Here is a 72,089-nt window from a genome sequence, read left to right as displayed (position 1 = left end):
AGTCTCAGTAGTCCTGGCAGTAGGTGCAGATCCGTGACGAAGCTGAGGGCACTCGGCCTTCCGATGGCCTGTCTGGTTGCAATGAAAGCAAACCATAAACCCCTTGGGGCAATCCCTAGCGATGTGTCCCTCCTTGCCACACTTGTAGCAAACACCAGCTCGACACGCCCCATCGTGACCCTTGCCGCACTTTCCGCAAGTGCGGCCCTTCGGACCTCCCGTCCTCGAATCGGCGTACTTGGTCCGCTTGGCTGCCGGCTGAGACTGAGCCGGTCGCCGGTCCACCTGCTGAGACTCGGCCTCCTCCCTGGCCTGGGTCTCCAACTCGATCTCGCGCTTCGTGGCATTCGCCTGAAGCTCAGCAAAAGTATGATAGGTGGAGTTCGACACAAACTCCCGGATATCCCTCTTCAAAACACCCAAGTACTGGCTCATCCGAGACTGCTCTGTGGACACCAGCTCGGGGCAGAACATCGCCCTCTCATGAAACTTCCACGTGATCACCGCAACCGAATCAGTACCCTTCTTGAGGGTTAAGAACTCCTGAACCAATCGTTCCCTCTCCACTGGGGGAACGTACTCGTCCCTGAACATAGCAGTAAACCTCTCCCATGTCACTGCTGCAATCTCTGCCAAAGTCAAGTTCGCTGTCACGAACTTCCACCAATCCTTCGCTCCCAGACGGAGCTGGTTCAAAGCGAACCGTACCCTCAGGTGCTCCGGGCATGAACAAGTGTAGAAGCACCCCTCAATATCAGCGATCCACCTCATCGCAACAATCGGATCCTGCGTCCCATCGAACTCAGGTGGTTTCGTGTTGCTGAATTCCCGGAATAGCAACGAGTCACCCCCCTGTGGCCTGGCAGCGGCCACAGCTGCGGTAGGGGCAACGGTTGCAGTTTCAGTCAGTACGGCGTACCACTCCTCAAACGTCTCCATCAGGGTGGTCTTAATGGACCCAAACATCCCCGGGATCTCAGCCCGGATCGCCGCAGCTACTTCCTCCTGAATCATCTGACGAATCTCCTTGTCACTCACACCGCTCGAACTCGGCCCGTGGCGTGGTCTAACCATGATGTCTCTAAAATACAACATAAAACTATTAGAGACTCCATCAAGTACAATCGCACTCGATAACGCAACTCTACTCAGTCTCCGATATTCAGGGATTCTTACTTGGGTCTCCCACTGACCCGGTGTCCTCGGTAGTACGGGCCCAATACTACCGACCACACCGTATCAGCATTCGTCCCAAATCTTCCTCCCCAAACCCCGGTTAGTGAGTACTCTACTTTTGATATGCACTATCTACCTGCACGCTATCAAACATCTCATATCGACAAACTCCCTAGACTAAGGCATCACAAATCAGGCCACTCTAGTCCTATCATGAGTACCTAGTCTTCTAGCATGCATAACAATTCATATCATAACTCATCTCATAACATAACATTGTAAGGTATTTTGGGGATCTTTACCGTTCGGGCGCTGACTGATCGTACACACGGCTTCTTTCTTATTTACCACAAAATCATTTATAAAAGTTTATGCCTTTATTTTTAAAAGTTTTTCTCAAATCCTCGGTTTGAGTTCAGTTACGCCCGAAGGTGCACCCGAATCCCTCAAACCAAGGCTCTGATACCAATTGTAACAATGCAAATGTTCAAACCAATTTTTTTTTCATTTCAAAAATAAAGTATTTTCATTCAAACCAAGCATAATTATTCCAAGTGTTATGTCAAAATAAAATTCATAGAATTCCCAAGATCTCAAAACATCAATCAGTGTGTACACATCACGCCGACGCCTTCCCACGGTCCTTGCTAGTACCTGAAACACATACATAACAACTGTAAGCATAAATGCTTAGTGAGTTCCCCAATATACAACTTACGAATATACGCCTTTCCAGGCCCTGACCTTCCGGTCCACAACACAACGCCTTCCGGCCCATAACATAATCGCCTTCCGGCCCATAACATATTGCCTTCCGGCCCATATAACATACATAGCACGCATAACAATTAACTTACCACATATAGCACGTATATCACATATCATATCCGACCTTCCGGTCACACAGTCAAACCCTTCCGGGTACAGTATAGTGAGAAGACTCACCTCGTGGATACTGAAAGCTAGCAACTCCTGAAACCACTCGTACTCGATCCGCCGAGCTACAAACTCCCTATAACATCATATATCTCTTATTAACACTTTTATCTTCCAAGTTAACTGACCCTAAGAAATCACACATAGGTCAACTCTGGTCAACGGTCCACGGTCAACTCGACCGGACTCGGCGAGTACCCTGGCGACTCGGCGAGTCTAGTCGTACTCATATCCTCTAAGATTCCCTTTCTACTCGTCGAGTATCCTCCTTGACCCGACGAGTTACTCCTGGAAGAATCGCGGGGCCACCCCGACTCCACTCGCCGAGTCTGAAGAACAGCTCGACGAGTCCCAGTTATTCTTCAAGCTACTCGCCGAGTCTGTTCATCGGACTCGGCGAGTCCATGCCATGCAGCCGCTCAAACTGCTTCCTAAGGTCAGAACTGCTCCGACCATTCATAGGTTTGGCCTTCCTAGACTGGTCCATCACGTAAGGTCCTCATTTCGGTGCTCATGCTACACCCCAAGACTTATAATTTACATATTGACCTAAGGCATAAGGATTTCAATCCAAAACCTTCATCACTTCCCGAAATGCACAGGCATGGGACATTCTGGACCTCCAAAGGTCCCAACATGGGGTTACAATCGTTTGGGGGACTAGGGTAACATTCAATCTATCCACAAAAAGGGTTCCATAAACCCTAATCCTCTAAACACATCACCATAGCAGAGCATACTCGAATTCTTACTTGGATGATGTACTCTATGTGTCCCCAATCCTCAGAACATGACTCCCTTGCTGTTCCTTTAGCCAAGCCCTTCTCTTCCTTGCACAACAACTCCTTCAAGATCACCAATGGCCTTTAACCTTGCTCTAGATGCACACAATCGATTTAGGGTTCCTCTCAGAAGGCTAAAACGAACAATGACGGCCAATAAGTCCCTTTTATACGTCCCAAATCTGAACGGCTAGGGTTTTCGCTAAACAACGCAGACTCGCCGAGTCCATATCTGGACTCGTCGAGTCCAGTCGCGAACCCGCGACCAGGTCTGCGATCCTACTCGGCGAGTCTGGCTCCAACTCGCCGAGTCCCCTCTTAGAACACCCCAAAAACATAATTTTAACTATACCTGAGATTCCGGGCTGTTACATGTAGTCTATATATCTACCAAATTGGCATAGCAACCAGCATGCAAAACTAACTCATACTCAACATAATACCAATTGCTAGGATAACATATCCAATGGGCTGACATTGGTGCCTTCGAACCCTTAGTATAGTGAGGATAACCCACCTCTCAACCGTCGAATCGGAGTGATAAACTCAAACTCTCAAAGCACAGCCATGAATTTACCATAGGACCATTTCCATAAATTTCCAATTTACCAAAATACCTTAGAAGTTAACTAGTTAGTCCTTGGTCAAAGTCAAAGTCAACAGTCAAGGTCAACAATCCATGTTAACCCAACTCATCGAGTGCAGCTCACCGACTCGTCGAGTCCTTCCAGAACTCAAGAAGTCGTGAATCCCCCAGTTAACTCATCGAGTTTCCCCTGCAACTAGCCGAGTCCATGCATGTCCAAACATCGGTAAAACCCTGGTTGACTCACCGAGTTCATGAAGAAACCCTTGCATGACAATCTTCATCGGACTCGTCGAGTCCCTTCAGTTCTTTCTCCATTCAGATGCTTTTAAGCCACCCAAAGCTCCATATTGCAGATCAAGCTTCCCATGGCATGTTTATTACGTAAAGTTGCAACCTTTACGTACATGCAAGGCTGTAAAGGCTTAGAATTTCAAATCTAAGATTATAATGGGTTTTGTTTTGAACTAGGCAAGGGCTTAGGGCCCCCAATTCTAAGGGGCCCCTCAATGCTAAACCTAATTCTAGTAGTGAAATTCATAAACGATTCCTACGCACAATGCAATAAAAAAAATCAACCACAACAAAGCAGCCTTCTGTTCTTCTTCCTTCTTGGCTTCAACCTTTGTTCTTCTTCCTTATATCGATTGTACAAATCATGGGTGGCAAGCGGCTCAACCTCAACTGAAACGGTATGTGTTTTCTAGTTTAGAGATTTACATTATCTCCTTAATTGACTCTGGACAATAGCCGATTAGAATTAGTTTTTTTACACTATCCATTGTCCATTGGTTATAGAATATAGAATCAGGTCCCAAGGTTGGAACTTGGAATAAATTTTATTTTTCCAGTTTTATGTTTTCCATTATCTTCTATTCTCAAGGCTATCAAGCACAATATTAGTAAGTTATATTGAACTGGTTATTAAGTAATAAATCTTGATTGCCCTTTTAGATATATTTGAAATTGTTGTGGTAAATTTATATTCCTTTGATAAAAAAAGTCACTTCCACCACTGGAGCTACATTTGATGATGGAATTGAAAACATTGATATTTGTGGCCATGCAATGATAAGAGCAACAACAAAGGTTGTTAAAATCAATAGTTCAATAAAAAATACTATGATATCAACAATAATGATTTCTTTATAAACTTACTTTATTGTGAAACGGAATCACAAGGATGTCTTGGTTGTAGTTGATACACAAGATTACCCTTTAGTTCCAGAACTCCTTAAATCCAACAAAGATGTCCAACAATTTAAAAGAAAACTCGCTTGGAAAGCTTTCCAACATGTTACTTCTTATCATTCTGCAGTTTCTGAGTGGTTATAGAAACAAACAGAAGGAGGTCATCTCTTATATTTCTTTCTTCAAATTGAATTGAATAATGTATCGTTTTTGGTGTCTTGTGGTGTTAAAGATAGATCACCCACATCAAAAAGTTTATATTTTTATATAATTCATCAAAAAAGTTAACTCCGTCATATATAAAGTTTTTAGTTTATTATTGTTGATCCCAAGCCCGGATAAAGGAGGAGGGTTTATAACAATAAGTATAGTAAAGGCCAAAGGGCCCCAGAATTTTGGTTCGCTTAAAGCCTCCAATCCAGTTGAGCCGCCCCTTCTACACCCGTACACAACTTATGAAGCATCCCTATGAAACACGGAAAAGGCAAGAATATTAGGGTGATTCCTGTCATACGTGCTCGGTGTCATTCCTATATTTGTGGTTGTGTTACCGGGTAGAGATCGTTAGCTGGCTTGGTGCTATGGGGGGCTAATACCCATATCCCATTAAAATCTTTACATGCACCTATGGATAAATACGACGATATTATCTTAGATCTTATAGTCAGTTGTCCCAGGATTATGTAGAATCACGATTTGATATGAGTTATAATTGACCAAGTGGTAAAGGTATGCCTTTCTGGGCATCACCTATGTGAATAATTAGCCTATATAGAATGTTTTCGTAGACTCGTTATCATAAATAAGTAAAAAAAATTATTTGAGATAATCCTATGAATTGCTTGAAAATACTTATTTCAGTGATAATGTGAAAATACTTGTAGACAGACAAAGTCGAAACTCAAAAGAGGCACGAAACACGTAAGTTGTTGGATGTATAGTAGATTAAGGAATTCGACGTAAAAAGGTCGCTTAAAATGAAACCTTAATTGATAGAGGTAATGATATGGAATTAGGTTGCCAGGCTGATAAGCAATCCTAAAAGAACCTCAAACGTTATTTCATGTATAGCACAGCGGGGTCAGTTAAGTTAGAACTATGAGGGCACAATACTAAGGCAAATCCTTACTTAGGGATCGAAAGGCGAGTTAAGGAATCACAATTCATAACTGTTTTGTTGTTATATGATTCCATAACATAATCATCCTAAGTTGGAGGTAATTGTAACATCCGCAAATTCGGGCTAAACATTTAAGGGATAATGGTTATGATTATCCATCTTATCAAACAATTCAAATTCTCGAATAAGATAATTGTTCATCATACGTGTTACGAGTCATATAAATACTTATTTATTATATACACGTTATGCAAACAAATATTATGGATATATAATATTTGTAGAGTATCTTATTATCATCGAGCGATAAAATAACATTTTTTGATAGACGATTATTTAGGATTAATAATCTTAACAAAAGTTGTATTAATCATAATTACGAACCTGTTAGTATAAATAATGCCAAAATCTGACATCATATGGAAATAAAAAGTACGATGTTGCTTGTTAGACAAAAAAATCTAAACAAAATATTATAATCTTGTAAAATACGAATCCATCGATAAAAAGAACGTCGAGAACGAAGTTTATATGAAGATGTTTTGAATGTCGTAAAGTCTTTTATAGTGTAACCTTGACGGACTGTAAAATGAAAAATAGAATGTGAAATAGCCAACAAAGTCTAAATAAAAGTTGTAGCACTCATCGATATGAAATCGGTGATATAAATAACATCAAAATCTTCACTTATATGCAAAAGTTATGATTTTTTAAAGATCATGAAAAACTACTCGACGAGTAACATGTGGCACCATCGGACCTACAACACATGTCGCGGCTAGAAGTGACCCTTCCTCCCAAAGCAAAGATGGTTTTGTCACACCCCCAAACCGAAACGGCGGAAACGTTTGGGGTGGAGGACATCATGTATAGTATCACAACAATTGCATCATAGTAACCAAAGTAAACACAACCACTACATTAAGATATGAATATTTACATCTGTTTGATTCATTGTTTGTTACATCAAAAGTATGACAAAATATTTAAAAGACGTGTCTCTATACGATCCGTCTTCTCAAAATGATGCAGGAGTACCTGTTTACTGATTTCCTGAGAATACAAATGATTTTGAAAGAGAATCAACATAAAGCTGGTGAGTTCATAAAATGTTTTGGTAATGAAAACATGTCAATGAATCTGTAAAATATATGTATGTTTCCCAATAAAATCCAATATTTTCTTGCATATATGCTTGTTACTATGTTCTGAGTTGTGTATCAGGTAATGGTTTGTATGCCTAGCTACCACCAGCTGTATCGTATATCATTGTTTTGAATGAAAAACTTTTATATGAAAACGCTGGTTACTACCAATAAGTTTTGTATATTCTGATTGAAAACTCTGGTCACCACCAGTATGTATAGTAGTTTTATTATTTAAAATAAAACTGAGTATTGTATCTCTGGAATTCTCCAGTGTAATGTATAATAGTTCTATTAATTAAAATAAAACTAATGAAGAATGAAATCTCGTTAGTTTATACTATTGTGAGTCGTATAACCATGCATGATATGACTGATGACCTCAACGACGTTCTTCAGGCGTCGTACTATATGATATTTGTCACCCCAAGCATGTCTGCCTAACTGTAGCTAGCAGTTTAGGTGTGGGATTGTCAGTCCCGAATAAATCTATTCACAAAAATCTCACGCTCTCCCTCCAGGAGACTCTGGTTACACTAAATGTTGAGGATTTTACCAGTACCCTGAAGGGTACATTTGAAGAGTTGTGTTACAATCCTGTATTAACTAGTTTACGTGTAGTTTTGTATCGTCTTCTCGTATTTGAAACCGTTTGTATATTTGGTAGAGTATTAATAATTATACTTAAATAATTATTTAGTATTATACTCTTGTTATCTGAATGTAGTAATGAATATCATAAACCTAAGCTGTCATAGCTTATATGTTTGCCCATGTATATAGTCTGAATCGGTAAAAACTGTGTAATGAATTCCCCAAACTATACCCATTATAGTTTGCCTGAAATGTTATGTACTTGATTCGTGCTATGCAATTATGATTTCAAGTTGAAAGTGTCCTTTATGGTCAGCATGTTACAAAAGCGATAAAATATCTAAGTATTTTATAAAAATGTGGAAATCGTTTGACTATATCAATTGCATAAGCTTTAAACTTATTGAAATTCTTTTTTTTAGTTCACAAAATCATTTGTATTTGGCTTGTATTCCCCTCCTGAAAACGATAAAAACCATAAAAGCGTAGGGGTATAAACTCACTATTATTTGTGTGAAAGCGTTGGACAACGAATCTGGAAATGAAGACCCTCTAGTTGATGTATGTGACACTTAAAGGAACCCTAATAACAATTAAATACATAATATGCATCTAAATTAGCGATTTCGTTAGATATAGTGTTAGAAAAACACTTGCTTTCGGTTAAGGAATGTTACTGGAACTCGATTAAATCGGACCAAGCAGGTTTTCGGCCACAATTCACGGTTCTGGGAGGGTTTACGACCGTGAAGGGGATTACGGCCATGAGCTGTTTACGGCCGTGAACTATTCACTGCCCTAAAATGGTTCACAGCTCAACTTATGAAGATTTGAAGGGTTTACGACCGTGAACTCAAGAACATGATGTTGAATCAACGAAAAGTGGGTGTTTGATACTCCAAAACTTTTTCTAAGGTGGTTAGAGTGATAGATGAAGAGAAATCTTATGTTTTCTTGTGTTTTCGGGTGATGATTTTTAGAGAGAGAAAGGGTGTTCGCGACCAGAAAAGTATAAATAAGGGTAGGAGTCATACATACATATATATATATATATACATATATATATATATATATATATATATATATATATATATATATATATATAGGCTGAGAGTATGGTCGGTGGTGGGGTCCACCAACCGTGAACTAGTTTACGGCCGTGAACGGGTTTACGGCTGTGATCGGGCCGTGAACACTGGTCAGGCCGGAAACTATTGATTTTTCGAAGGAAACACGGGTTTTTCGTGCGATTTTGGTTCCGAATCGTATATAAATTTAATTATATAAAACTTAAATGATTATCCAAACCATAGAAATTATCGGAACAAATATAAATGTGAAATTTATTTAACGGAAAACGGTTAACTTTAACGGAAAAAAGGTTCGGGTTGTCACACGTTCGGACCAATAGGAAACTGCCACGTTGCTTGGGCACAACGCTTCTCATGATAATTTTAATTTGGCTGATTTTTCACTCAATTTCTCTTCGATCTTCTCTCAAACTTTTCCCGCACCTTGATGATCGAATTTAGGGGTTTTTAAGTTATAGTAGTTAAGCTCTGGAGCATCAAAAAGACTGATGAAATAAGGCTTAGGGTTTTGGTATATTGAAAAATATGTATTCAAAATGTTTTAATAAAGTAATTTTTTTATCGGTTCTGGAAAAATAAAGAATGTCTTGAATCATTATATATTTTGAATCATTATATATAGTTATAGTTTTATATTTTTTTTTGAATCATATTATTTTTTAATCATAGTTAAAATAAATTATTTTTGAATCATATGATTTTTTATCAATAAAATATTCAACTAAAAATGTTTTTGTTCAAAAAAAAAGTTATGAATCATTATATATTTTGAACCATTTAATTTTGAATCATAAAAGATATAATTAAGAATTATATAATATTTAAATCTAAGTATTTATAGATCATAACAAATTAAGGGTCATAAATAAGTTGTATCAAACGTTTTTTACGAATTGGTGTACATGCAAATCCTGATAGCTTTTGGATCTAGTTTGTCTAATGAACATGGAATTGAATATCTAAAGCTATAAACCCTAGATCTAGCATACAATTAATCATATTAAATAAAATAGGGTTTAGATCTAACCTTTGATTGTTATATAGCAATAACAATCTAATCTTTGGCTTCAGAAAGCTTAGTGCCTCAAGTGTTGCACCTCTAATGGCGTCACAAACACCACTAAGCAATAGGATGAAGCAGATAAGAGAGGGGAGGCATCAAAAACGGGTGGAAACCCTAAAGGAACACTTAGCCACGTTTTGGGGGCAAAGGGGTCCTTTATATACATGTAGGCTATTAGGGTTTGCAATTAGGATACCCTAATCTGACTGCTTAGGCCCTAAGCAGCCTATGGACTCCTTTAACATATCCCTTGGACGAATTCCTTATGGGCTTCCCATAGAATTCGTCCAACCTATATAATATTAGGTGATCCATAGCCCAATTGTAATTATCTTATAATTACAACTCTAGTCCTCTAAGTTTAATTAATCTCTTTTAGCTACAAAATTAATTCTTAATTAATTCTTGATTAATATTAATTAAACATTATAATATATTAATAAATCATAATCCAAATTAATATGGACTTAGACACTAATCCAAATGGACCATGCTCATAATCGGGTCAAGTACATACCAAAATAGTTATGGACTTAGACACTAATCCAACAGAAAGAACTCCGTCAAGTTCTTCAATTACTCCAGGACAATTACCAAAAATTCATCGCCAAACAGGTGCCTACCTCTCCATTAATAATCTGTCAGTTCAATTTCTTAAATTGTCTGGGACATGATGACATGTTCTGATCTTTGTATACTATTCTGTTGAGTCTACGGGGAGGACGTTCAAAGATGGGGCTTTTAGGGTTCCAAACGGTGGGGAGAGTTCATCGGCCAGGAAGGCTCTTGTTGTGGAGAATTTGTTGCCTTGTAGCTTGGAGGATCTTTATAAAGTCGCTAAGAAGAAGATGAAGATCTTTAGGACTGTAGCCAATTTTGCAGGGTGCGTCTTTTCTTGTATTTTGCAATTTCTTTATCTAAAATTCTATACATCAATTGTGCAAATTAGTAACTATTGATTCTAGTCTATCGAGTAATGAGTATGAACATACTATTGATTTTAGTTTGGCATTAGCAGCTTTTAGGTTGCTCTAGATTGTATTGTGGTCGACCCTGTGTTTATTGTTACAGGGTTTATTATGTGTTATAATCAAAGAGGTATTCCTTCATTTTCTTCCAAATATCTTTTTTTCTTCACTAAGTTGTGTTGGAACTGTTGTTAAACATGCTTGATTTATGAAATTTGAATGTTACAGAGCACTTTCGTGCAATCAGTGGTCATGACTGCAATCATTTGTGCTATGATCTTTATTATTCTAGCAGGTGGGTATAGACTTCCTGTTGGGTTTGTTTCAAATCTTTATCATCTTCATGGTGTCGATCAATTTTTCCTCATGATCTGCTGGAAATCACAAATTCCTATTCTGTTGGAATCACAAATTCCAAATAGTAATCAATTTTGTTGGAATGGAATCACGAATTCTAATTCTGTTCGAATCATAGAAGTTGATGCTTGAAGAACGGACCATAGAATTGAAAATGATTCTAAGCAACATTATTCTTTTAGAATGTATTATTGTCGTTGTTAGATTTTGATGTTTTCTTTCCCGTTTTAAAAGTTTTTTTAGTTTTATTTTTTAACAATAAATGTAATTCTTAATAATTGTTACCCGAATTTTATAAGAAATAATGTATTTTTTGTTTTTATTCTTCAATCGATTGTTCATGAATTTGTTATTCTACAAGAAGTTTTTAAACTTACGATCAAGAAATAGGTTCAAAGATATTTTTATTATTTATGGTTCAAGAATATTTTTATTTTTGAATATATCCATAAATATATTCTGTCAGAATGTCCGAACTAAAATAATTATAATTCGTAAAATCGGATTTTTAAAATTAATAGAATCTAGGAACCCTTTAAAAAATGCAATTTTCCTTTATTAAATCTATATTAATTAACTAAAATACCCTTGCAATTAATTATTATGATATTTTTCAATTATATTTAATTGAATAATATATATTAATCACTTTCCTAAAAAAAATAAATTTGATTGGCCCACACATATATATATATATATATATATATATATATATATATATATATATATATATATATATATATATATATATATATATATATATAGTCTGGTTCCTGTGAAGATTCAAAAAATGGTGAGGAATACGAGGACAATTCTCCACTACCCATTTCATCAAGGGCACAAACGTCAATCCAAATACTTAGTCGTGTTGCGTTTGCATGTGACCCACGTCCGTCGTAAATAATAAGGAGTCAAAGTAATTACATGCGGCGAACGTAAGTTTTATTATTTAATTTCGTTAAATTTGTTTTTATTTTCATTTTTTTATTTTTTTTTATCTTTCATTGAAAAAAGTCAAAAATAAAAAAATAAATAAACAAATATATGCTCGATTTTAACATTTTTAATTTTTTTCGTCTTTTAAATTTTTTGTTGTTTTTTTAATATCTTTACTACATACTTGAAGATACTAGTGTTTTTCTTTTTCATTATTTTTGTTTTTACTTTTTGATTTTTTAAAATAAATCTCGGTTTGAGTTTTTAATGTTTAACAATTAATAAATTTTAAATAATAAGAATACTAGGGATCATAATATTATATGTTCATAGTTTTTGGATCATATTATTTCTGGAGTATTAAATTTTGAATCAAATTATTTTGAATCATAGTATTTGAAATTAAATTATTTTTTAATATGATTTTTGATCAATAATATATTCAATTAAATATAGTTTTTATTTAAAAAATTATAGATCATTATATACTTTGAATCATTTAATTTTGAATCATAAAAAATATAATTAAAGATTATAAAATATTTAAGTTTAAATGTTTTTAGTTTATAACAAATTAAAGATCATAAACAAGTTGAATAAAAAGTTTTTTCTAAATCATAAATATTTTGAATTATCACATTTTGGATCAGATTATGTTCCGCTTTTTTTTTTAAATTAATATTTCTTAAAATTAAAAATAAATACTTCAAAATATTATTACAAAATTTCGCACATAATTACAAAAACACCATATCATCCTGCGATATATTGTTGATAAAATAAATCTTCATCTTTTATTGTTTTCAATCCCGCAATAAAGATTTGTCGTCGTAGTCCTTACTTATTTTTTTGTTCTCACTCGATGCGATTCCTCTGTGTGTGTGTGTGTGTGTGTGTATATATATATATATATGTGGGTATTGCTAAACTTTTCTTGGGGTCGAGGATGCCAACATGTTCATATGGAGGATGTGACGTTATTCTTTACAACGGGAAGCGTTGGGTGATTGAAGATATTTTGGTTTGTGGTAGCCCTTTCTTTGCCATACAGTGACGAATTGTTTCCTACCCATTAGGTTTGGCGGCTTGGGTTTTTACTCGGCATTAGAGGTTCTCTCGTATGCTTTTGTTGCCTCAACGACCCAATATTAAGTATTATAAGACCACATCTTAAGGGGCATCGACATTTATAGTATGTATTCTGATTATGTTTGTGCCTTAGCTTCTCTTTGTAACAAACTTCTGAACATTAACTTTAGCAGTTTTACTACTAAGGACATGACCCCCTCAAAATCTCAGAATATACTGATGAGTTACCTTTTTAGCAAATTTGTCAATGATATGGAAGCGTCGAAAGACATGTTTGAACAATTTTGGAGAGCATGTTGCTTGTTGTAAAGAACTTATGGGGTTCAAATACAAACACGATATGGTTAGAGATGTTTTGTTTGACATATTTAAGCGCACAAGAATTTCTGCCCAGAAAGAAGCACCTGTAAATTTCTTGAATGACCTGACAGAAGGATGGTCAACCCTTAGACCGACTGACGTTTTGATTTTTGGATGGATTGAAGGAAAACACGTATGTGTAGACCTTACAGGTGTATCCCCTCTCATGGGCTTGAAGGCTAGGGGTTTCACGACAGGACAGACTGCTTTAAAAACTGTTACATGCAAGGTCGCCAAACATGAAAATTCGTTTATGGAAAATCAACACATATTCATACCATTTGCATTTGAAACTTTTGGTTTCGTCACGCCGATGCAATGAAACTTCTTAATAGTATATAACGGATCATGGATATCATTGTTATATCCCCTAAATCTATGGATGTAATTTAAAAAAAAAAAATTAGTTTTACCATAATTTTTTTTTGGCGTAACTTATTGTATTTGTCTTCTTATTCATTGTATGATGATAAGTAAGATTTATTGTTTAATTGGCGTAACTTATTGTATTTGTCTTCTTATTCACTAACTAGAAAGGTTACGTGGGGGCCAGAAGCTTTCAATTTTGTTTTTGAATCGATAAATATGGCAGACGTAGAAAGTGAAGGATGAAAAACCCAGACATTGTCCCGGATTATTTTTTTTCATGTTTTTATGAAAAAATGTAAAAGTTTTGACTACAAGGACCAGAAGTGTCAAAACAAAGAATTAAAAGGGTAGGAATTATCAACTTTTTAGAAAATGGATCAAAAATATCAAACCGTTAAAATTTTGTGGTCAAACTTTAAATATTAAAAGGTTCCTAAAAAATATAAAAATATTGATTGTAAGGACAAAAAGTATCAAAATGAGTAAAAAATGAAGTGCAAAGTTGCCAAAAAATATTCAAATTTACTATTTTTTGAAATCCAACAATAATAAAGGGATCAATTCTGCCAAAAAAAATGACAAGTTCACTAGTAAATTTGGATGTTTTTTTGGTAACTTTGCTCGTTATTTTTTATCCATTTTGATACTTTGGTCCTTGTAATCAATATTTTTACACAACTTTTTAATATTTAAAGTTTGGCCACAAAATTTTAACGGTTTGACAACTAACAACTTTGATCCATTTTCTAACAAATTGTTAATTTCTACTCCTTTAATTCTTTAGATGTTTTGATACTTCTGATCTTTACAGTCAATTGTAAATATAATTATACGTACTTGTTCATTAATTAGTAACGTCTTAACTTGTTCATGTTCGTCATTTGTTTAGCATAAAATCATATTCCCATTACATAATTAAGATGTTTGAGCCTTCAGAGAATATTACTCTTTACTTTCTTCATGTAAAAAATATGATCTTTTTATTTGAAATTGTACAAAAAATATTCAACATCTTTGATGTGCCGATAACATGCAAAACAACTGCTACCTTTTTTCGACTGTCCAAAATAATATTTGATACTCATCTAATATATCTTTTAGGTAATCAAAAATCGAATATTCGTGTTGCATCAATTTAAATATGGCCATGAATGAATGCATTGTGAATATAAATATTGTCACAAATAAAATTATTGTAACTCGGGTTTTATTAAGAAACTGAAAATAAGAAAAAGAAAAAATAAAGCAGACATGGCTTGGATAGGCGGGGTACTTTGGGAAGACCATCTTTTGTACGGCGTTTTGTCGTCTTTTTTTTTTTTTTTTTTTTTTTCGGAAATATTGCAATATATATATATATATATATATATATATATATATATATATATATATATATATATATATATATATATATATATATATATATATATATATATATATATATATATATATATTGACATTTGACACTGATAAAATAATAATAAAGTAAGCTACAGTTTTGGTCCCCATTGTTTGTTCCAATCTGAACATTTGGTTCAACTTTAGAAAAATTGATATGACTCCGAATCTTGAACCGATGTCCTCGAGTGTTAGAACAAACACCACTACACCATATTGTTGACAAAATTACAAAAATGGTCCTTATGGTTGACAAATTTATATGTTTTTGGTCCAAATGAAATGTTAGTGCGTCATTGATCCAAAATTAGATATCTTGTGTAGTTTTGATCCTTATGGTTATCATTTTTTTTGTGATTTTGGTCCATATCCTACTTAAAATGATGATTATGCCTTTAACTGATTGTTTTTTTTAATTTTTTTGATTGAGTTCCTATTATTTTAATTAAAAAAAAATCAAAAAAAACCCACTCCACCCCTCTAAAATCAACACCCCACCCCCACCCCCCCTCCCTCTCTCTCTCTCTCTCTCTCTCTCTACAATGTTGTTAAAGACCCATCATCGGCCTTCAAAGCACCCTCAACCTTCAACCCATTACCTACACTTGTCGTCGACCATTGCCACCTCAAAAACTTCAACCAACCATTGCCACCACATCTTCATTCCTCAATAGATTCACATCCATAAAAATCTCAATCATATCAGGTGTTTGTGGTGGGACACGATTGGGCACAACTGTCGCTCGACATCTGGTCTTTTCTGGCCAGACAGAATCAAAGGAATCATTTCTCTTGGTATTTCATTGTTTTCTAGATCCCCAATTAATCCAACTTAGTTATTCACCAAATAATTTGGAGATGATTTATACATCTCTCAATTCTAGGTTCTTCTTCTTCTTATTTCTTTCACTGTGTTTACATGGAGATGTATTTTGTAAAGTTTAGGAAATTAATACATGAATTAGGAAGAGAAGAAAGGGCTTTTGTGAAATATGATTTCTTGATTATAATCAAGAAGTTTTTGCAAGGGGTAAAGATAAAAATTCCATCGAAGCTGGTTACTGGAGATGAAGATATCAGATTTGAAAATTAGACAATGGAATTTACAGGAAGGAGCTTGTGGCGGCGAAGGATGCAGTGGTGATGAATGGCTTTACTAAAATAATTGTAACTGTAGGAGGGGAAAGGGATAGTGTTCTTGTGGCTTGCCTGTTACATAATTTCATCAATGATTTTTTAATTTAATTTCTAGGTCTTTTCTAGGCATGATGTTTGGTTTTAATTTTAGGGTTTGATCACCCCTTGCATCGTTTTTTGTGGTTTCTGGTATGGGTGATTTGTGAGAGGGTAAGTGTGTGTTCTTGACACTGTGTTTATATGCATGTTTTGAAAAAGATAGAAAAAAGTAAATTTGGATGGTGTAAGGCGGATATAGATGAGACGGTGGTGGTGGCGGACCAGGTAACTCCGGTGAGAATGAAATCTACCGACGGTGGTTACAGACACGAATGATGGAGGGTGGTGGTGACGATTTGGATTCTTTCCTCTTCGGTACTATAACATAGATGAGAGTGTGGTTTGAGTTTTTATTTAGTTTTGTTCTTTTAAGTTAAACATAATTAAAATTAATTTAATTAAGGCATTTCAGCAATTAAAGAAAATGGAAAATATAAATCAAAAGGCCATAAAAGTAATTTCATATGTAAAGGGGCCAAAATCAATAAAAAGGTATAATTTTGGACCAGTGGTGCACCAAATTTTTTTTTTTTGACCAAAAACACATAAATTTGCCAACCATTGGGATCATTTTTGCAATTTTGTCTTGTTGTTTTTTTAAATATGAAAATTTTGGCATTCTATTTATATTTTATTTACTAATTATTTTAAAATATTAAGGTTGTTTTTAGTTACAGAAAAATAGTTTTCATTTTTCGTTTTTTTATTTTCTCTTTTCAATTCTCGTTTTTCGTTTTTTAGTTTTCATTGGGAAATTTAGAAAATACGTTTAGTTAAAACTTATTCATTTTTCATTTTCAGTTTTAAAAAATTAGAAAACGTGTTAAGATGTGTATATGTTATTGGTTTTTATTTTTTTTGAAAACGATAGTGATGGTAGGGTGGGGGTAGAAGCGGTAGCGGTGGTGGTGATGACAGCGGTGGTGGTGGCGGCGACAATTATGGCAGTTGAGATGATGACAACGTCGGTGGTGTTGATGGCGGCGGTGGTGCTGGTGATCGAGTATTAGTGGTGGTGATGGTGATGGTAGGTTTGTGATTGTGGTAGTGAGGTGTGTGTGTGTATTTGTGGGGGTCGGAGGGGGGATGGGGGTGGGTGTGGGTGTGTGTTTGTGGGTGCATATGTGGTGTGTATGTATGTTTTTGTTTGTGGGTGTGGGTATGAGTGTGTGTATTTGTGGGGGTATATATGTGTTTGTGTGTGTGTATGTGTTTATGTTTGTGGGGGTGTGGGTGTGGGTAGGGATAGGGGTGGGGGTGGTTGTGTGGCTATTGGTATATGTGTGTGTTTATGTGTGTGTGTGGGTGTTTGTGGGTAAGTGGGTGTGGTAGGTTGGGGGTAGGTAGAGGTGGGTGGGTGGGAATGGGTGTGTGTTTATATTTTAGAAAAATTTTGGAATTAGAAAACCATGGAAAACAATGATTATAGATTTTCCAAAAATTTCAAACTTCTTTGTAATTTTTCAAAACGGAAAATTTTTATTTTCCGTGAAAAATTTAGAAAAATAGTCGAAAATTTTATTTATTTATTAAAATGCGGAAAATACTTTTTCCATACAATGGAGCTTTAAATGAAAACTATGCTATTATATATTTCCTAGCAATATATCATAACTCTTGAGTAGCAGCTCAAGAATTCGATCTTTGAACCATGCGATTGAAATCCATCTTCGCGATCAGATTCAACATACTCTTCTTTTAAGCTTACTTCCCTTTGCTTGATCTTGCCACACAAAATGCAACCTAGTCACATCATGTATTAAGAATCATCAGTTAGGAACTTAACAGAGTTAGATAGTGGACTTACCTGAATCATAGTCAAACTTTTTGATTCTTCCTTCTCTTAGATCTTTCAGGTAGCCAGGGTAGCTTTGCAACCAATGCCCCTTCTCTTGACAATGAAAACATATAGACTCTTTGTGAATGGTACACGAGACTATCACAGACTTAGCTTTTCCCTGTACCTCTTGGTCAACCGGGTTGATCAAGGCCGATCCCTTTCCATTAGGAAGAGAAAGCTTTTCTGGACTTTCAATGTTCCCATTGTCAATGTCCATGGAAGTTTGAGAAATAGACCTTCCACCCAAATTTACTTTTCCAGTGCGCCAAAACATTTATGATTCAGCAGCAACAAGTAAATAGGTAAGATCAATAAGGGTCATGTCGTCATCTGTCACATAGTTGTTCTTAATGAACTCACTATATGACTCCGGAAGTGACTGAAGAACCCAGTCAATAGCCAACTTCCTTGGAACAACGACACCCAACATTTTCAACCTGTCAATGTGTGACTTCATTTCCAAGACATGACTACACACACGTCTTCCATCTTTATGTTTCATTGCAAGCAGGGCTTGAGTGATCTTGAACTTTTCAAGTCTTCGAGCTTGTGGGTTAAGGAGAATAATTGGAGGTGGTGGAGGAAGAGAAGTATGATTTCCATAAACCAATCGCGGGAAATCATCTTCATTAGGAAAGCTTGTTCCAAGAGATTTGAGAAGATCATAGTTGTCTGAACCAGACATCTACAATGGGAGAAATTCAAGTTCGTTGATTTAATTCCTTAGCAGAACACCCAATATGAAATATTAAGGCTAGGATCCAACACAATATTTTATAACTTGGAGGAGGGATTCCGTAATCCAAGCTATAAAATATTTGAAGGTAGGCAAATGACGATTCACCAATTTCCACCAAGAAAAACAAAATAATTTATTAGGTTTTAATTAGATTTGAAACTCCTAGATCTTTTGAGATTCATTGAACTTTTCAATGGCATATTTCAATCTTAATTGTGCCCTTTCAAGCTTTGTGACTGGGATGCCAAGGATCACAAAACAAGGTGTGAATAACCATGCAAATATACTTGGTACTCGTAATTTTTATCATCTAATCGATGTGCCGGTTAACCACATGCGATCCACCGATTCTATGATAAACCTTAAGCCACCCTTTGCCAACCTTGTTAAATCCAAGTTAGTGTGTCGGTTTACAACACATGCTCCACTAACGAATTAAGCAAAGTGCAAGTGTAATTTCATGGGTTAGCACCAAATTCACATTTTCCTAAAGTGACTAAGATTGGGAATTTATAAAAGGTTTAGTTACTTTATATTTATCATTATACTTAAAATGAAGGGAAAATTAGAGTCCTGTCAAACCCGTTCGGCTAACGATCCTCCACCAGTCAAGGAAGCGGTGGCTGAGAGTAGACACTCATTAAACTGCCATTTTATAGGCAGTAACCTTATACCTCCCTTATAGTCCGGCTTCGTGAATGAGGCCTACTAACGGTAAGACTGACTTTGTTCTTATATATATATATATATATATATATATATATATATATATATATATATATATATATATATATATATATATATTAACTATTAATATTATAATAGTATAAGGGTTGAAGTTTAACTTTTAAAATTCTAAGGGTTTAACTTGGAATTAAAATATTCATGAGGGGAAACTTTACAAATTTCAAAACTTGAGGGTAAGTTTTGAACTATTCAAAAACTTTTGGATTTTCATAACTTATGAGTTTAATTAAGGTTTTAAAACTTTAATAAAGAGATTCTTGAACATCCATAACTTGAGGACAAGTTATGGAGTTCATACAACAAAAAGACTCTTTAATTGTGTAACCTATGCATTTTAATGGATCTTTAAAAGAAATGAGTTTTGGTAATCCATAACTTGAGGACAAATTATGGACTCCATTAAAAAAACATTTAGATCAAGAATTAACTAACAAATAATTTGCAAATAATTCCAATGTGTAACAGCCCAGAATTTCCAGGTATTTATTTTGGCTTATTTTTTTTGGGAATTGTGAGTGGACTCGGCGAGTTGGAGCTCAAACTCGCTGAGTAGGATCGCGGTATTGGGCACGGGTTCGCGTCCGGACTCGGCGAGTCCACGCTGTGTGGTGAAACCCTAATTTCCGGGGTTTAAGACCTATTTAAAGGGCCTTATGGCCGTAATTTGTGCTCACCCAACCCTTAGAGAGAAACCCTTGAATGCTTGAACGTTTTGAGAGAGAAAGGAAGCATTTCTTGACCTTGGGTGTGTTATTTAGCAAGAAGGAGGAGGTTCTAGACAAGAGGAAGCAAAAGAGGTTGCTATACTGTGGATTTGAAGCTTAGATCATCGATCTAGAGGTATGATTTCGGCTCATCTTCTGTTTTGTGAAGTATAATGGGATTTAGGGTTTCTTATGGACATTATTGGGTTGATTTGATGCCAAATAGTTCCCTTCTTGTGTTGAGGCTCTGGATCTGGATCCATAGAGGTCCAGAGAGCCTCACTCATCAAGCTTTATGTATAGCAATGGAGTTTATGACCTTGAGTTGTAGTATTTGAGACAAAAGCATCATATATGGTCATATAGATATTGTATGTGCATCAAGATAGTGACTTTACGTGCTAAATAAGCTTGGAAGGACTAGATCTATGGGTTAATAGATTCGATCTAACCTTATGAGCAAGTTTGAGTCATTGCATGGCACGGACACGCCGAGTCCGAAGAACAGACTCGGCGAGTAGTATGAATATTGCCCCGATTACACGACGTGTGGTCTTGCCGAGTTGGAGAGGGTTGACTCAGTGAGTCAGGGGGGAGTCAGAGTGGACAGGTGGACTGAATCAAGCTAGACTCGCCGAGTTGTTCTTGAGACTCGGCGAGTTAAGTCGTGGTGGCCCCACTAGTCATGCCTGGTGGAACTCATCGAGTTAGGAGAATACTCGACGTGTCAAGGGAGGATTCCAGGGAAATCAGTGTATACGCTCAGACTCGTCGAGTCGTTATAGTGCACTCGCCAAGTTCGGTCAAAGTTTACCGTTGACCGTTGACCAGCGTTGACCTAGTTGACTTGTTAAAGAGTAGTCAACCTTAGTTGGGAAAGTGTTAATTAGAGATATATTGTGCTATAGGAGGACTATAGCTCGGGAGATCGAGCACTAGTGATTTCAGGATTTACGACTTACCGAGACACGCGAGGTGAGTCTTCTCACTATACTTTACCTTGAGTAGGTAACCAGAGTTATGTGATAGAGTATTTGTATGCTATGTATGTTATGTGTTGTACTGCATTATTTCTATGTGATTTATGTTGTGCATGTTTACAGAGTTAGAACCTGAGGGTTCACAGAGTTTGGGTGCACGGACCCACAGAGTTATAGCCTCGAGTGGCTAATATGTGTTATATGTGGTATTTTGGGGAACTCACTAAGCTTTGTGCTTACAGTGTTTGATGTTATTTGTTTCAGGTGCTAGTGACGATCGCGGGAAGGCGCCGACTTGATCAGTACACACGCATGGGAGTTATGATTTTGAGATCTTGGGATTTTGTATTTATTTGAATTGGATAATTAAATATGGTTGTTTTCTGAATATTAAATGAATTATGTTTTATAAAAATTTGAAAAATTGTTTTGAAATTTACGGCGTTACACTATGATCTACCAAAACTTATAAGTGTATGAACAATCATATCAACAATTTCAGGAATTGCTTAAACACACATAAAACTTGAAATTTTCATAACAACCTTGAAATTGGTTTACCATAATCAATACCACATCAAAAACAGGTTTTATAAGTCCAAAATGTGTAAGGTAATGATTCTAGATCCTTAAAACTCGAAGATATGCTATCAGTGGGTCCAACTCGTTGAGTGCATGAACCAACTCGACGATTTGGATGATTTTACATATGGACTCGTCAAGTCCCTTAATGGACTCGGCGAGTCAGCTAACCATACATCATATAAAATTCGATTTTCAACAATTTGCATCAAGTATAAATGAAAACAAGCCCAAGCTTTGATACCACTGATGGGTTTTGAGCATTCTAACACTCCTATGGTATACATGCAACCCTATAAACCTTGGATTTATGTTTTCTCTGTTATACATGCAAATAATCAATATTCCAAGGTTTCACCCCAACTAGCATAATATGAAATATATACAATACAAGAATCTAGTAGAATGACATACCTTTTGATGGAGCTTGAAGTCTTGAACCTTTAAGAGCTTAGTGCCCCAAGTGTTGCACCTCAAATGGAATCACACAACTCCAAAACAACTTGAAATAACTTAAGAATAATGATACTTAGGTTCCCACTTGAAATTAACCCACTCTTGTTTTCTCACACACTAGTGTCATTTCATGAACCATAGACCTCTTTATATAGTGTGGAGGATTAGGGTTACATTCATGTAAACCCTAATACCCATAACCTTTCATTTCCATAGGATCCATGGGTTAAACACTCCATGGAGTATCCATGAAAACCTAGCCCAACCTAAATGAACTTGGCCCACCACACACACACACACACACACACATATATATATATATATATATATATATATATATATATATATATATATATAAGAGTCCATATTTAATTAGTTCCTTTTTTATCACTAAATTAATTCTAAATTAATTGTTGATAAATACTAATTAAATAATATGATTTCATATTAATATATTAATATAAAGCACTAGTGTCCTTTTTCTCATTTTGTATATCTAATTGTTTCGATGCCATGCAACCCAAATGGGCCATGCCAAATTGGGTCAAGTACATACCAATTATAGTTATGGACTTAGACACTAATGCAACAATAGCAGCTTTTCATGATTATGAAATATGACAAATGGATGTTAAAACCGCTTTTTCTAAATTGGAAGTTGACTGAGGATATTTACATGAGTTAGCCAAAGAGTTTTGTACATGCCAAGTTTCCCGATAGAGTATGTAAGCTTGAGAAATCCATTTATGGATTGAAATAGGCATCTCACAGCTGAAATCTTTTCTTCCATGAGAAAGTCAACTAGTTTAGTTTCTCTATGAGTGAGGATGAGTCATGTGTGTATGTCAAGGCTAGTGGGAGCATAGTCACTTTTCTAGTATTATGTGTTGATGACATACTCCTTATGGGAAATGACATTCCGACCTTGCAAGAAGTGAAATCTTGGCTTGTAAAGTTTATATCCATAAAGGACCTAGGGGAAGCAGCCTATATTCTTGGAATAAGGATTTTAAGGGATAAAAAGAAACAACTTATTGGCCTTAGTTAAAGTATACACTTGGATAAAATACTAAAATGTTTTAGTATGGAGAATTCCAAGAAATGGTATTTACCCATCCATCGTACTGTTAAGTTGAGTAAGACTCAAAGCCCCAGTACTGACGAGGAAATAACTAACATGAGTTGAGTCGCATATGCTTCGGATGTGGGTTCGATCATGTATGTTATGACATGTACTCCCTAATGAGCCTTATGCTTTGAGCATGGTTAGTCGATTTCAAGGTAATCCTAGCATAGCTCATTCTTGTAACATCCATAAAATTCATGTTAATTTTAAACTTTTTAAATCTCACAAAACCATTCATCGTTTACTAATTGTTTTCAAAATAGCATATCATCAGAGAATCCTTGAAATCATGACAAAAAATGTGAGGAGGTGCACGATCAAGCCTTCTCCTTCCCACGGTCATTCGAAGTACCTGAAACAAAATCCACAACTGTAAGCCCGAAGCTTAGTGAGTTTCCCCAAAATACCAATGCCATACAAACAAAACAATATCATAAACAAACGACATACATATAGAGTCTTCAGCATGACTAGACCACCTCACCGGGACTTTAGTCTACCTGTACCACTCTCAAAACCTTCAGCATGTATGGACCACCTCAATGGGCCTTCAGCCTGTCTGGACAGTTCTCCGGGTCTTTGGCCTGACTGGTACATCTCGATGGGCCTTCAGTCTATCTAGGCTGCCCTGGATTTTGTTCACCTATAGTACAAAGCATGACCTCAACCCACCCGCAATCACATAATAATCACATAGATATAAAAAGCTAGCTAGCACATATAACAATCATACAGGCCTAATAGACCAAGAATCATAGCATCATCCTATACCCTAGGATACCGATCTAATAGATCATAACCACATAGAAACATCATGTCTACCAGGATACCGATCTAACAGATCACAACACTAATAGAGCAGGATAACAATCCAAAGGGTCGGCCTTGGTGCCTTCAACCCTTGAGCATAGTGAGGAAAACTCACCTGCCAAGTAGTGTTGAACCGATACGATCAAATACCAACTCACAGCTCCGAACTCAGCTGCCTACAACCACCATGTGACTAACTTCATTAAAATTTTGAAATACCAGAAATAACAGAAATACCCTTAAAGTCAGACTTAGTCAACCATGGACAATGTTAAAGTCAACAGTCAAGGTCAACAGTCCATTTTGACCCAACTCGTCGAGTGCATCTAGCAACTCGTCAAGTTTCTTCAGTGTTCAGAAAATTGGGAAAAACCCTAACCAACTCGCCGAGTTCGCTCAGTATTAAGAAGGTGGGAAAACTCGATCCTACTCGTCGAGTTGGCATAGCAACTCGTCAAGTTTTCCTAGCCTTAATGCATTCAGATACTTCCAGGAAAAACCAAAGCCCCAAACTATAGATCTGGTCCCGTAGGACTGAAATACCACGTAAAGTTTCTAGCTATACATCCATGCATGGCATTAAGAGGGTTAAAACACTCAAATAAGGCTTATCAAGGGACCTAGGGAACAAAGGATGTCACAACTAGCATTGTAGCTAGGAAATTCTATTCATGTGTAATCATTCAACTATTATAAAACATATACTCTAAGTAAATATCACCCAGTGCTCATTTAAATTCACCTCTTATGGTCAGCAAAGAGTCTGAAAACCTTAAGAATCCCGGTTTGAGTCCATATTGGACTAGGATTTTCTTATTGGGCCTAATGGACCAATAAACACCCAATTCAACTATTTTGGACATGGAAACCCTATTTGGATTCTAGATGGACTCAATTCACAAATCTATAACACTTTGGACCATTTGGGCCTAAATTGATTCATTCTAACCCTAATGGGCCTTATTGGGCCATGACTAATCCAATTAACCCTAGTAAGCCATAAATCTATTTTTTATGCCATTTTGGGCCATGAACCATCTAATGAGCCCATTGGGCCGAAAACTTCTCTATGGGCCTCTTGATTTCAAGTAAGGATCAAGATTTGGGCCAAAATGAATCATCTTCTCCTTCATAATGCAATTCACGGCCCAACACCATGTAACAAAAAAAAGAGAAGAAAAAAGAAATGAAAGGGGGGGGGGGGTTGACTTTGGAAGTGCCACCTCCATATTATTCACCATGTAACAAGGCATGGTCTCTTATATTTCCGTGCAAAGTCATCTCACCTTTCTCTCCTCTTTCTTCTTCTTCTTCTCGGCCGAATCTCACCGTCACCACCTCATTCTCTTTCAAAAACCTTTCAAGAACACTCTCTCTAGAAATCCTCCCATATTCTCTAAAGTTTTGAAGATCTAAGGTTGTTCAAGGAGATTTCCACCAAAAATCACCTTTATTTGGTAAGTTCTTACATATCCAAGCCATATAACTTCATTCTATTATTAATAACACTTCTCCTAAATAGTTTTGGTGATCATACTCTTAGAAAACCACCATAAGCTCGAGATCTACCTCAAGGTGTTGCTAGGACCAAAAATCTCTTTACTTCTTATTCAAAACCGAAACATCAAAGCAAAGGTGAGTTCATACCCCCTTGTTTTTGGTTTTCATATGATTTTTGGGGAAGAATGCAAGTAAAATGTGTAGATCTATGTGTTATATGCATGTCTTGTGTGATTTCCTAGTTTATTTGGTAAAAATATGTTAGATCTTAACAAATCTCGACATTCTAAGTAACAATGAGAAAAGATTCATGAACTAAAACACTTTACACATCATCTTATCAAGTCTAAAGTGTTCATATGTTTAATCTATAAAAGTTTACAACAAAAACCTTGTTAAGGGTCAAAATTTGTCAAGAAAACAAAAGATAAGGGCAAAAAGTGACATTTATAATTTTATAGGGACCTAACAGGTCCTACTTGTATAAAAAGGGATTTTTATGATAAACATACTTTCCAAAGGGCCAAAAATGTAAAATTAATCTTATTGGGCCAAACATTTGGGCCTCACGGTTTTGGGCCCAAATTTGCGAAAAAAATGAAGTTTTTGGGATTAAAAAATGTTAATTTGCCAAACTTTGAATCATAAAAGTAAATAAACCAAATTTTTGGGGTGAAAATAACATTTATTCCTAAATTGGACCAAAAATGTGACTTTTATCTTGGGCCGAAAGTGACAACTTTTACAAACAAGAGGCTGAGAATGTAATTTATGCAAAATTGGGCCATAAATGTCAAAATATAAATTTTTGGATTAAATCCGTGAATTTATAAACATTTGGGACAAAATTTCAGATTATTATAAATTATAGACTAAAGTGTCATTTTTACAAATCTTTGGGCCTTAATTGAAAATTTGAGGATTATTAGCCAAAATGTCGCTTTTACAAAAAGAAGACTTTTTATCATCAATCTGGGAAACCTCGAGCTAAAAAAAACAATAGAACAATAACGAATGGATGAAATACGGCGTTAACTATTTTATTTGGTCTAATATTCACATTATATGGCCAATAGGCCTTAAAGGCCCATTCATGTGTAAATTGTAACATCCCAAGTTCAGAAGCAGAAGTTGAAGGGTTCTACGTGAAAATAAAGGAATGGACTCGGCGAGTAGGTCTCTTGACTCAGCGAGTCAAAGCGAGTGCCGGGAAGGTGATTAAGTGGTCTGACTCGCTGAGTCGGCGACTGGACTCGACGAGTCAGTGCTGGATGAGGAAAACCCTAATCTTCGAGTTTGCACCCTATTTAAAGGACTTAATGTCCTCCCCTCAGTCTCGTTAGCTCCTTTTGAGAACCAGAAACCCTAATTTCGTGAGTAAGAATCCTTGTAAGCTAATTGGTGCTTAGATAAGTGATTTGTGAGGAGATTTTGAAGATTTAGGAGCGTGGATCAAGAAGATTTGTGTAGATTCGAATTACTCTTTAGTGGGAGCTCGTTTTGGAGGTAATGAATCATTATCCTTGGCTTTCTCCTTTTCTAGATCCATCTTTCATGGAGTTTTAGGGTTTGTTTAGAGATATTGTGATGAGATATTGGTGCATGAGTTAGATATGGAGTTGAAACTCCAGATCTGAGTTCTATTTGGGTAAAATATGCAGAAAGCCCTTTTAGTTGCTATGCAAAAGCCATTCCCCATGAGTTAAGTTCCTTTTTAGCTTGGTTTTTGGTATTATGGGACATGAAGCACGTAAAGGTAGCAACATTATGTTGCTAAAGGACCATAGGGACCCATATCTATTGTTTGGAGCAAAGGAGTTGCTCTATTTCGCGAGATTATGAGAATGCACGTATGAACTCGGCGAGTCTGGGAGATGACTCAGCGAGTTGGGCTAGAGTTATGGCCTTGAGTCGCATAGTGACTCGACAAGTCACATGGGTGACTTGGCGACTCATATGATGATGAACTTGGACTCGACGAGTTGAAGAACAACTCGGCGAGTCTGATGAAGATTTTCGTGGACTCGGCGAGTCTGTTCTTGGACTCGGCGAGTCACAAGCAGAACCTCCAACCTTTTCTGGTTAAGATGTAGAGCAGTGAGTTGGGTGGTGATTAAGTGAGTTGGGTAGGATGGGACTCGGAGATTGTTGAACTCGACGAGTCATGGAGTGACTCGGCGAGTCGAGTCAATCAGAAGGTTGACTTTGACCGAGGAGTTTGACTTTGACCTTCAGGGGTATTATGGTAATTTGGATATTTATGTCAATGGATCATTGATGTCTTTAAATGTTGGAGTTGGAGGCAGTGCTTCGGGATTTTGCTTTCGTGGTTTGGTTCGACATATTTCAGGTGAGTTATCCTCACTATATCGACAAGGTCTACGTCACCAAGGCCGACCCTTTATCGAATGGGAATCCGGGTATTTGTTTGATATGTTATTGATTGCTAGATCTGCATCCTGGTATTATGTTAGTAACCTGGTTAAGGTCGGTATCCCGGTATGTAGGGTAATGTTATGCTAGTGACCGCTTAGGTCGAAATCCTGGTTAGGATGTTGTTATGCTATGTGATATGTTAAACCCGTTTGTTTGGTGAGTATTGTTATGTGATTAATTCTTTTATGTGCACATGGTTGTTTAACTGGGGTTGGGTTAAGGCGGGTCCTGCTTTGTGTTGTAGGCCAACATACCCAGGGCGGACCGGATAAACCGAAGGCCCAGCGAGCGGTCCGGCTAGGATGAAGGCCCCAAGAGGGCGGGCCAGACGTTCTGAGGCTCAGAGAATGGAACAGGCCGACTGAAGGCCCGGTGCGGGCGGACCAGTCAAACTGTAGACTCAGAGAGTGGACCATGTGGATTGAAGGCCTAGTGCGGACGTACCAATCACACTGTAGCCTCGTTATTCATGGCTAGACTCGGAGAGTGGACCAGGTGGACTGAAGGCCCGGTGCAGGCGGGCCAGTCACGCTGTAGACTCGTTATGCATGGTTGTTCTATATTGTGATATGTTATGAGTATGGTTATGTGTGGTTGGTATTTTGGAGGTAATTCACTAAGTTTTCGGGCTTACAGTTTCAGTGTTTTGTTTCAGGTACTTCGTGAGATCGTAGCAAGCTTCATTTTTATGTTGATGTTTCTGGGAGACTCTGATAATAAACGAATTGAAAACCTTTTTGTAATAACTTATGGATATGAATTGTTTTTGAAAAGTTTAAATTGGTTGGAAATTTTATGGTCGTTACATATATTAATCCCAATACTTTTCCATGACAAGTTTATTGGGCCTTGCGACCCATTTACATGTTAATTTGGGCCTGAGTTATGGGTTACATGTTTGTGGGCCTCTATTGTCCATTTACATGTCTATTGGGCCCAAATTACCCTTTTACCTGTTATTGGGCCTTTGTGGTCCATTTACATGCTAATTGGGCTTGGAATGGAATTCACATGCTAGTAGATCGTAAATATACCTTTGCATAATCATTAAACTTTGTATACTTATATATGTACTTTTCGAATACGAAAACATACCACTTATACGTAAACATTAAACATAGTACAAAAGGGTTGAGAATCTAGTGAGACATGTCGGTTGGCACCACTGAGTGTACCATCGTAGACTTTAGTTATAACCAGAGTTTGCTAGAGGGAAAGCGGGAGTTTGTGTATAGATCTATATGGGGTGGCCCCCCAGATCTTAGTTGTTCGCTACAGCTAGACTAGGCCAGTCTAGGGCGACAAAATCTTGAGCAATACTGGCATTTGGAAAAGTGCCAAGATGGGCAACCTAGTCATTATCATGTATGTTTATAACGGATCATACAGGGATTCAATACCAAATTTAACATTTCGAAGATTAACCCTTCGATTGTGTCAATGCAAAACGATTTATTTAACGATACAAGAACCTAGACATTGTTATAAAACAGAAAATATCAGATTTTCTGGGGAAAATATTCATATACATTTATCACTTACTCACAATAAAATGAATCTAAACTACACTCATATATGTTACAACTATGAAATTCACACATGCATTTATACTTGATTTTCACATCATTTTTAGACATTTTACAGAAAATATCGGATTTTCTGGGTTTTTACGAAAGATACAAAGACTTTTATTCAACCATACTTATGATCTCACCAACATTATATATGTAGATCTTTTTCAAAATAGCTTGTATTCTCAAGTAATCGTTAAGCAGGAAGGATTTTCAAGAATGTATGGATTTATTTTGTGTAACATCACTTATTGTACTTTTAATACTTGAAACTATGTAACTTATAACAATGTACTTGATGTGAATAATGTTGGTTGTTGTATGTAATGTTGGTGATGAATGTGTTATGTTTCATGTATATTCATTGTGATGATAATTTAATTGTTAGTCACACGAGCCCCAGACGTTTCCGCCGTCTAGTTCAGGGTGTGACAAAGGAGAGCCAAGACTTGATAAAGTTGGCAACTTTAAGTCGATGGAGGCCATCAGATGTCTAGATCTAAAACCATGGCTTCATAACACGCTCTAAACCAAGAATGGTCCCAAAACAAGCTAATAATGGCCATAACTTTCAAAACAAGAGATCTAGAAAAAAAGGATGATCAAGATAACGACTTTATACCTCCAAGTGGTTGTAACAACACTGAAAATCCCGGATCTAAAGCTTCTCCCTTTAACTTTGCACCACCAACTCCGAGCTCCTTCAAGAAGACCACCAAGGAACACTCTTTAAGCTCACACACACTCAAAATAGGGAACGAGGCACAATTAGGGTTTTATATGGACATAGAGGCGATGAGGGAGGTCAATAATGAGAGTTAAGGCCTTTAAATATGATGAGAACTCTAAAAATTAGGGTTTTAATATAACACCCGTTTATTATTAAATAAATGCATAAATAAACGAAGGACTCGTAGCCCTAAAATAAATAGTTATGTATAAAAGGATCGTCCCGAAGAGCTAATTGTTATCATTTTAGAAGTCGGGGATTAAAAGTGTAAGTTTCGAATCGGATTCGTAATTATTTATGAAGGCATGGACTAAATGATAACTTCTGAGTCTTCATTTGAAGAGATTTTGGGGGCTAAGGAGCTGTTAGTAAATATTGAACCTAAATTGTAAAGAATTATAATGCTGAGGGCTAAAAGGGCAAAATTAGGACTCATTTTGTAAGGAATGGGAGGAGGAGGGGCCGGTTATGCCAATATGGGAATATGTTTCATATGAGTCGGGTATATATACATTACGATGAATCATTTGTGACCTAACCCTAACATGAAGGCAGCCGCCATCATCGATAGACCTCCAGCAGCCACCTTCACCTCGTGCCCTCCTCCAGCCGCCACCCACTTCCCTCTCGTTTTCGACCGATTATGTGCCAAACAACCGCCATCTGCGGTGTCATTATCGCACCACCATCGTGTTACCCTCCTATCGAACGTCATGGATCGTCGGGAGAGCCATCGAGACCCGTAGCAGTAGCCGTTCCATCCTCCTCCTCCTGTCTCTTATTCTTCCTTCTGACGTCATTCGTTGTTATCGTTGTTACTGCGCTGCAGACGATGGCGGATTCTCGTCGTCACCTGCCGCTTGCAGTTGCCAACGAAGCACCGCCTTTCCCGAGGCTCTTGGCGGTTGGTGTTGTCGTGAACGAAGATCGAAAAATGGCTATTTTCAGTTGTTGCTGCTGTTGCCATTAGCGAAGTCTCAACCCTTCCTCCCCATTTCTTCGGTGTAGCACCATAGTCACGACTGTCGCCGCCCGTAGGGCTTGTTCTTGTTGCTCCGGCCAATAGCCACCGCCGTGAGGAAGGTTGCAGTGGACTTTTTAGTTTGTGGGTCGCATGTATGTGTTTAATATGATGTTGTTGTTTGTTTTGTTGGTGTTTGTGTGGCTATAAAACCTAAAAGGCCACCACCACCACCGTAAGGTGGTGGATGGCACCACACACCACCATGTATGTGTGTGTTTAGTGGATGTGTGCGTTTTTAGTTGAGATTTAGCATTGTAAAGTGTACTACAAATTGGAATAATGAAAAGAAAATTGAAAACCACCACCGTAGTGTGGTGGTTGCCACCTCCTACCGCCACTGTCCGCCGTTTCGGGTGGCGGTGTGCCTTGCTGGATTGTGTTGACTCGTTTGGGGTGCTTAAAACCCTAATAGGCTTAATGAAAACCCTAATGGGCTCAATGATATTCCAGTGGGCCTAATAGGCCCAATAAAGCCTTAATTGACATAAAAGACCAACAAATTGATAAATGGGCTAATATTGGATTGGAAAAAACCCTAGTGCCAATGAAACCCTAACTTTAAGAATTAATCGGGTCACACACATGGGAATTATTTAATAACTTGAGATATTAAATAATAATCATTGACAAAGATTAATCTAAGTGATATTGGACTTAGTGGATTAAGTCCTTAGAGGATTAAGTCCTTAATGGGTTAAGTAGGAAACTTAGAACTAATCGGCATTTTATGTGAAACCCTAACTTCACTTGGGTTTGTTGTTGGGCCTTTCTATTGGGCCTTGATGATTGGATTATGAATGGGCCATCCAAGAATAATTATATGGACTAAAATAATCTAATGGACCAAGGGTAAGGCCCGTGTAAGGGGTTTGGGCCTAATTTGGAAAATTGGGCCATAGTTTGGGCCTTAATGATTATATGATGTTGGGCCTTATAATAAGACCATGTATAGGCCTGGGCCCAATTTGGAAATTTGGGCCATATGTTGGGCTTTGATTCCTAGTTGGCTTTGGGTCTATGGATTGGGCCTTGGGCTTATATAAGCTAAGCCTGGGGTAATGAAGTAATTATCCAAGTATGTATTATGGTTATGTGTTGGGACCCAATTATTATTTGGCTGTTATTTTGGTATTGACAGTTCGGGAATCTGTCATCCAGCAACTGGGGTTGAGTCTACGGGACTTCAGCAGCGTAGGACTGAGTCTTCGGGACATCAGAAGTGCGAGGTGAGCTACCTTCCAGTAGGGGTGGGTCTAAGGTCACAATGTTGGCCCACCAACAGGGGTAGTTGGTAGATAATTTTCTTTGTTATAATTATCTTGGTATGTTTATGTGATATGCTCGTGAGATATGCTTAGGTGATGTGCTTATGAGATCTGTTTATGTGATATGCTTATGTGATATGCTATGTGTGTTAGTGGTAGTAGCATGGAATAGTTTTTCCCTGACTCGGTCATTAGGATCGAAGGGTAGGTAAGTATCCCAGAAATGCTTGACTGTATGATTATATCATGATATTATATGATAGTGGTAGGGGTGAAATAGTCCCCGAATACCGGTTGAAAGATACCGATGGCGGATATCAGTTGAAAGATACCGATGGCAGTTACCGGTTGGAAGATACCGAAGGGGTATACAGAACCCATGCAATGTTTATCTGTCTATTTATGATATGATGTTAGTATGTGATCAGTATGATACGATGTTAGTATGTGATCAGTATGTTATTAGTATGTTATGATGTTAGTATGTGATCAGTATGTTATGATGTTAGTATGTTATCAGTATGTTATGATGTTAGTATGTGATTAGTTTGTTTATAATGTTAGTATGTGATCAGTATGATCAGGATACATTATTATGTGTTAGTTGTAGGGGTGAAATAGTCCCTGTATGATGTTAGTATGTGATCAGTATGTTATGATGTTACTATGTTATCAGTATGTTATGATGTTAGTATGTGATCAGTTTGTTTATAATGTTAGTATGTGATCAGTATGATCAGGATACATTATTATGTGTTAGTGGTAGGGGTGAAATAGTCCCTGGCTACCGGTTGAATGGCAGATACCGGTTGAAAGATACCGATGGCAGTTACCGGTTGAAAGATACCGATGGTATTATGTGGTATGTGGTATGATGGGGGAACTCACTAAGCTTCGTGCTTACAGTTTACAGTTTTGGTTTCAGGTACTTTGTTTCAAATGAAAGGAGTCGGCTTGGTCGCAGCGCAAACACAGTATGTTTTCCGCACACGAGATCCTTAGGATGATACTCTGATATGGTTTCATAATGTTATATTTTGGATTATTACCACTTGGGTTTTATGTAATAACCTACTTAAAAATGAAATTTTTGGCCTTGAATTTTGGGATGTTACAAGTTGGTATCAGAGCCTTGGTTTGAGGGATTCGGGCACACTCTCAGGTGTGTTTGAACTCAAACTAAGGACTTGGTATGAAATTTTTAAAAGTAAAACCCTTTTATAAGAAGAATTTGAAAAGAATTCGAAAGGAGAAAAGAACTTTGAAAAGAACAAAGTGTGTGATGCCTGCAATCAACCGAGCTCAAGTAAGTTTTCCCCAAGATACCCATACATGTTAAGTTATGATATGATACGATTTTGAGAACTGCATGCTAGACTAGAGCTAAGGATCTAGGAAGATGCCTTATGTGCATGATGTATGTGCTTGCTGAATTACATGATAGTACTGATCAGTCAGTGATAGGATAGCCTGTTTAGGTTATGCCTGATTGTATGAACCTTTGAATTGCATGTACAGATACCTGAGTAGAGGATAGAATGGTTTGATTGGAATATGATGGTTAGATTTTCCATTGTTTGAATGCTGCTTGCTCTGTGCTTTGTGGGACTATTAGTAATGTGAGCTAGCTATATTCATGAAATAGCTAATTGACATTACTGGGAATCTTTCAGCAGCTGAGGACTGGGTGAGTTCGGGAACCTAGGAAAGCCTAGGATATGTTTCAGTAAGTTAGTAGTGAGGCTCAGTGAGACTTGGGTGTACCAGTTTGAGGAAGTGACTTAGAGGATTCGGGAGGATTGCTGAGGAAAGTATGGATAGGTGTGGAAGGTAGTATTGGGCACGTACTACTGAAAGCACAGGATCCATACTCAAATCAGTGAGAGTCTTAGAGAATATGAGAAGCTTCGGGGAAGAGTTAGTGACCCATTTTGGGGACAGAGGATGTTCTCGTGTTGCAGCTTGGCCATTGGCAAGTGAGCTAGCGAGTGTGATAGGGTGTCAGACCCTAAAGGATATGACTTCCAAGAGTTTGTAGATACGAGATCGATTTGGAGCACTTTGAGAAAGGGTTCATGCCAGGTACGTATAGTAGAGGGTCTCGAGAAGAGATCCATGACCTTTGATCCTCATGTGAAAGGCCAGCAGGGCCAGAGTCAGTACTGCACGTACGAGAAAATGCACAAGGGAGTTTGTCGCTCCAAGGGTTTAGGTTGCTACAAGTGAGGCAGGGTTGATCATGTCTGCTGAAGGTGATCTGTATTCCTCCAGATGTTACAGGTATGTCATATGCTACTCCTACTATATAGATATGGGAATACGTATCGCTTTGGAATTGTGGGTGAGTTTGGATAAGTCGGACCTCGGGTTGGTTTTCTTCGGGTTATCAAGGATCGTATATGCCATCTTGCATGCCAAAAAGTCCTTGATGAACCTATAGAGGGATGTATTTTACGAAGTGGATTCTGTGTGTACCGTTCTCATCCCGGATCTTTGTCGGGATCTGTGTTGGAGTATTATTCAAAGAATTTTGGGTCAGGATTAGAGCCTCTAGTTGTCAGCATGGAAGATGGACTGAGGTGTTAGACTGGACTTGATTTCAAGAGTACTCGTCAAGATTTCCGAGTATGGGCGATCTTAAGGTTTAACATGTGATTAATCGCTAGCATTGGTAAGCACAGGTTGTAATCAGTGGGATACTTGAAAGCGAGAAGGACTGGGAATCCTTCAATTCTCGCATGTCGTGAAGACTTATTTGAATCAAAGTGGGGGAGAGACTTTTTATAAAGTTCTCCAAATGTGAGTTCTGGTTGCGCGGGGTGCAATCACTTGGGCACCTTGTCAACCAGAAGGGTATTCTAGTCGATTCGGCCAAGATAGTGGCCGAGATGTAGTGGGAGATTCCGAGGTCTCCACCTGAGATTCAGAGTTTCCTGGGTCTAACGGGTTATTACCGGAGAATTATACGGGACTTCTATGCTATTGCAATTCTTTTGACCCGACTGACCAGGAAATCGGTGGCCTTTCGATGGGGGCCTGAGCAACAGGCATCCTTCGAGACTCTTAGACAGTGGTTGTGCGAGCCACCGATTCTCACCCTGTCAGAGGGTGTAGATGATTTCGTGGTTTACTGTGACGCTTTGATCACAGGCATGGGTGTGGTACTGATACAGCGGGGTCACGTGATAGCAGGTTTTAGGAACCAGGTTAGAGTTCCAATTAGAACTCAAGTTCAATGATGTGTTAGGTCGAGTGCTTGTTCGACCCGGTTTGGAAAGTGTTGTAAGACTACGACGTAACCGTAGCATTCACTAGCGATCAAGTAGTATGGAAAGTGTTGTAACTACGGGGGTAGCCGTAGCATTCACTATCGATCAGGTAGTGTGGAAGGTGTTGCAAGACTGTGGGGTAGCCATAGAATTCACTAGCGATCAGGTAGTATGGAAAGTGTTGTAAGACTGTGAGAGTAGCTATAGCATTCACTAGCATCAGATAGTGCTTGGGTGAGGTAAGTGTGTGGGTGTAGCTGCAGCCTTCACTTGGTTGGTAGATATCATGAGCGCGTTATTAGGACGCGGGAGGAACATTAGTACCCACCAGTTCGGGTGTAGCAGTAATGACATGGAAATCCACGGATTGGATTTCGGAATTACCTAAGAAGGATTGGATCAGGTTGATTTAGTGATACGACTGCAGGAGTGCCACTACAGTTGTGGGATTAGGGAAGCAATGGACTGTATAAGATTGCTTGTGATATAAGGCTACCATCGGTTAGGTAGCAATCACTTTTAGCCTGCATTTGGTGACATCAGGAGGTTGTTAGAGTCGCGGTGGCATGACAACTAGTGCCAACTAGTTCTAGAGAAGGATTTTGTTCAGAAGTCATGTGAGACGACTAAGTGGGAGTCCTTTTGACTCCGCAGCCAGGCTGGAATTTGGTATTTCAGACGGCTGACAGAAGAATTGAGACCAGGGAGGTCTCGATAGATTTTGGAAAGTAACTATGTAGCAACATACTGCTTCAGGCAGTTTCAACGTCTGGGTAGTATTAGTATTTGTGTTTGGGGTTGCAAGTTCGGACGGAATAACAGATTGTTTGGGGTATGCCAAGTCACTCGAAGCGGAATTAGTTGAGCTTTGGACGAGTCTAAGTATTATTGAAGGATAATTGGGTCTGTGACCCTGTTTTATAGTGGGAACCACGAGCTATCAGAAGTTAAATAGTCAGTTGTGGGATAAACGAATTAGATTCAACGATAATGATTCTATATGAGTGGTTTGTCAGGGAATCAGACTATCTCAAGGCAGCAGATTTCAGACGAAGTGGATGTGATCTTGTGGTAAGGAATTCGTTCACCTGTGGATTTTAGGGCTTTACGAGGATGGCTCAGGGCTACCCTGGGAAGGCTAGGGCGTGCCCAGGTTGGTGACCATGCTACTAGAGTGGTTGGGCGAGTAAGGAATGGTAAAGAACGATTTCGAGGACGAAATCTAATTTAAGTAGGGGAGAGTTGTAACACCTATTTTTTTATTAAATAAATAAATAAATAAATAAACGAAGGACTCGTAGCCCTAAAATAAATAGTTATGTATAAAAGGATCGTCTCGAAGAGCTAATTGTTATCATTTTAGAAGTCGGGGATTAAAAGTGTAAGTTTCGAATCAGATTCGTAATTATTTATGAAGGCATGGACTAAATGATAACTTCTGAGTCTTCATTTGAAGAGATTTTGGGGGCTAAGGAGCTGTTAGTAAATATTGAACCTAAATTGTAAAGAATTATAATGCTGAGGGCTAAAAGGGTAAAATTAGGACTCATTTTGTAAGGAATGGGAGGAGGAGGGGCCGGTTATGCCAATATGGGAATATGTTTCATATGAGTCGGGTATATATACATTACGATGAATCATTTGTGACCTAACCCTAACATGAAGGCAGCCGCCATCATCGATAGACCTCCAGCAACCACCTTCACCTCGTGCCCTCCTCCAGCCGCCACCCACTTCCCTCTCGTTTTCGACCGATGATGTGCCAAACAGCCACCGTTTGCGGTGTCGTTATCGCACCACCACCGTGTTACCCTCCTATCGGACGTCATGGATCGTCTGGAGAGCCACCGAGACCCGTAGCAGTAGACATTAAAAAATACGCGGGCATTAAATACTCTACACGACGAGTTGGAGCCTTCCAACTCGTCGAGTTGCCCTAAAATAGAAATAATAAGTTTTAAATTCATACCTGAATATTGGGATTTTACAATTGGACTGCATTTAAGAATAATCTTAAGTATATGCGAAGGACAAAGGACATTGTTCTAGTCCTTGGTGGCAGTGATACATTAAGAGTAAGTGGATATAGTGACGCCAATGTTTAGACAGATCGAGACAAATTTAGTTCTCATTCAAGCTGGGTGTTTGTGTTAAATGGTGGAGCAGTGACTTGGAAATGTTCCAATAAGGATATGGTGATTGATTCTACTTGTGAATCAGAGTACATCACAGCAAGTGAGGCATCGAAGGAGACGTCTTATTTAAAGAACTTCATGGGCGATCTCGGAGTATTCCTGACCATTCAAGAGCCATTGGAACTTTTCTGTGATAATCAAGGGGTGGTTTCTTTGACAAAATAACCAAAGGATCATGGTAGATCCAAGCATATCGACACAAAATACCATTATATCACATATAGGGTTGAAGAAGGTCATCTCTTCGTGAAGCAAGTATCATAAGAAGACAATCTTGCAGATCCTTTCACAAAGGCTCTAAGTATGGTTAAACACAACCAGCATGTTAAAAGCATTGGCTTGTGAGACGATGTTAGTTTTAGTAGTTAGTTGATAGTTTGAAACTATGTAACGGAATAAATGCAATTGATTTTTGGTGATTTAATAATGGAGAATTATTTATGAGTAAGGTTACTGAATTTTTTCAATTGTTTATTATTGTGTTTCATTTTGCATGTTTTACTTCCTTAACAATTTGATTGTTCAAATTCCACAGTCGCTCATACTTTTGAAAGTAAGTAGTGAATTAAGATTGTCATGAATAGATTATAAATTGTCTATGGAGATTAGACATTGCAATGGGTTGCTATAAAATTCACGAGTACTTAGAAAAATGGAGATTTTGAGTATTGGAAAAACCCACACTCAGAGAATTACTTCATGGATTATATCAGAAGTAATTTTGAGATGATAATATCTTTTATTCTTCAAATGGAGATATAAAAGTTGTAATTTACAAGTCGGTTGTACATTGGTATTGTGAAAATTCATCAGTAACATGACGTTCTAAAATGTAGTGTCATGTATAATTTGGTAAGTAAAAGATACAAGTATATAAGTCGAAGTTTATCCGTTCCTTTTTCCCTAACAGGAAAAGCAATATCCTTGGGACCCTCGATGATGTTGTGTTAACATTAAAGTGATGAGCCCATCCAGGACTCAATTGATGTGTTCAATTAGTAGTCTAATGACGTCATCAAAAAATCAGAAAATCATGAAATTGAATTTTGGACAATGAGATTGATTGTAATCCATGTCTTATTTCTATATGATATCTTGTAGAATGAAGGAATATTTGATCACTTATTTTAAGGACAATATCTGATTGGATAAGATTTCGATAGTTGCTTCGGAAAGCACACTTTGTTGTTTAATTTAGAAGTTATACCTTCAATTGTAGTTACAGACTTATCCAAGTGGGAGACTGTTAGATTAAGGTGTCTAAGTCAATTGATAAATTGGTATATACTTGAATTAAAAGCAAAGTCATTGGTTTACGGCCGTGAACAACCTCTATATATGCATGATCCTTGTGAGTCTCACTTCTCTTTCCTCAAACATGTTCTTAGATATGTTCGAGGAACTCTATATCATGGTTTATAGCTTTATGCCTCCCCTTCTCGTGATCTGATGGCATACTCTGATGTTAACTAGGCCGGGTGTTAGACTTCCCGACATTACACCTCTGGTTATTGTGTTTTTCTTGTCAGGAATCTTCTTTCTTGGTCTTCCAAACGATAGGCGTGATCTCTCGTTCTAGTGTCAAGGATGAATATCGAGGAGTTGTGAATGCTGTTATTGAAACATTTTGGCTTCGTAACCTGTTATGTGAGTTGTTTTATTCGCCTCTTGTCGCCACTCTCGTCTATTATGAGAACGTAGTGTTGTGTACTTGTCTACAAATCCAGTTCAACATCAAGGAACGAAGCATATAAAGATTGATATTCATTTTGTTCGCGACAAAGTTCTTATGGGATAGATTCATGTCCTTCATGTTCCCTTATCTTCACAGTATGTTGACATCTTCACCAAAGGACTTCTATCATCTCTGTTCTCAACTTCAGATCCAGTATGAACGTTCGTTCGAGACCTCCCGTTCCGACTCCCTTGGGGGGGGGGGGGGGTACTAGTGTGCATTTATGAAATGTATACTTGTATTTATTAATTATAGCCCATTAGTTTTGTATAACATCGCCTGTTTATTGTATTCAACCCATTACTTATGTATTGTTTATTTATTTGAATGAGAAGGCATGAAACCGATTATGGGAAAATATGTATTATAACAAAAAGAATTAAAAAAAATCATTATATATTTGGCTGAAAAACGATTTAACATCACAATTTCACAATTAGGTTTTTTCGTTTCCTTTAATTGTTTTTAAATTGTTTTATAAGTTTAAATAATAATATGTTATTTAAAAAATATTTATCTGATAATGTGAGAGAGAGAAAAAAAAAAGACCATTACTATTACAAAATCCATGTAAAGATACATTCAGAACAAGAGCTTCATTTAAAAATCAAAAATAAAAAAAGCCATCCTTATTCATTATTATTATTATTATTGTTATTTTATACTGTAATGGATTTTTTTTCATTTATCCGATGCATTAAATCGGTTTGAACCGGTCGTGATTATATATTATTCCTTTTTTAAAAAATCGGACTTTTAGTTTGTTTTGGTTCATTTATTATGGTGTAGAACTTAACCAGACCATTTCTTTTACTTTCTTAAATTTAAAATGGTAAAGTTTATATTTTTAGCTTGAAATTTGATCATGTATTGGGATTGAAATTTGATCATCTATTGGGATTGAATCACTTGTAATCAAAATCAGATCCTATTATGGTTTGAATCGTTAGTTCTGTTACTCTAAATCAATCAAACTAGTATAGTATTTTTACCATAAGTTGCACAAGGATTTTAGTAGGATTCCGAAAAGTAGTCTCAAAAACTACAATTTAAATCGAGTCTTATTATATGTATCCTCTCATTCATATAATACGTATGGTTCACTCACTCACCGATCACCATTCACACAAAAGATATACAGCATACATATAAAATTAACCTTCAATATTTTATTCGTGCTTTCTTCTTCTCACAAAGAAAAAAACAGTACAATCCGAAAAACAAGACTTGGCTAAGTATATCAAGATGGTTCATACTGCATACTTCATACTTCATAATTCATAGGTTATGGTTCTAGAGCTCATCTTTAGACACACTTTTTGGATTATCCGATGACACCTTGATAGGATACGAGCATTCCATGGCTAACCCACACAACCCCTCGGGTTCGCTAAACCCTCGCAGCATCCTAATGTAACCTTGCTCACCCCACCCACTTCCCCATGAATTCCTCACAACCCAGTAATTCGTCCCTTCTTGAGTCGTTCCATACCCCACAATCGCCACACCATGATTCAACTCCGTGCCACAGATTCCATTAAAAACCCCCTACAAAACATACCATCACCCATCAACAATCAACAATCTTACCTCGGAATGGAATTAGAAATACAAGTTCTCACCTCGGAATAGAATTGGAAATTAAGACCACCCGCGTCAATAGCAATCGACACCGGCTGGTTCGCTACAGCTTTCAACAACGACGTCTCGTCGTTCTTCGGTACGTTTTCAAAACCATCGATTTTCACCACAGGCGAGTTTCTCTGCATGAATTGATGATCAAATGTTATATCCATTTCATTATTTCCACTTGTTTATAATTTTTGAAATTTGTTTGTACCTTTGATATATCACAAAGCCCGTTACGTGCAAAGTAAGGATAGATTTGCTCGGTTGTAACCCCACCGGTTTCCTTGATGTACTCGTATGCGTCTTCCATGAACCCTCCTTCGCATCCATGGTTATCAGAATTACAATCGACAAGTTCTTGCTCAGATAAAGAAACCAGAGTATTCGTCTTGATTTTGTTAATACCCTCCACCCCGACAATTGTCGAAAACGCCCAGCAGCTACCACACTGGCCTTGGTTCTTGACAGGGTTGACTGCCCCGTATTGCCGCCAGTCAATCGACGGTGGTGGGTCGGTGGTTTTCTCATGGCGGAATGGGGTGATGCGCCTTTCGCCTTTGAGTGCTCGGAAGTGTTGGATCTTTGAATCGAACCCGGTTTTGAACTCGTGGTTGGTCATGTCGGCGAATTTGTTGAGCTTTAGTTTGTAAGGTTTGTCCAGCTGATTGACTTTGTGAATGTATTGGACGTTGTATTTGAAGACGTTGAATCGTTTCCTTTTCTCGCCGAGGTCACGTGACACAGTGTGGTGGCTCCTCCATCTTTCGTATAAGTCCCACAGGCTCTCGTCTGTGGCCAAGTCCTCTTCAGTGAAATCAATGCAATTCGCCAATACCATAAACACAGCAAAAGAAAGAAATATCAAGAAAACCTTCCTCATTTCCATATCTTGTAATATATATTTCATGTAGGAAATGAATTGTAAACTTCATATATATATAGTATCATGCATGAGGGGTTTGTTATTGAAAAGGATAAAGCGGATTCTATTTTTAGCAGGATTTTTTGTTCTTACTAGGAAAAGCAGCAGACATTTTGTAGATCAGTAGATGTAATGAGTTCATATTGTGTGCTCAGGATAGCTTTCAGTTAGGCAACTCTGCGATAAGGATCAAGAAGAGCAAACCGGTGCTTGAGATTTATATTTGATGCCAATAAAGCTATTCAGCTAAGGAACTGGATACCGTATTTCTTAATGAGCAAGTTCAGAAGGCATTTTTGGGACGCTTTACATATAATAAGAGACTATAAATTAAGTGCAAGAATATGATAAATGCGAGTTACAATATACAAATAATTATGTTATCATCATATGCAACATAGTAAAAATAAATGGCACGAAATAACATACGTAATTATATACTACCGAACTTCATTTGAATCATATAGAAAATAGGGGAGCAATGTTTGAATTCAGTGAAAATCTCAATCTAGCACGACACGTTTAAGTAACAGGTTGACCCAAGTTAAAAAGGATAAACTCACTTAATTAAATATTGTTACATACTCCAATAATGTTAAAATAAAATTTTAAAAAAAAATACAAACTCTAATAATTGGTCAAGTTTACAAAAAAAATCACAAAATGAAGATAAAAATTTGGTTGGCAGCTTGAAACAACCATATTGAAAATTTCAACCTAACTCAACTCGTTTAATTAAACAAACCGGGGGACATTTGATCTGTTTAATGAATCGAGTTAAGTTTTGAAATTAGGTTGAAATTTTAACATAACGCAACTCATTTAATTAAATATGTTGAGATACTTGAACCATTTAATGAAACATATCAAAAATCTTAACTCAACCCATTAATAATTTGTTGGTTTTATAGGTTTAAGTTATTTTTTGCCAGTTCTATATAGAAAGAAAAGTATCACCGGTATTTACTCATTATTTCTAACACATTGTCATAGTTTGACACATTTATTTAGGAGAAATTTAGTAATCTAACCCATATAAACGGGTATTTTAATAATAATAACCTTCTTTTTTTGTAAAATGATTACTTCTCCGAAATATAGCATTCTAGAGTCAGTATATTCATTCTAGAGCTTTGGTCTGAAACAAAAATGTCCATACATTCCAGACTTGCATTCAGGAGTATCCTTGTCTGAAACAATAATCTTTGTACGGTTGTCGGGTTAGTACTTTGAAATAACAATATGTAATCACGAACACACGTTCCAGACAGTTATTCTAGATTATAAAACATCAATTGTCGTCCCGTATATATTACTGTTAGTGCATGTACTTAGAAGCTTACTTGTGATCATCCATAATTAGCTCGTATAAATCCTTCAAGATGACTTTCTCAGAGAGTGAACATGAAGAAAGCTTTACCAACATGTATGTTTACCTACACAACCTTAATCGGACCAACCATCATTGTTACACGAACATCAAAACTGATGTGATTAATCATTTCCAAGTCTGTTTTGTGGCAATTGGATGTATGGTAAGTTTTATTGTTCCATAAATTCTATTGTTTCTTTAAAACTGATAATGTTTGTTTACTTAAAGCATCTTGGTTTGTTTTTTCAAAATAATGTAGCTACATTCATTCATAGGATGCTTATTGCAGCCATCTTTACAAGTATTGCGAGTCTAAGAGGCGACCACCTAAACATAATGTTTGTAGTGGTTTCTATGGACGAGAACAACCAGACCCTACCTATAGCATTTTGTCTAGGCATGACAAATAATGTTGAATCTTGTACCTGGTTCCTGATGAAGTTGAAGGAAGCTTTCAGAGAGGGTAGGGAAGTATTGTTCATAACCAATAAAGATGATGTCATTAATTCTTGCATAGGTCAGGTATTCTCTAATTCTTATCGGATTTGTACTTGTAAAAATGTTTTCATGTATATGCGTAGAAGAATTAATGGAAACAAAACATTAGGACCTTTGTTTGGATGACATCCAACTCATATACTATGTCTATTTTGAGCAAAACTTTTGTCGACTAACCGATGATGCACATGAAGTGCTTGTCAACATCGCTCATGCAAAATGGGCAAGAACCTATTTCCCTAACATCTGTTGGAATGTACTCAAAATTGATATTCCATAATTTTTGTTGTTATCGGTTAATCAACGCAATGTACCAATAATAATGCGCTGAGGCAATTTGTGACTACATTCAACAGATTTTTGTTGAATACAATTTCATGAAAGGTAAAATATCGTAAAATATTGAATTTTTTAGCTGTACAATAACTGTAAATGATAATATTTACATTTCAGGGAGCTTGACTAGCATACTGTAACACCGTAAATTTCAAAACAATTTTTCACTTAAATATAATGATTTAATTCTTAAAAACACTTTCCTTAAAATCTCATTCATAATCGAATTACAAAACATAACTCCATTTTCACTTGCATAATAAACCAGGATCCTCAAAACATGACTCTTTCTCTAGTGTATACAATCAAGCCGGTGCTGTCCCGCGATCCTGAGAGAAACCTGAAACACATAACACAAAACACTGTAAGCACGAAGCTTAGTGAGTTCCCCAAAATACCACACATAACACATATTAGCCACTCGAGGCTATAACTCTGTGGTTCCGTGGACCCTACTCTATGAACCTTCCGGTTCTAACTCTGTGAACCCTCCGGTTCTAACTCTGGGAACCTTCCAGTTCTAACTCTATAAACATGCACAACATAAATCACATAGAAATAATGCAGTACAACGCATAACATACATAGCATACAAATACTCTGTCACATAACTCTGGTTACCTACTCAAGGTAAAGTATAGTGAGAAGACTCACCTGGCAAGCAGGAAGCAGATATCCTCACGCTTGCATCTCGAACTCGCTGCCATCTATCACATAAGGCAAATGCTCTCTTGAACATAACTCTCGAGACTAGACTCAATCCTCTCTTGGCACCCTCTTAAGGGTAAAAGACCATTTTACCCCCTTCTTAGCCCAAAGGCCACATTGCTGACCAAACCCCTAAAGGTCAACAAAAGTCAACGGTCAAACTTTGACCCAACTCGCCGAGTGCACTCCGGTGACTAGGCGAGTACACACATGTCCACTAACTCTTTGTCCTGCTTGGTACGTAGAGTCCCTCCCTATGCTCGACGAGTCATACTAGACAGGAATCGCGGGGCCACCCCGACTCAACTCGCTGAGTCTCAAGAACAACTCGGGGAGTACCACCTTGAACTCCAGTCCTCTAACCCCCTCCTGACTCACGTAGTCATCCCCCAACTCGGCAAGTCCATTCACTGAGCAATTTACGTGAAACCCTAACCCTACTCGCCGAGTCTCAAAAACAACTCGGCGAGTTCATGCCATGCACAAACTCTACTGACCTCGTAAGGTCAGATCTGTTTCCCCACACCATAGATATGGCCTCCCCAAGCATGAATGTCACGTAAAGTTCGAAACTTGATGCTTGTATAGCCACAACAAGGCATCAAAAGGAGATTTAGTCCCAAAAATGGCAACCTAAGGCCAATAACCCCACACTAGTCCATAAAGCTCCAAGGGTCAAGGTCTCTGGACCTCTTTGAGTCCAGATCCAAGGCACAAACTCGAAGAGGGACCATTTGCTCCACATAATCCCCCTCCAAAGGGGTTAGAAAACCCTAAATCTAATGATCAACACCAAAACTGAAGGAGGTTCGAACCATTACCTCAAAATGATGTCTCTGAACTCTGGAATTGCTTGAATCGCACCTCCTCTTTGCTCTTGTCACCTTCTTCTTGCTAAACCAAGGGTTCAAGGATCAAAAAGTGACTTCTTCTCCCTCACAACGATTTGGCTCACTTAGGGTTCTCTCAAGGGACTGGTAGCCACAATGGGAGGCTATAAGTGCCCTTAAATAGGCTCCAAACCTGGGGGATTAGGGTTTCATTAAATAGCGTGGACTCGCCGAGTTCGAACGTGAACCCGGATGAACATCCGCGACCCTACTTGGCGAGTCTTGGCTCCAACTCGCCGAGTTCCTCCTCAAATTCCAAACTAATTAAATAGAATAATATAACTGGGAAATCAGGATGTTACACATACTAACCTCGTATGCTAAGATGGGGATTGAGAGGAGGATCCAAAAGTCTATCCGGTGGCAAGCAACAAAGATCCCGCCCGAAATCCCATCTTCGTTCTCGTCCAACATTTTCCACGTTTTTTATTTTAAAACAACTTGTGTTGTATATCTTAACCGTCATACATGTTCATATGAGAAATGATGCAATTTGGGTATAGCGTGTGGTCATGCTATTGCAGCATCACGTTATTCAAACGTCACCGAATTAGCCAATACGGTTCAGGTATATTACTAAGCTGATGTGTTTTGAACTACCGACCAAACCCAAAATGTGCACCCTCTACCTCTCCATCTGAATGAGAAATATCAAACCCATTTTTGGTTGTTTTATTACCTATGTAATCGCAATTAATTATGTTTGTAATCGACTTGGAGTGATTAATGAAAAATATTTTTATTGCCCTAATATTTGTTAGATATTATAAAGATAGAAAAAAAAAACATAATCTAGAAGTACCATAACCTAATTAAACATAAAAATATCGAAATAAGTAATTTAAAAATATGAGGCATCTTTAAAATATCTCAAGCATGTTCGTATGGAAAATCAACCCTGTTATTTTTCTATCTGTATTTCACCCTTGCCAGTTGCAAAATTATTTGTTCATCTTCATTCTGTGATTCATTGTCGATCTTGTGATAAATTTTGATATAATTCTTTACATTTGACTGTATGTCTAGAAACTTAGCATTCACTTCTTCTTCGGTTCGATACTCTGCAACAGATAAGTCAAAGTGAAACATATGTTTCAAGTGTGTCCATCATGATCAATACATTAGATGTGGCAGCATGAGGAGTTGAGGATAATCAAATCATCCTCAATTATTATCTTAGACTGAATGAGCATGATCTCTTCTTGTCTAGTCCACGAATGAATTTGATTTGCTTCCATTATGGAGTTCTAAAGGTTCTATAATTTCACTCTCTTATTTATAGTGGTTCATTATGGATTTCATGTCATTCTAGAGTTCGGAATGCCATTTTAGACTGAAGTTACGAACGTCATATCAATCATTCATGTATAGTCAAATCAATCATAAATGTCATAGATTCCTGACGAATATGAGTCACAAACGCATATTCCGGACATGGATTCCGAATATCGTAATACGGAGAGACACATTTTGGACATCGCATTTCAGAAACTTATTCCGGACATGGCATTTTAGACTATCAATATATAGCTAGCATGCATCCTAAACGTAGAAATAACTTGAGAATTAGCTCATCTGAGTTTGGTGTTTGGCATTGTGAAGAAGAAGATTGTTATATTTGTTCAGATATTAAACCGTTTCGGAAGGCCCAGATTTCCCACCCCTAGATAAAATGCTTGATGACATTTTCCAAGCTATGAAGGTCGTTGAAGAAGCAAACAAAAGGGATTCTGAAACTAGTCGGATACTAAATCAACGTGCAAATGATCTAGAGGAACAATTAAATGGAAAAGGAAAATGGGTTGTTAAAGCTATGAAAAAAGTCAAAGAAGCTGAGAAATGGATTCAATATGCGAATACGGAGGTTGATAAGCTTTATGTAGAACGGGACCATCTAACGGATGTTAGAATTAGAGGAGATTTTGTTGATCGCGAATAAAATATGTATCTCTTACAATTTCCTATTTTGTGGAAACAAATGTAAGTATGTATTAGGATTTATAACGATCTTTGTACTAATGTTAATGAAAAACATTCTAATTTTAGATAACCTTACCACTTCGTTTACATATTTAAGTTTCAAAATATATTACAATATTAAATTTGTATGTTACATTTCTAGGATAACCTGGAACTTGCATCCGGTGCAAACTAGCGATGTCTACATGGTTTTCAAACAATTCCATGTAGGTTTCAATTAGGTTGACCAATTACCAGTCAATTGGATTCGGTCTTCTATTGTTGGAGTTGTCATGCATGTTTCTTTGATGAGGTCCATTGTGTTCATAAACTGACGTATATCTTTAGACATTTAAGGAGCATTTGCATATAATACAATGCTTGTTTTCTCCCCTCCTTCACTACAGAAAGCGATAATGAGATTTTCAGTATTACCAATCGTTGTTCCGCACATTTATAATCATAAATCATTTCTAATGCAGTCGTATCAACAAGATGTCGTTGTTCATCTTCAAGACGTAGTATATCATATCTATTGGCAACTCATCTTCATTGATTGAGTCACTAGACGTTAGAAACTGAAAATAAAATATATTAACATATACATTAAAAACAACTTACATAAACGTATCCAAGAATAAAACCAACTTGCTGAAAAATATTCATAAAAAATAATTTATTTGAAACTAGTCTATAATATCAGGTTTGTCTAAACTTGCCCTGATCACATCGTTTGAAGCTCTATCTGCTTTCAGTTTAAGCTTTAATACCATTTACAATTTTCTTTCTTAATTTTATAAGTGTTTTTATTTGTTTATATTTTTTATTTTATTTTCTAACTTAGTATCCTGACTTTTTATATGCAAAAACAAAATTCCAACAACCTTTTTTAACAACATTTTAATCGTTTTTACCTTTATTGGACGCAATTTTGAAAGTGTCCATAAATGAATTACAACTACTTCATCCATAAAACTCACTTTTTTTAACAACACTCACGCAAATTCATCTTTGGACTAATGGGGGTTATTAAACAATATCAGACACCAAAAAAAAAAATAATGGATTTTTATTTCGACTTGTCATTCCAGAATAGATTATCGTGTTCCAGACTACGTTCTTCGTATTCGGGACTTACAATACCATTCCGGATTTGCTAGAAAATATAGTTTCGGACTAAAAAACTAATCATAAACACATTATAAGATACTTACATCTGTCTCATATATATACAACGAAAAAACATACAAAAAAATGGATATTTCGGACTCGTTTATCGTATTATGGAGTGTTCTACGCAATCTGGAATATGTATATTTGTTTGAAAACTTAAATGCAAGTAACTTAAAGAGTAGAACTCACTTGGTTTGACGAATTCATGCTGAAAACTAGGTCCTAAATGTGGGTAGAAGGAACTTCGGAATTGCAGAATCTGAAACGTGTATTCTGTATTTTTATGTATGAGGCCCATATATGTAGCATTGCGTTTAGGCCGTTTTTTCTGGTCCGGAAAGGCCTATTCTGGACCCAGTGGTTAGTTTTCAATAAAAAGTAAAAAAAAAAAAAATTAAAAAAATTAAAAAAATTAAAAAAAAAAAAAACTTGGTTTGTTTTTTATAATTAGTACTCAAATTTTGGTTAGATTACTCAATTTCCCTTTATTTAACATGGTCAATTGGATTTCTGAAAGGTTAATCACCCTTAATCAATGTTTTAAAACCCGGGTTTTTGGTTGACTCGGTATGATGACCGGTTCACGGGTCAACCAGTTCAACCTGTTAAACCGCGGGGTCAACCCGGTTTATGGTCTTTTTCTATTTTTATATATTTTTACTTTCATGCATAATGCATAAACATATAAAACCAATAATTTAATGTCCACAAAATTTAAATATTTAAAAACATTGAAAAATATTGAAGAAACCGCAAATGGCATGTTGTTTTGGCGTTCGCTACTTGTTTCCAACTATCCAAACCCTATAAAAACGGATCAATCCGGTTTTAACCGGTTCGACATAAGCGGTTAAACCACGGTTTAGAGGAAACCCGGCCGGTTCAATCCGTTTCGTATTTTTACAAAAAAACGGTCTAAATTGACCCGCCTTCTACCCCGGGTCACGGTCCAACCGGCTGAACCGGCCGGCTCAACCCGGGTTTTAAAACACTGCCCTTAATGGAAACATTGTGGTAGCGAGTGGCTACAAGCAAATTAAACGAGATCATACTCTTTATATCAAGCAGTTCAGAAGTCAGTGGTTAAATTGTATAGGTATATGATATTATAGAATGATTTAGGTATTTCCTTGAAATTGAGGTGGCTTGATCATGAGAAAGAACTTTAATTTCTCAACAAAAATACGTTACAAACATACACCATGGCCAGTAAACCATTTGAAACACATAGAAAAGAATAAAAAATTATGCAAGACCCATGGAAATAAGACAATGCTTAAAGAGATGTCGACTTGTTGGAAAAACTCTGTTGAGTTGTCAAGTGTGATGGTTGCTGAAGGGATCTGACCACTATGAAGGGATCTGAAGACTCTTAATTTACTTTTTCTTCAACTTTAGATTCGAAGGAAAGAGAAAGATCACATGAGGGCTATATAGAAAATGATGTATATAGTTATACACTTACCTATGTATATAGACTTACCTTGTTTTAAAGTAACAAACAGCTGGGTATATAGAAAATGATGAATTGCAGATATATGCAAAAAAATCAATAAAAAATCTTGAGGATCCTTTTGGGAGTTCATCCATTCATTCGTTATTAATCAAGACAAAACATCTGTATCTTAAGAACCCAGAAAATACAAGAACAAATTCAGGGAAAATGCATTCAATGTCCCAACATGAATTACCAAGCTTTAATTATGCAATAGGGTCTCTTTCTTTGTTTTCTTGTAGCAGCTGTTCTCTCACCCTCCTGATCTCTGCCTCCTTCTCCATTCTTTCTTGCTGCAATTGTTACAAACAATCCATATTCAGAGCTAAATTCATAAAGGCATCAAAAGATGTGTTACAAGTAATGTTAATTTTCAATGTACAAAATATATGTCATATTAATGGAAATAATATACCCAAAGCACAAGAAAACCAAGTATATGAATCTCTTAAGGAAGAGGGAAAAGTTTCAACTTCATTAACCTACTGTCACTGAGAATGCAGTTCGAGTTTAGGAAGTCAAAACAGAGGGTAAATTGGAACCAAAATTGAAACGATGTAAACAGTTCAGATTTAAGTAAATTTAGCCTAATACCAATTCTTATTCAACATCAACATTTCATTTCTTATAAAAAGGTTAACACTCCATTAATCATGCATCTACCTCAAAGCAGTAATTGTTTTCCTAATCGCTGCATTCAATTTCGACAGATAAAACGAACCCTAATTCAGAATATTCAGGCATATCAAGAGTAAAACGACAAAGTACGAGCATAATCGAAGTATATCGGTACACATCTAGATATACATACAGAGAGAAGAAGAAAGATTCAGACCTTCTCGTCCTGGTGAAGAGCGATCCAAACATGAACTTTATCCATTGATTGCCAGAACACAAAAGCGCCCAATGACATCCCGAAAAAAGTCGTCATGTTCACCATCTTTGTCTTCCCCTGTGTTGCTAAAGCTTCTTCGCCGCCGTCAAGCTCGAGCGTCCGCTAATCGGAGCTGTAAATTTATTATCCCTCGCAGTTGTGAATCGATTGCAGCTCCGCCGTGATTTGACAATGAAATCCGAAACGTGAATATGACGCCGTTAACGATGGGGGAAAAGGAAATTTGGTTTATTTTATGTTTGATCCTGTATGTTTTTTACGTTTTCAGCCGTTCTCATTATGCTAAAATATATTTTCAATATAGGTCCACTGGTTTGAAGTTTGAACTTTCTACAACTACAAGGTTCCAATATCATTACAAATTACAACACCCATGGATACCCGTATATGAATGTGCGTGTATATATGGTTGGTTTGTATACATACATACATATAAGGTTGGTTTTGATGTAATTATGAGGATTAATGACCTAAGGGGATATATTTAGTCTTTTTTTATGTTTTTTGTAAAAATATGATCATTTATTGTTTAGTTTGTTCAAAACCACTATGACCGGTTGACATAGTTTTAGTCGGTTTCCGGAATCCTTGGCAATGCTGGCAAGTTTTCAATTGTCTTCTTCGGCCAACATGATTTTTCCAACAATACTCAAGTCATCTTTTCTAGAAATTGATTTTGATATGTTTTCCAAATATCATTTTGTAGGAACGAAACTCCAACCATGGAAAATATGGAGTTTTTGGTTTTTTAGAAAACTCTAACTAAAATAAAACTGAAAAACATCTTAAGCCCATAATCATGAACACACTTAGATACAAACCCTTGACTTCGTGTTCATAGTTTTTGGATATTTTGACGAGTTGCACAAAACCTAGAACTCGAACTAAAATATGGAGTTCTTAAGTTTGTGTTCTTGATAAACAGATCTGCCATGGTTCAAAAAACCATTTATAACTCTAAAAACTTTGATTTCGATTTAGGGTTTCAAATTTGAAAATGGTTTGATTTCGATTTAGGGTTTCTTAGTCTTCAGTTTGTGTTCTTGATGAATATATCTATGGTTTTGTTTTCATCAGAAATAGGGCACACACACATGTTAGAAGGCTCGATTTGTGGAGCGAAGATGGAGAACGAGTTTTGAACAGAGCACTTGGTAGTCATCAGATCTAGAGTTCTTTAGTGTGTGTATGTGCGTCATTGGATATGCGTTATTGAGTGTGCATGTGTGTGTGTGTTCTTGAGTATGTTTTTCTGTGTGCTCTTAAGTGTTTTGACCGAATAAGATGACCAAAATTTTCAAACTTGGATGGAAAGATTCATGTTTATTCGGAAAGCTACACCACTTGCTCATAGAGATGTTTCTTGAACATAATAAATAAGTTCAATGGTCATATTAATATGAAAAAAAATATGAGAGACTATATATATATATATATATATATATATATATATATATATATATATATATATATATATATATAAGCTAGAGTATGTTTCCCATGTAAGTCATTATCCCTAAATATTATTGTTACCATCAACGATCATTATATCTCAAAATTAGAGAAAGTGAACTTATGTATCCAGGTTCAAATTTGATAATTGATCTATTTTACATAATAATGTGTTGTAGATAGAATAAATAGATTCTTACCACTATGGTGGAACGCGAACTAAGTAGCATGCTTATTAAAGTAATGGTACCAAGCATGTGGGTTGTTTTAGTCCATATAAAGAACAATGAAGATGGAACAAATAATTTGGGTGTTAGGCGTTGCGGAAGACTTGGGGTCAATGCATGTATACACTCTCCTAAAAGTGACCATGCAAGAAGGCATCCTTGATGAGCTGATAAATATGCCAATGTTTAAAAATCATATGGTTGAGAATAGTACAGATGGTTTATGGTTCGACCACCAAACTATGTAATGTCCCAAAAATACTAAATAAAAATTTCATTTTTAATAAGATAAAAACCATCCATTTCATTCCATCACAAGATAACTAGAGTATAAAATGTATTCTCAAAACTGATGGGTTTTGGTCATAAGATATCCTATGTGCTCATACAAACCCTAATGCTTGGATCTGGGTTTCTCTATTGTACATGCTTTGAATACAAGACTATAAACCCTAATTCTAGAATATAAATAATCATATTAACATAAGAATGAGTTTATAATGTTACCTTGATTGTTATGTAGCAATAACAATCCCAAATCTCCTTGATTTGACTTTGGAAGGCTTAGAGTCACAAGTGTCACTCCTCTAATGGCTTACAAACACCAAGAGCAAATGGAGAAGGTATAAAGAGAGAGGAGAGAGGTTAGAATTCATCCTTAGGACTTCTTGGGAACAAGTACACGAATTTTAAGGCCTTAGGGTCTTTATATAGGTGTAGAGATAGGGTTTCAGTCATTATCCTTATCTAGTTGCTTATCCACAAAGCAACCATAAGATAAGCCTTGAAAACCCTTGTCCTTTATCCTTTGGACGATTTCAAGGATCCTTATCTCCTTGAATTCGTTCAACCCATATTTAGGATAACCATTACCATATTTTGTAACTATCACATAATTACAATTTAGCCCCTCTAGTTTAATTAATTACACTTGATCACAAAATTAATTCCTAATTAATTATTGACCAATATTAATTAAACAAATATGATTTCTCCTTTAATATATTATTCTTATAACATATTAATAAATCATAATAACCTCTCTCTCTTTATTTATTTCTCCAATCAAGTTGCTTTGGTGAAGGCAACCCAAAAGGATCATGCACCATCGGGTCAAGTACATACCAAAATAGTTATGGACTTAGACACTAATTCAACAAAAACATCAGAGTAAACATAAGATAGATAGTGTGGAAATCTTTATTGAATGCAATGCAATCACGCTGGGCTCTTTCTTTGCTACCAAAGGTACCTGAAACATTTAAACTTGAAAAGTAAGCATAAAGCTTAGTGGGTTCCCCAAAATACCACATATCATACATATAACGACCTATTTCAGCCAACAGGACCATCCCGACGGTCTATTTCAACCAATAACCTATTTCAGCCATGTGACTGATATAATCCAACCATAGTCTTACAGTCACTTGGGTTGTTGTCGAGGCTAACCACTGACTGCGCCATTATGTGGCAGCCACATGAAAAAACAGTTGCGTATGAAACCCACTACCACGTTATGACAAGCATCATGTCGCGTCGTGGGAATGAGCCAAAACAGCTTAATGGATTATGCCCTTATTTTGTCAAGACTAACACTCATACTTTCCAGAAAGCTTCTTTGCACTCAAAAGCTTCATATAAATCCTTGCTCTATGGTCATGCATGTCTAATGCATGTTATGCACTCAAACTAGGTCAAAATAAGGAAACTAGAGATAAAAACTCATGCATGGCATCTAATCAACAAAGAAATCCAAATCCAAAACAGATAACACTCCAAGGTCCTCAAGGAGTGATAAAGTTGAAAACCTTATCAACACCAACCATTCATAAGAACACAAAATGAGGAAATAGGCTCATTTTCTATAGATCTATAAGGAACAACCACAAATTTGAGCTTAGAAGACTAATAAAAGTACATAGAAGGTTCAAGAGGTTGGATTAGGCTTGCTTGATGATCCTTGTTTCACCAAAAAACCACTTCTTCTACTCTAATGACCTCTCCAAGCTTCAAACACCAAGAAAACACACACAAAGCACAAAAGGGTTAGGATTTGTTGTTATGGAGGATGGAGGAAAAAGGGTAGATGAAACCCTAGCCATCACATCCATGAAATAGGGCCCAAGGCTCGAGATATAGGGTTTTGAGCCTCTGTCGTGACCATATCGTGGCAAGGCTCTCATAATGTCGTGGTGTTTAAATAACCACCACATCGTGGTCTAAGTCCAACCACATTGTGGTGTCGGAAAATCCTAAAACCACAAAGTTGCAAGGTCTAAGACTTATACTTGAAAATCCATATATTACAACTTTCCCCCACTTGAACCGGATTTCATCCTTGAAATTTGTGGGTGCATATAACTGAAGGATTTTGAGCATTCTAACACTCCTAAGGTGTACATGCAACCCTAGAAACCTTGGATCTATGTTTTACTAAGATACATGCAAATTTGATTTTCCAAGGTTCTTAACCTAACTAGCATGGCATGGGGAACTTTGAATCATAATAGCTAGTAGAAGAACATACCTTTTTGTTGCTTAGATTCCTTGAGAACCTTGTGAGCCTAGCACCTCAAGTGTGATGCCTCAAATGTCTCACACAACACCACAACACTTAGAATAACTTTGAGAGAAGTTCACAATCACTCAAAATCGACTAGCCCTCTAGTTCTTCACTTGTAGTGCAGATTTTTCTAGACATGGGGTCTTTATATAGCTGTGTCACAAGTAGGGTTACACCATGTAAACCCTAATTATCATGGCTTTCCATATTCCATGATCCATGGGTTTATAACCTCCATGGACTATCAATGGAGTACCTTATGGGTTTAACCCAATTCATATAAACCATGGATCATTAACCCACTATACAAGAATGATTTACACAATTAACCCCAAATATTTAATTAGTCTCTTTTTGATAACTTAATTAATTCCAAATTAATTCTTTGATCAATACTAATTAAATAATATTATTAATATTAGAACTTATAATATATTAATAATCCTTAAGTGTCCTTTCTCTCATTTAGTCTATCTAAGTGTTGCAATGCCATGCAACCGAAATGGACCATGCCAATCGTGTCAAGTACATTATACAAATAGTTATGAACTTAGACACCTAATCCAACAGTGTGTGTGATGCACTGCTACTGTGCTAGCTTCTTCCCTTTTGACAAAGAGATACCTGAAACCAAAATTGTAAACCGTAATCACAAAGCTTAGTGAGTTCCCCCATCATACCAAATATCATACATAACACATAATGGTAGACATATTTGGGTGCCAGCCTCCCCTTCGATCTATTCCAATTGGATATTTGCCTACCATATTTGGGTGCTGGCCTCCCTTTCGGTCTATTCCAACTGGATAACTGCCTAGCATATCTGGGTGTTAGCCCCCTTCGATCTATTCCAACTGGATAATTGTCTAGCATATCTGGGTGTTGGCCTCCCCTTCAGTCTATTCCAACCAGATATCGGGGACTATTTCACACCTACCACTACCACATAGAATCATAACATACAAGCACAAAGAACATAACAGATAGTAGCATACCATACAATTATTACACAATCAATCATCTAACTATAAGCTCCTACTAGTGGGTCGGCATTGTGGCCTTAGACCCATTTCTACTGAAAGGTAACTCACCTCTATGTCGTGAAGTGTCTGAACTATCCTCGCTGCTGGGATCAACTCCTCTCAATTCCTACACGTAACAACCTTCCATAATTTACCATTACATACTCTTAACCCCTACAAGGGTTACTTAGGTCAAATCCAAAGTTAAAGTCAACTCTAGGTCAAAGTCAATGTCTGGTTGACTCGACTCGCCGAGTTGTCCCAATAACTCGCTGAGTCCCCAAATCCTCAAAACACTAAGACCTCGATCCTACTCTCCGAGTCTTGCATGCACTCGTCAGGTTCTACTTCATACAAATTTGGGACCCTCAACAACTAACTCGACGAGTTCATCCTTGAACTCGTAGAGTCCTTCTTCATGCAAGAATAAACATTTAGCCATAGACTCATCGAGTTTCTTATGAACTCGTCGAGTGCCTTCATGTAGTTGGGACTTTCCTTGAACTTGTCGAGTTCTGTACTTGAACTCACCGAATTCCATGATTTCCAAGTCCAGTTTCACATCTATCTTGTTGATGTCCTCTTCTAGACTCAACCAGTTCGATCAAAACAGAAAAGGGTTGGGGAACCATACCTCGACTCGTCGATTCCCATGAACGACTCGCCGAGTTCCCCAAAGTCCATGTCCATACAGTTGATTTCAGTCGGATTAACACATCTAAAAACTAGATCTAGCCTCCTAGAGTACATAATACACGTAAAGTTACAAACTTGACGTTCATGCATGGGGTATTTGGCTCCAATGGCCATAAAATGGAGTCTACAAGATGCATGGGGATCTTATGGCAATAAAGTTGGCACCTTTATGCCATAGGAACCCTCCATGGTTCCAGATCTGAACTCATACCCCTTTATAACCACAAAATCCCGAATATGGCACTTCTAAGGCTTAGAAAAGGTATAAATGAACCGTAAATAGCTATCTAAGAGATAGATGGTCAAGGTTTCAGCTTTATACCTCAAATGAGCTGGAAATGTGCCAAAACCTCTTGATCTTCATGCTTCCTCTTGATCTCTCAAGCTTCCTTCTCATTCTCAAACTTCAAATACACACAAATGGCACCAAACAGCTCAACAACACTCAATAGATGATTAGGTTTTCGAGTTAAGGTTTTTCTAGACTGGGAGGGATGATGGAGGCTGGATTGGGATAAGATAAGGTGTTTAAATAGGATACAAACCCTGAATATTAGGGTTTCATCCAGACAGTCCTACTCGCCGAGTCGGGCTCTCCGACCCATCGAGTAGGTTACTTAAAACCCACGTCTAGGAGTATAGTCTACTTGACGAGTTGGGCCTCCAATTCGCCGAGTCCCAGTGTAAAAACATACAGTTAATTAAATTTAAATACCTACCGGGAACCGGGTATTACAACTAGTTTTGTGAGAATACAAGTTGTAACACCTGTTTATTTATTAATTAAATAAATAAATTAGTGAATGAATGGTAGCCTAAAATAAATAATTATATATGTAGGGTGTTGGGTTCGAGGAGTTAATTGCCACATTTCTAGAAGTCGGTGGTTAATAGTGTGTGTTTGGGACTCATTTTATAAATATTTATCCAGCCAGGGTAGAAAGGGTAAATATCGGATTGTATTTGTAAGAAAAGGGGATGGAGGGACCATTTTGGTCATTATGGAAACAAGTGTGGGGATCAGGGTATTTAAACCCGTCACCCCCTGGTAGCCCTAACCCTAGCATTGTTTTTTTTTTTTCAGCCGCCAACACCCATTCGAAGTTTTCTCAGCCGCCACCTCCATTCCATTGCATGAACGGTGGTCTCCTCCATCGCCAGTGAAGTCGGGGTCGAGGGTGCAATGACTGGGTGGTCGGAAGCTTCAAGATCGGGGGATGGTGCTGCTGTTCTCCGGTGGAAGCGACTTCCATTCTCCTGCTACTTTCACCACCGTTGAAGGCAAAGACTGGCCTGAGGAGTCACAACAGTAGGTAATCCGAGGAGGGCCCCATGGTGTCGTAGCTGCTATTTCCGGTGGGAGTCACCCACCTCTTCTCCCCTTCATCTCCATCTGTTACCGCTTCCTTCTCCATGGGTTCAGTGTTTGGCCACAGTCGCGACCGTCGTCGCAAATCGGTGCTTACGTTGTTGCTACGAGTTGTCGATGTTGCCGTTATACACCACCAAGTGTTGGTTGCATCTGGGAGGCCGAGAAAGGGTGGTTGTCGTCCCAAAGTTGTTGTTGTCGCCGTGAATGTTTCCTTGTAGCCGTTAAGACCGCCGCTTCCACATCTCCATGGTTCTGCCGTCACCCAACGCCACCGGGTGGGTGGATATGTTGATGTTCCAGGCATAGGGTGTTCATGTGTGTTATTTGTGATGTAAGGTCGAGTTTTGTATGGCTGGAAAACCAAGGAAGCCACCACCACCACCGGCCACCATAAAGGGTGGTTGTGTGTGTGTGTGTGTTTATTTTAGTGTAGTAGGTGTGTGTGTTTATTTTTGGTATTTTTCATTGTAGATGGAATAATAAAGGAAATTAAAAACCACCACCTTAGGGTGGTGTCTTCCGCCTCCTGCCGCTACCGGCCGCCGTGTCGGGTGGCGGTGTGTTTCTCTCGTCGAGTTGATTCGTTTGGGGTGCTTGAAACCCTAATGGGCCTTGTAAGCCCTAATGGGCCCAATGAAACTTAATGGACCCTAATTGACCCAATAAAACCCTAATGGTATTAATGATATTCTAGTGGGCCTAATAGGCCCAATAAAGCCCTAATTGAGCTAAAAGTCCAACAAATTAATAATGGGCTAGTATTTGAGTTGGAAAGCCCTAATGCCAACAAAACCTTAATTTAGGGAAATTAATCGGAACACACGGGAATTATTTAATAACTGGAGATATTAAATAACAATCATTAGCAAAAACTAATCTAAGCAACATTGGACTTAATGGATTAAGTCCTTAGTGGATTAAGTCCTTAATGGGTTAAGTAGGACACTTAACCCTAATCATTAATTTATGAGAAACCCTAATTCCACTTGGGTTTATTGTTGGGCCTTTTTATTGGGCCTTGATGCTTTGGTAACTAATAGGCCTAGGGTAAGGCCCATGTAAGGGGCCTGGCCCCAATTTGGAAAATTAGGCTATATGTTGGGCTTTGATTCCTAGTTAGCTTTGGGCCTATGCATTGGGCCTTGGGTTTAAATAAGCCAAGCCTGGGGTAATGAAGTAATTATCCAAGTATGTATTATGATTATGTGTTGGGACCCAATTATTAATTGGGTGTTATTTTGGTATTGACAGTTCGGAAAATTGTCATCCAGCAACTGGGGTTGAGTCTGCGGGACTTCAGCAACGTGGGATTGAGTCTGCGGGACTTCAGTAGTGCAAGGTGAGTTACCTTCCAGTAGGGGTGGGTCTAAGGCCACAATGCCGGCCCACCAACAGGGGTAGTTGGTAGATAATTGTCTTTGTGATAATTATCGTGGTATGTTTATGTGATATTCTTGTGAGATATACTTATGTGATATGCTTATATGATATGCAATATGTGTTAATGGTAGTAGCAGGGAATAGTTTTTCCTTGACTCGGTCGTTAGGACCGAAGGGTAGGTCAGTACTCTATATATGCCTGATTGTATATTTATATCATGTTATTGTATGATAGTGGTAGGAGTGAAATAGTCCCCGGTTACCGATTGAAAGATACCGATGGCAGTTACCGATTGAAAGATACCGATGGTAGTTACCGGTTGAAAGATATCGATGGCGGATACCGGTTGAAAAATATCGATGGCAGTTACCGGTTGAATGATGTCGAAGGGGTATACAGAACCCATGCAATGCTTATCTGTCTGTTTATGATATGTTGGTATGTGATCAGTATGTTATGATGTTAGTATGTGATCAGTATGTTATAATGTTCGTATGTGATCAGTATATTATGATGTTAGTATGTGATCAGTATGTTATAATGTTCGTATGTGATCAGTATATTATGATGTTAGTACGTGATCAATATGTTTATGATGTTAGTATGTTATCTGTATGGTTATGCTACATTATTATGTGATAGTGGTAGGGGTGAAATAGTCCCCAGTTACCGGTTGAAAGATATCGATGGAAGTTACCAGTTGAAAGATACCGATTGTATTATATGGTATGTGGTACGATGGGGGAACACATTAAGCTTCATGCTTACGGTCTACAGTTTTGGTTTCAGGTACTTTGTTCCAAAGGAAATGAATCGTCTTGGTCGTAGCGCATCACACTATGTTTTTCCGCACACGGGATCCTTGCGATTACACTCTGATATGGTTTTATGATACCATGTTGTGATTATTGACACTTTGGTTTTGACATGAGATATTATTACGAAAGTTTTTATACTGTTCAGTTTTATGTAACAACTTAATTAGAATGAAATTTTTAGCCTTGAATTATCGGATGTTAAGAAGTTTCAAAAGAACTTGAAAGAGAAAAGAATTTTAAAAAGGACAAGGTGTGTGATGCGTGCAATCAGCCGAGCTCAAGTAAGTTTTTCCCAAGATACCCATACATGTTATGTTATGATATGATTATGAGAACTGCATGCTAGATTAGGGCTGAGGATCTACGAGGATACCTTATATGCCTATTGTATGTGCTTGTAGACTTGCATGCTAATAGCGATCAGTCAGTGATAGGATAGCATGTTTAGGTTATGCCTGATTGTATGAACCTTTGAATTGCATGTACAGACTCCTGAGTAGAGGATAGAATGGTTTGATTGGAATATGATGGTTAGATTTTCCATTGTCTGAATGCGGCTTGCTTTGTGCTTTGTGGGACTCTTAGTAATGTGAGCTAGCTATATTCATGAAATAGCTAGTTGACATTACTGGGAATCTTTCATCAGTTGAGGACTGGGTGAATTCGGGAACCTTGGAGAGCCTATGATATGTTTCAGTGGGTTAGTAGTGAGGTTTAGTGAGACTGGGTGTACCAGTTTGAGGAAGTGACTTAGAGGATTCGGGAGGATTGTTGAGGAAAGTATGGATAGGTGTGGAAGGTAGTATTGGGATCGTACTACTGAAAGTACAGGATCCATACTCGAATCGGTGAGAGTCTTAGTGAATCTGAAAAGCTTCTAGGAGGAGTTCGTGACCCGGTTTGGGGACAGAGGATGTTCCAGTTGTTGCAGCTTAGCCATCGGTAAGTGAGCTAGTGTGCGTGACAGGGTGTCAGACCCCGAAGGATATGATTTCCAAGAGTTGAAGATGCTAGATTGATTCAAAGCACCCTGGGAAGAGAGGGTCGTGCCAGGTACGTATTGTAGAGGGTCCCGGGAAGAGATCCATGACCTTTGATCCTCATGTGAAAGGCCAGCAGGGTCGGAGTCAGTATTGCACGTACGAGAAAATGCACAAGGGAGTTTGTCGCTCCAAGGGTTTAGGCTGCTACAAGTGAGGCAGGGTTGATCATGTAAGCTGAAGGTGATCTGTATTCCTCCAGATGTTACGGGTATATCATATGCTACTGCTACTATATAGATGTGGGAATACGTATTGCTTTGGAATTGTGGGTGAGTTTGGATAAGTCGGACCTCGGGTCAATTTTCTCCGGGTTATCAAGGATCATATATGCCATCTTGCATGCCGAAAAGTCCTTGATGAACCTACAGAGGAATGTATTTTGCGGGGTGGAATCTACGTATACCGTTCTCATCCCGAATCTTTGTCGGGATCTGTGCTCGAGTATTATTCAAAGAATATTGGGTCAGGATTAGATACTCTAGTTTTCAGCATGGGAGATGGACTGAGGTGTTAAAATGGACTAGATTTCAAGAGTACTCATCAAGATTTCCGAGTATAGGCGATCTTACGGTTTAACCTGTGATTAATCGCTAGCATTGGTAAGCACAGGTTGTAATCAGTGGGATACTTGAAAGCGAGAAGGACTGGGAATCCTTCAATTCTCGCATGTCGTGAAGACTTATTTGAATCAAAGTGGGGGAGAGACTTTTTATAAAGTTCTCCAAATGTGAGTTATGGTTGCGCGGGGTGCAATTACTTGGGTAGCTTGTCAACCAGAAGGGTATTCTAGTCGATCCGGCCAAGATAGTGGCCGAGATGTAGTGGGAGATTCCGAGGTCTCCACCTGAGATGCAGAGTTTCCTGGGTCTAACAGGCTATTACCGGAGAATTATACGGGACTTCTACGCGATTGTGGTTCTTTTGACCCGACTGACCAAGAAATCGGTGGCCTTTCGATGGGGGCCTGAGCAACATGCATCCTTCGAGACTCTTAGACAGTGGTTGTGCGAGGCACCGATTCTCACCCTGTCAGAGGGTGTAGATGATTTTGTGGTTTACTGTGACACTTTGATCACAGGTATAGGTGTGGTACTGATACAGCGGGGTTACGTGATAGCAGGTTTTAGGAACCAGGTTAGAGTTCCAGTTAGAACTCAAGTTTAGTGATGTGTTAGGTCGAGTGCGTGTTCGACCCAGTTTGGAAAGTGTTGTAAGACTACGAGGTAACCGTAGCATTCACTAGCGATCAAGTAGTATGGAAAGTGTTGTAACTACGGGGGTAGCCGTAGCATTCACTAGCGATCATGTAGTGTGGAAGGTGTTGTAAGACTGTGGGGGTAGCCGATGCATTCACTAGCGATCAGGTAGTATGGAAAAGTGTTGTAAGACTGCGAGAGTAGTCGTAGCATTCACTAACATCAGATAGTGCTTGGGTGAGGTAAGTCTATGGGTGTAGCCGCAACTTCACTTGGTTGGAAGATAGCATGAGCGTTTTGTTAGGAAACGAAAGGAACATTAGTACCCACCAGTTCGGGTGTAGCAGTAAGGATATGGAAATCCAAGGATTGGATTTCGGAATTGCCTAGAAGGATTGGATCAGGATGAGTTAGTGATACGACTGTAGGAGTGCCACTACAGTTGTGGGATCAGGGAAGCAATGGACTATATAAGATTGCTTGTGATATAAGGCTACCATCGGTTAGGTAGCAATCGCTTTTAGCCTGTATTTCGTGACGTCAGGATTCGATGTATGGACCTGATCGGTTGGATCAGGAGGTTGTTAGAGTCGCAGTGGTATGACACCTAGTGGCAACTAGTTTCAGAAAAGGATTTCATTCAGAAGCCGTGTGAAACGACTAAGTGGGAGTCCTATTGACTCCGCAATTCAGCTAGAACCTGGTATTTTAGACGATTGATGAATGAATTGAGACCAAGAAGGTCTCGATAGATTTTGGGAAGCAACGATGTAGCAGCATACTACTTCAGGCAATTCAGTGCTCTGATAGTTTTAGCATTTGGGTAGTGTTAGTATTTGCGTTTCAGGTTGCATACGGACGGAATAGTTGGTTGATTGGGAAGTGGCAAGTCACTCGTAGCAGGATTAATTGAGCCTTAGCCGAGTATAAGTGACCTACAGAGATAACTTGGCTTGTGATCTTGTTTTATAATGGGAACCTCGAACTATCAGAAGTTGAGTGAACAGTTGAGGGATAAACAGACTGGATTCATCGATGATGATTCAATATGAGTGGTCTGTCAGGGAATCAAACCATCTCGAGGTAGTAGATTCAGACGAGTGGATGTGATCCTGTTGCAAGGAATTCATTCTTGTGAGGATATTAGGGCTTTGTGAAGATTGGTCACAGCTACCCTGCGAAGGCTAGGGTGTGCCCAAGACGGTGATCATGTTACTAGAAGTGGTTTGGCATATAAGAAATAGTAAGAAGTGATTTCGAGGACGAAATCAAATTTAAGTGGGGGAGAGTTGTAACGCCCATTTATTTATTAGTTAAATAAATAAATTAGTGAACGAATGGTTGCCTAAAATAAATAATTATATATGCAAGGTGTTGGGTTCGAGGAGTTAATTGCCACATTTCTAGAAGTCGGGGGTTAATAGTGTGTGTTTGGGACTCATTTTATAAATATTTATGATGTGACAACCCGAAATTTTCGTTTGGTCAAACCCTAAAAGTCAATCATTCCATATTATAAGTCAAGTTCACTTTTACTTGTTTTTAGGAAATTAAAGTTCATTTGATTATTTTATTAATTAATCTTTAAACGAACGGGTGAACGGATGGGCCGTCTCGGGACTTGAAATTTCTAAATCCCGAATACCACGTAGCTTAGAAGTTCACGGCCAAACTTTTATGTTTGGGCCGTAAACACCCTCAAAAACCGTAAACTCATGTCTTAAGCATGAGTTTACTCCCCAAAGTAGATCACTTTTCATTTTACCCAAAAGAGTAAACTCCAAGAACTCTCTCAAGTATCATAAAAGTTTTCGCTCAATATCTTCAATCTAGTAAGTGTTTCTAGCCCTTTCAAGGTAGTATATCACTTAATCTAGTGATTGTACATCTTTTCATCCATCCATTTTTGTGTTTTGATTAGATTTCCAAAAACACCAAGAACACACACTAAGTGTTCTTGGACTTTTAGCTCAATTCAAGCTTCCTTATAGTAAGTACTTCCATCCTCGAGTCTTATTAAGCTTGTATTACATATTAGCATAAAAAAAAAGTCCCAAGAACACCAAGATAAAGGTGTTCACGGTTTTGGGAGGTCCCAAAACCTTAAACACCAAGATTAGGTGCAAAGTGGTGCCTTAGGGTGCCTAGATGCTTCACAATGCCTTAGGGACTTGTCTAGATTCATCCTTTATGAGTTTATTACACAAAAAGCACCAAAACCTTAAATTTTTACATGTTTACGGTTTTGGGTTACGGTTTGGGGATCTCCCAAAACCGTAAACACCCCAAAAGGTGCATAAAAGTCCCATGGTTATTCCTTATGTCTAAATCTAACCTAGACTATTGCCATGATTGAGCTAAGGACTTGAAAACCCCAAATACCATAAACTTATGAGTTTAAGGTAGTAAACTCATGAGTTTAAGGTAGTAAACTCATGAGTTTAAGGTAGTAAACTCATGTAGAAATGGTCCATAGACCGTAAACTCCATTTAGGAGTGTTTTGATGCCACACAACACTTCCTAAGGCTTAATCATGAAGTGGGAATGCTTGAAATAGCTTAGTAGACTTCAAAACAACAAATGGTCAAAAGGTTAGGAGTTTACGGTAGTAAACTCAAGATTTTACGACCTTAGAGGAGTGTTCCTTGAACCCCAAACACACTAGCCCTTCCCTACAACACTTAGATGCAACTCTTGAGACTTATAACACTTGTGTAAGGTGTTTAGCATGTCCTAGAGTGTCTTAACTTTGTTTATTAGTTGTTTAAAGACTATTTGGTTATATACATATGTCTTTATATGTTATTAGGATCTTTGTGCGTGTCTAAGTCTTCACTTGACACCAAGCACTTATCCGACACTTCCTTCCGATCCACTTGCTACAGGTGAGTTCATACCCCTTAATCAATGTTTTAAATGTTTTTAAATGCTTTATGGGAGGGGATACAAGTAGAATCATGCTACTTATTGTATCAATCACATGTGATTAATAAGCAGCATTCAAATGATTTACTACTCATTAGTCGTTTTACCAAACATTTTTCTTCAAATGATTTTCATAACCATTGTATATGTTTAAAACTCCTTATTAAACTATTCTTTATATACTGAATGTTTCATTTCAAACTCATTTACAATTGTGTTTCAAACAAATGTTTTTGTTATACTTAAACTGTGCTTTCAAACAAATACTTCCAAACCATTTTTGTAGGCTGACATCACGTTGACCTTTTCTTAAATAATAATCATGTTCAAAGGTTTTACAAAACTTATTTTATGCTTTTATATTGTCAATTGCATGTCTATATATGTATAATTATATAAGGAATGTTTAAAAGGCTTAGGAAGGCCTGCCCGCCCTATTTCCTTTTCGCGCTTGAGGTGTGGTCTGGTGGGATATCGGGTACCCGTCCGAAAGTTGTTTAAATATTAGTTATATATCATGTGTACATATATAGTCATAAAGGTTCTTCCAGTTCATTCAATACCCTTGGGTAGCAAGGGTATACGTCCATGTTCATACGTACAAGTTACATTACTAGTAAGCTACCATTTGGGTAGTTTAGGAAGATACTAGAACTATTACTAGAATACAATATCATACAATGAGTTAGTTTATTCATGAGTCAATACTTGCTAGATAAAGAGATGACACACGTTACAGCTAGTACACAAAGTACATTGCTATAAATGCTAGATAGAGAGAGAACACACGTTATAGCTAACACACGCAGAACATTATAGTACATTACTATACTATTACATAGATACATCTACATGAGTACATTTACATGAATACGTTTACATAAGTACATATACATAGATACATCTACATGAGTACATTTACATGAATACGTTTACATATATACGCTTACATTAGTACGTTTACATACACAACATATGATGAGTTACTAGTATATTTTATATGTATAGATTATGTTATATAATCCTCATTCTTATCTTCACTTTGTGATACAATCACATAATCGACGAGATAGATTGGATTTAATATCCTAGTACCAAAGGATACTTTGTGGGATTAATCTCTGTTAGCTACAGAGGTAAAAGCACATCTACAGATGTCAACAGTTGATACCATTATAAGTATACTTTAAGGGACTAACTATTCCTACACCCAGCTGTTAGCAACAGAGGTAAATGTACATCTACGGATGTCTTCACTTGACACATGTTAGTTATCTTAGTACAAAAGGATAACGCTTAGGTTATTTATATTATTACCTCTATCTTGTGACTCATTCACATAACCGATGAGGTGAATTATTTTAGTATTCTAGTACCAAAGGATAAAATTTCTTATAATAATAATAGTAGCACAGTCGGGTCTTAGTAGAAGGCTACATTCAAAGCAGTTAGGTCTTGGTAGAAGGCTACATTCAGAGCAGTTAGGTCTTGTTAGAAGGCTACATTCAGAGCAGTTAGGTCTTGGTAGAAAGCTACATTCAGAGCAGTTAGGTCGTGGTAGAAGACTCCCTTTTATAAAAGTAGAAATCATAGGGATTTCTAGGGTTTTTCAAACGTTTACAGTTGTTTTACAAACATTTTCATACTTACACGAACTTTCTTTCAAAACATTTTAAAGTCTTTCATTACATGTCAAGCAAATACATACATACAAATTAAGACATGTTAATACTTATGATCTCACCAGCTTTAAAGTTGATTCTCTCTTTCAAAATAACTTGTATCCTCAGGTTATCGATAGACATGTACCGATGCATGGTTTAGAGAAGATGGAGCTCGTTCAAGACTCATCTTTCATTTTTATTATACTTTAGTGTCTATTATAATTTGACAGAACACACTTGTATTAAAATTATATTATTAATGCAATGGATGATGTTGTTGCTTGTTTACTACTTTTCATTGTTGTGATACTGTACATGACGTCCTCCGCCCTAGAACGTTTCCGCCGTTCATGGTTTTGGGGTGTGACATATGAAGCCACGGTAGAAAGAGTAAATATTGGATTGCATTTGTAAGAAAAGGGGATGGAGGGACCATTTTGGTCATTATGGAAACAAGTGTGGGGATCGGGGTATTTAAACCCGTCACCCCCTGGTAACCCTAACCCTAGCATCGTTTTTTTTTTTTCAGCTGCCAACACCCATTCAAAGTTTTCCTAGCCGCCACCTCCATTTCATTGCATGAACGGTGGTCTCCTTCGTTGCCAGTGAAGTCGGGGTCGAGGGTGCAATGCATGGGTGGTCGGAAGCCTCAAGATCGGGGGATGGTGTTGCTGTTCTCCGGTGGAGGCGACTTCTATTCTCCCGCTACTTTCACCACCATCGAAGGCGAAGACTGGCCTGAGGAGTCGCGACAATAGGTAGTCGGAGGAGGGCCCCGTGATGTCGTATCTGTTGTTTCTGGTGGGAGTCGCCCACCTCTTCTCCCCTTCATTTCCATCTGTTACCACCTCCTTCTCCTTGGGTTCGGTGTTTGGCCATAGTCGCGACCGCCGCTGCAAATCGGTGATTAGGTTGTTGCTACGAGTTGTTGCTGCCGCCGTTATACACCACCAAGTGGTGGTTGCATCTGGGAGTCCGAGCAAAGGTGGCTGTCGTCCCAAAGTTGTTGCTGTCGCCGTGATTGTTTCCTTACCGCCGTCAAGACCGCCGCTTCCACCTCTCCATGGTTATGCCGTCTCCCAACGCCACCAGGTGGGTGGTTGTGTTGCTGTTCCAGGCATAGGGTGTTGGTGTGTGTTATTTGTGATGTAAGGTCGAGTTTTGTGTGGCTGGAACACCAAGGAAGCCACCACCACCACCGGCCACCATAAAGGGTGGTTGTGTGTGTGTTTATTTTTGGTATTTTTCATTGTAAATAGAATAATAAAAGAAATTGAAAACCACCACCTTAGGGTGATGGTTGTCGCCACCAGCCGCCGTGTCGGGTGGTGGTGTGTTTGTCTCGTCGAGTTGATTCGTTTGGGGTGCTTGAAACCCTAATGGGCCTTGTAAGCCCTAATGGGCCCAATGAAACTTAATGGACCCTAATTGACCCAATAAAACCCTAATGGTATTAATGATATTCTAGTGGGCCTAATAGGCCCAATAAAGCCCTAATTGACCTAAAAGTCCAACAAATTAATAATGGGCTAGTATTTGAGTTGGAAAGCCCTAATGCCAACAAAACCTTAATTTAGGGAAATTAATCGGAACACACGGGAATTATTTAATAATTGGAGATATTAAATAACAATCATTGGCAAAAACTAATCTAAGCAACATTGGACTTAATGGATTAAGTCCTTAGTGGATTAAGTCCTTAATGGGTTAAGTAGGACACTTAACCCTAATCACTATTTTATGAGAAACCCTAATTCCACTTGGGTTTATTGTTGGGCCTTGCTATTGGGCCTTGATGATTTAGTAACTAATGGGCCTAGGGTAAGGCCCATGTAAGGGGTTTGGGGCCAATTTGGAAAATTGGGCCATAGTTTGGGCCTTAATGATTGTATGATTTTGGGCCTTAGAATAAAACTATGTATAGCCTTGGGCCCAATTTGGAAAATTAGGCCATATGTTGGGCTTTGATTCCTAGTTGGCTTTGGGCCTATGGATTAGGCCTTGGGCTTATATAAGACAAGCCTGGGGTAATGAAGGAATTATCCAAGTATGTATTATGGTTATGTGTTGGGACCCAATTATTAATTGGGTGTTACTTTGGTATTGACAGTTCGGGAATCTGTCATCCAGCAATTGGGGTTGAGTCTGCGGGATTTCAGCAGCGTGGATAGAGTCTTCGGGACTTCAGCAGTGCGAGGTGAGTTATACTTCCAATAGGGGTGGATCTAAGGCCACAATGTCGGCCCACCAACAGGGGTAGTTGGTAGATAATTGTCTTTGTGATAATTATCTTGGTATGTTTATGTGATATGCTTGTGAGATTTGCTTATGTGATATGCAATGTGTGTTAATGGTAGTAGCAGGGAATAGTTTTTCCCTGACTCGGTCGTTAGGACCGAAGGGTAGGTTAATACTCCAGATATGCCTGACTGTATGGTTATATCCTGTTATTGTATGGTAGTGGTATGGGTGAAATAGTCCCCGGTTACCGGTTGAAAGATACCGATGACAGTTACCGGTTGAAAGATACCGATGGCGGATATCGGTTGAAAGATACCGACGGCAGTTACCGGTTGAAAGATGCCGCAGGGGTATACAGAACCCATGCAATGCTTATCTGTCTGTTTATGATATGTTGGTATGTGATCAATATGTTATGATGTTAGTATGTGATTAGTATGTTATAATGTTTGTGTGTGATCAATATATTATGATGTTAGTATGTGATCAGTATGTTATAATCTTCGTATGTGATCAGTATATTATAATGTTAGTACATGATCAGTATGTTTATGATGTTAGTATGTTATCTGTATGGTTATGATACATTATTATGTGATTGTGGTAGGGGTGAAATAGTCCCCAGTTACCGGTTGAAAGATACCGATGGCAGTTACCGGTTGAAAGATACCGATGGTATTATGTGGTATGTGGTAATGATGGGGGAACTCACTAAGCTTCGTTCTTATGGTTTACAATTTTGGGATTACACTCTGATATGGTTTTATGATACCATGTTTTGATTATTGACACTTTGGTTTTGACATGAGATATTATTACGGAAGTTTTTATACCGTTCGGTTTTATGTAACAACTTAATTTAAATGAAATTTTTGGTCTTGAATTATGGGATGTTACACAAGTTATTTGAGAAAAAGTATCAACATTTAAGTTGGTGAGTTCATAAGTATTTGTTTCTAGAAAATCTGATTTTTTCTACAAAATGAGTTGTAAGTTGTTTGTTTGTAAAGTAATCGTATTTACCCCGGAAAATCCTATATTTTCCATAAAACTTAACTGTAAACTGTTTGTTTGTAAAGTAATCGTATCTATCCCTAAAAATCATATATTTTCCATAAAGCTAAACTGTACTCTTATATATTTCAAGACCGAAAGTACAAGTATATATATATACCATACTTAGTTTTGTAACATGTAGTTTTATTCGAAAATAAAACCATTTGAAGAGTTGTGTAATTACGTAACATAAGTGTAATATTGATTTCATGTAAATATAATGTATTTCCATTTATCATGTGAGTTTTCATAACCATGCTATCAATGAATTGTCTGCCTCGACGTTCTTCAGGCGTCGAAAAGATATAATGTTTGTCACCGCCGGTCGTGCTATAGCTAACAGCCATGGTGCAAGATCATCAATCCCGTATAGATCTATACACAAGTATCACACTCTTTGGGATGAGACTCTGGTTATAAAACAGGACTTCCATGGATACCCTTCGTAG

The 72,089-nt window shown here is 37.7% G+C and overlaps 2 protein-coding genes across 2 annotated transcripts; both read right to left on the bottom strand.

Moving 5' to 3' along the window:
- Window positions 1-41,271: 41,271 nt before the first annotated feature.
- LOC145033493 (vignain-like) lies at window positions 41,272-42,621 on the bottom strand. Its single transcript, XM_078982089.1, has 3 exons — window positions 41,947-42,621; window positions 41,729-41,869; window positions 41,272-41,654 (listed from the first exon to the last, which is right to left on the bottom strand). Exons 1-3 carry the CDS (start codon window positions 42,619-42,621, stop codon window positions 41,400-41,402), a joined length of 1,071 nt encoding a protein of 356 aa, XP_078838215.1. The 3' UTR covers window positions 41,272-41,399.
- An 8,525-nt stretch (window positions 42,622-51,146) lies between these two features.
- On the bottom strand, window positions 51,147-52,233 carry LOC145034900 (uncharacterized). The gene is made up of 2 exons (XM_078983460.1): window positions 51,924-52,233; window positions 51,147-51,381 (listed from the first exon to the last, which is right to left on the bottom strand). Exons 1-2 carry the CDS (start codon window positions 52,026-52,028, stop codon window positions 51,295-51,297), a joined length of 192 nt encoding a protein of 63 aa, XP_078839586.1. The 5' UTR covers window positions 52,029-52,233; the 3' UTR covers window positions 51,147-51,294.
- Window positions 52,234-72,089: the final 19,856 nt, after the last annotated feature.

The sequence above is a fragment of the Lactuca saligna genome, chromosome 3 (assembly GCF_052625555.1).
Source record: "Lactuca saligna cultivar CGN05327 chromosome 3, ASM5262555v1, whole genome shotgun sequence".
Lineage (NCBI taxonomy): Eukaryota > Viridiplantae > Streptophyta > Magnoliopsida > Asterales > Asteraceae > Lactuca > Lactuca saligna.
This window is presented reverse-complemented; position numbering and strand designations above follow the sequence as displayed.

What these genes read in the sequence shown, in the direction of transcription:
- LOC145033493 (XM_078982089.1), bottom strand. Translation starts at nt 42,621, where the DNA reads ATGGAAATGAGGAAGGTTTTCTTGATATTTCTTTCTTTTGCTGTGTTT. An exon ending in GGCTTTGTGATATATCAAAG is followed by an intron (nt 41,870 to 41,946) that starts GTACAAACAAAT and finishes CAATTCATGCAG; the next exon opens with AGAAACTCGCCTGTGGTGAA. An exon ending in ATTTCCAATTCTATTCCGAG is followed by an intron (nt 41,655 to 41,728) that starts GTGAGAACTTGT and finishes TATGTTTTGTAG; the next exon opens with GGGGTTTTTAATGGAATCTG.
- LOC145034900 (XM_078983460.1), bottom strand. Translation starts at nt 52,028, where the DNA reads ATGGTGAACATGACGACTTTTTTCGGGATGTCATTGGGCGCTTTTGTG. An exon ending in CTCTTCACCAGGACGAGAAG is followed by an intron (nt 51,382 to 51,923) that starts GTCTGAATCTTT and finishes TAACAATTGCAG; the next exon opens with CAAGAAAGAATGGAGAAGGA.